At 47.8% G+C, this 71,382-nt stretch overlaps 1 protein-coding gene across 6 annotated transcripts; it reads right to left on the bottom strand.

Moving 5' to 3' along the window:
• Positions 1–23,370: 23,370 nt before the first annotated feature.
• On the bottom strand, positions 23,371–67,902 carry CD6 (CD6 molecule). Of its 6 annotated transcripts, none has more exons than XM_070457423.1 (13): positions 67,623–67,898; positions 36,860–36,928; positions 35,540–35,890; positions 34,684–34,995; positions 33,658–33,960; positions 32,135–32,200; positions 29,305–29,445; positions 28,861–28,956; positions 27,511–27,633; positions 25,860–25,931; positions 25,373–25,636; positions 24,970–25,086; positions 23,371–24,475 (listed from the first exon to the last, which is right to left on the bottom strand). In XM_070457423.1, the coding sequence occupies exons 1-13, from the start codon at positions 67,681–67,683 to the stop codon at positions 24,411–24,413; spliced, it is 2,040 nt and encodes a 679-aa protein (XP_070313524.1). In that variant the 5' UTR covers positions 67,684–67,898; the 3' UTR covers positions 23,371–24,410. The 6 variants fall into 6 exon arrangements, with proteins under 6 accessions (XP_070313524.1, XP_070313523.1, XP_070313525.1 ...); XM_070457422.1 differs by having other exon boundaries at positions 24,970–25,089; positions 67,623–67,897; XM_070457424.1 differs by having other exon boundaries at positions 24,985–25,089; positions 67,623–67,894.
• Between the last annotated feature and the right edge of the window lie 3,480 nt (positions 67,903–71,382).

The following is a 71,382-nucleotide window of genomic DNA, read 5'->3' as shown; positions in this document are numbered from 1 at the left end:
CTAAGGGGTGCATGTATCTTTTTGAATTGCAGTTGGATTATAGTTTTCTCCAGTGAAGTTTGTTTTTGATCCTGTGGGGTGAGAGCTAGTGTGCTAAGATGAAGTCCATTTGCTATATAACAAGAAGTTTCTTGCTAAAAAGAAGCCCATTTAGCAGCGTTGTGTGGAGGGTATGGTGCTGCTAGCAGGTAGATTATGGAGAGGTTTGCTGCAGAGCAAGCGTGGAACCTAAGTCATCCTAACATGTTTGAGGGTCAAGAAAAAGCCACACAGAAAAAGGCAGGACTCAGAAAGCGGTGTGTAGAAAGGGAGAACTAGGTGACCGAGTGAAAGGCCTGCATGGCTGTCTAGGCAAAGCTGCTTTCCTGTGTGTTCACAGTGTCCTGAGACATCAGCTTCCAGTCACCCTGCAGATAGGATAGAGGTACCATTTAAGCCTGCCTGGTATTTGAGGGCTTTTATGGTATCATTTGAGAAAGGAACACTCTTCTTAGCTGTGCCATTTATTCTAAATGACACCAGACACTTCCTATCCTTGAAAAATCAGTTGCCACCTCAAGAAATCAGAGAATGCTACAGCTGGAGACAACCCAGGGTTCTCCCCAATGTCCCTGTGTCCTCATCTTACAAAGGGAAAAGGAGGCTGAGGCCCAGACAGGGATAGTGAACTAACAATAGATAAGACCACTAGCCTGGAGGCTGACTCCCACCCAGAGCAGCCCACTCACGGATACGTTTATCACTAAGTGAAATATTGCAAACCGCCTCAGTGTGCATCAGTAGGAGATCGGTTAAATAAATGATGGTACATCCTTACAGCCAGATATATGGGTGGAAAAATTTTAATGCAGACCATTAAAAATGAATGAGGTAGATAGACTTTTATTGATGTGTAAGGATGTCTATGACATATTGATGAGAGAAAGAAGCTGTTTGCAAGCCTGCATTTTGTGTTTGTTATTGTACAACAAAATGTAACACACGATTACCTTGATTTTAGATTATTTTTACTTTCTTCTAAAGTTTTGTGCAGCATTCAACTTTTGTTTCTTTCAATATGTTGATTTGTTGTGATAAAAAAAGATGCATACGTTCATTTTGAAAACAGCTAATTGCTCTTGTAAAATCAGTGTTTAAAGTTACCAAGAAATACATGTTCATAGCAGAAAACTTGGAAAACTGTTTTAAAACTAGAAAGATAAAAGAGACTGCCATCCACTCCTACCATCCAGAGTATCACAGGCGATTGTTTGCTGTGCATCTTGCTGGGATTTATAAGAAGAATCACTTCTGAAAACTGCATACTATTCAATCTGATCTGCATACCAGAATTTACTCATTGGTTTTCCCAGATGTTGGATGTCTAGTTCTAGTTTTTCCTCGTAACACGCATGGTGAAGGACATCCTGGTGCATATATGCTCATTGTCTACACTGCATTCTTAGCAGTTCTTAAATGTGGGTCTCCTCATTTCTGGGATCAAAAAAGCACAGGCGTTGGTGCAACCTCAGTACCTATTTCCTTTTTAAAGTAATTGCTTTGAAAAGCAACCTATCCATTTACACTCCAATTCGAAGTGTGGGCAAGTTTGAAACCAGTCTCATCGACATGGCAACTCTTTGACAATTATTTACTGAATTAATTACTGAAGTAATTGGGCTTCCCAGCTGGCTCAGTGGTGAAGACTCCTGCCAATGCAGGAGACGTGGGTTTAATCCCTAGGTCGGCAAGATCCCCTGGAGGAGGAAATGGCAACCCAATCTAGTATTCTTGCCTGGAAAATCCCATGGACAGAGGAGACTGGTGGGCTACAGTCCATAGGGTCGCAAAGAGTCAGACACCATTGAAGCGACTGAGTATACACACACACACTAAACTAAACATCTGAGCTGCTGATGCTGCTGCTGTGTCGCTTCAGTCGTGTCTGACTCTGTGCGACCCCATAGACGGCAGCCCACCAGGCTCCTCCATCCATCTGAGCTGCTAGAGGTCTGTAAATCAGGAGGCTGGCGAAAGCTCTGAGGCACTGTGGGGATCATCTAAAATTAGCTTCGTAACCTCCTGCATCCCTTCCTTTACAAAGGCATCCCAATACTTCAGATGTCTTTGCATTCCACTGCAAAGGTATCAGGAAGTGCTGGAGTGAAAATCCAAGTATTGTAACTTAGAGACCAAAGGCGAGTCTTCCTAAACCCATATGGTACTAGTGTGTGTGGTAAAAGGGAGGGTGGATTTAAGTAATTTTAAAGTTAACCTAAAGAATGAGCTGATGAGAATTACTATGAAATTTTTGAAAAATAGGAGAGGTGAAAGAAAACTTATCTTTCCAGATATTAATCTCTCAGCATTGCATAAAAATAGAACTAGAAGATAATGTAGGCCAATGTTTATCTGATTTAAGGATGAAAGAAGGATTTAATAAGCCCAAAATAATGAAGGGAAGCTACAAAAGAAAAGTAGGTTTTAAAATTCTATAAATCAAAAAGCATCACGAGCAAAAATTTAATGTCTTTGATAACTTAGAGCACAATCATATAGGAAGAAGGGTTAATATTCCTAGTTATTCATTCATTTAACGTGTACTGAGTGCTTGCAACTGTTGGGGCACTATTACAAATGCTGGGGATTCAGTTAAGTATTAAATATTTTTATATTTCTGTAAAAAAAATAATAAAAGATAAAACACTAGTGGAGAAATAGGTGCAAGCAATTTACAAAATTTACAGTTTAATCAATTTACAAAAGAAAAGATAGAAATAGCCAATAAGTATATTTAAAAATGAAACCTACCTCCCTAATAATCATGAGCAGGCAGATTAATTCAATAATGAGAAATAACTTTTCATTCTAAAATAGCTTAAACATTTTTAGAAGAGTTCAGCTGTGTTTTGGCCCATTGAAGGAAAAACTGGCTAAAACATTTTGGAGAAAAAAAAATTTTTTTTGAAGATTTTTTGATGTGGACCATTTTAGAAGACTTTATTGAATTTGTTACAATGTTACTTCTGTTTTATGTTTTGGTTTTTTGGCCACAAGGCATGCAGGATCTTAGATTCCCTACCAGGAATGGAACCTGAAACCCCTACATTGGAAGGCGAAGTCTTAAGCACTGAACCAAGGAAGTCCCTTAATAATTTGATAGTATTTTTTTAATAATAAAAAAATTCATGTAATTTGATCTAGAAATTCTAGGTCTTTATCCTAAGCAATGAATCCAAGATGCAGCCAAGTTTAAACTGACAAGAATGTTTATCACAGCCCTGTCATCACACACACACGCACACAGATACAAATGGGAATCAAAGTGTACAACCTTAGTACATTAAGGTGCATCTATATTACATAGTCATAGAATATTACATATTACATAGACAGAGTATTACATAGACGTCAGAAACTTTGTTTTCTAAGAATATTTAACGACATATTATTAGGCGTAAAAAGCAAGTTGTAAAACCCTGTGAATGTTTAAATTCTATGTTTTTAAAAGCCTACAGTCTTCCTATATGTGTATGTATTTAAAGGACTGAACAGTTGTGGAAAAAGTTCGGAAAGATGTACAGCAACATGATGACTTTGGGGAGGAGCCTCTTATTTCTGTTTACAACCAATATTTTATTTTTAAATTTTTGCCATGAGGAAGTAATACTTTTGTAAATAGGAGCTGTTTTAGGAAGTTAACATAAGATAAAAATTGAAACTAACAAAATACATAGTAGGGTATACTGACTACCATTATGATGGTTTGAATTTTGAACTGTATTTTTATTCTTGTCCATATTTTCTAAGTTTCATACAACAAATAAATAACTTTTTTAGTCAGGAAGTAAACTACAACCACTATTATAAAATGCCTGAAAAATTTAGGTTACCCTTTCAGTTATTTTTGCATTTTGGTGCCCCCAAACTCAGGAAACAGGATAAACTTATTTCAAACCATGGTTAGTTATTTCCAAACTATTCTCTGTGACCTCTAGACACTTTTTCTCATGAAATACTTCTAAATTTTAAGCAATGGGTCCAATTGTTAATCTGAAAAAAAGTGCAAAACATTATCACTCTTTCACATGCGTTTCTAGACTTTTTTGAACACTCTGTAATATATTTGTTGCACCAGCAGATAAATGATAACATATGAACATAGTATTTGAAATTTTAACATGTTTAAAACTTTTAAATATTTTTTAATTGGAAGATAATTGCTTAACAATATTGTGTTGACTTCTGCCATACAACGATGTGAATCAACCATAAGTATACATATGTCCCCTCTCTCTTGAACCTCCCCCCATCCCCCACCCCATTTTACCCTCTGGGTTTGGTGGAGTTATAAACAGAAGACAAGCAGGTGGAAACTGGTTTGACAATTTCTTATCCAGTTAAACACGCATCTAACTCAACTCAAGAATTACATTTCTAGGTATTTACTAAAGAGAAAGGAAAGCATATGTCCAGACACAGCTTAAGCACAAATCATCACAGCAGTGGTGCTCATAAAATCCCCAAACTGGAAACAACCCAAATATCCATCAATAAGAGACAAACTGGGGTATATCCATATTTCATAACAGCAAAAAAAGAACCCAAAGAATCAGCAGTACAACAACCTGATGAATCTCTGAATATGGCACCGAGGGAAGAGAGGAGAAACACAAATGTGTGCTATACAATTTCATTTTTGTAGAATTCTGGAAATGACAAAATAAGTCTGCAATAGAAAGTTGATCAGAGGTTGTCTGGGGCTGGGGTGCGGGTTGTGACTGCGCAGTGCAGGAGGGAGCTTTCTGGGGCAAGGGACATGTTCTGTAACTTTTTTTTGAGACGTCTGTATCTTGATTGTGGTGGTGGTTACATTTGTTAAAACTCAACTGTCCATTACAATGGGTACATTTTGCTGTATGCAAATATTACCTTTGCAAAGTTGTTGTTTACATGAGTTTATTTTGTACACAGGGGCTTTCTGAGTGTGGGGTCCTGCAAGGGACCCACACACCCATGAAGCTGGCCCTGATTCTGTTCCCCACCGTTTCAGATAGCTTCACATTGAGCGTGTGTGTGTGTCTGTGTGTGTCTGTGTGTTATGATACATAATGGGACCTCCCTACAAATGCTTTTTAGAATTCATTTTCTAACTCACTAATTCGCTGGGATCATCTCCCAACTCCCATAACTTTAGCTGAACCTCGTTCCCCTGAGAGCGTGCCCTTGCGGGCGTGCCATGTCAGATGGAGCCATCTGCTTTTGATAGCGTTTAGGACGTTTTCTCTTTTGCATGAGTATCATCACCCAGCCCCCATGCGGTATGAGCCTCTGTACACAGACATTTCTAGACCTTTTCCCAGCAACCCAGCCTCTCCCCACACAGGACACCATCTCTGATGCACCTGAAGATTATTTGCCTTTGCATTTCCCTTCCCACTTTCTTTTTCTTGAGCTTTAAATAGAGTGAGACAGTCTCTATAATCAACTTTCTTCAGCTCAGAGGCTTCCACCCCACCCTTCCCCCGGGGGCCCATGAGATCTGATCCCTTGCACCCAAATTATGCATAATTCGAAGGGTTTCAAAGGAAGTCCCCAGGAAATCAAGGCTCCAGTGGGGTTCACAGGGTCAAGCGGTCCATGCCCCTGCCTTGGTAGGATGGTCACTGAACGTTTGCTCCATTTCCCACAGGCTTATCACGTCTGGGAAGGGTTCCCAGCCTCAGGATTTACAGAATCTACAGCAAGACAGCCTTAGATCTTCATTGGAGAGGGACACAGCCACATTTCAAAAGAGGGGAAGTCTCAGCCTATATTTTTACCGTATACAGCTTTTTTTTTTTTTTTTCAGCATGTGGGATCCTAGCTCCCCAGCCAGGGATGGAGCCTGTGCCCCTGCACTGGGAGCACAGAGTCATAACCACTGGACCAACAGGAAAGTCCCAACTGTATACAGTTTGTTGCTGGCTCCTAGGCCCACTGGCAGTAACCTCTTGGGCCTCCTCCCACTGGTTTTGAGGATCTACTGAGACAAACTGATGGGCTTAGAGAGCAGATGGGGGCTCACTGTTAGGTCAGTCAACATTTGTGTGCAGTCATCAGGGCTGTTTGAGATGGAAGTGACTGATGGCCTCTGACTAGCTTCATGGCCTCTGGAAAGCCTCCAGGTCCCACATTTCCACCTTTGCTAAACAGTGTCATTTCAGCACTAGGTGATCTTAAAGACTCTCTGAGGTTTGGTCCAGGTCCCAAAATGTCAGGGTGCTTGCTCTTCCCCTCTAAAATAGGAGGCGCTTTCCACAACATACAGGGACTTCCATTCTGACCTGCTGAGAAGTGAAGGGGGCTCCCATGGGAGCAACTGACCAGTAATACTCACTGTCTGATCTGGGATGGATGGGCAGGTTGGGTCCACCAGCCCAGAACACTCTGGAGAAGGGATCTCAGGCCCCATCTGGGTTCAGGTCCCTTGAAGAACAATTGATCAGTGTTGATCACAGTAATGGATCAGTGGTTCTGCCCAGGGAAGGGACATATACACTGACATAGACACTGATGGTGATACAGATATTGTTCAGTGACGACTCCTGCACTAGGGAGGGAGTCCAGGGTCGACTGGGTTTCACGTGGATTTGCTCAAGGGTACTGGGTGGTTCACAGAATGAGTTTAGGGGCTCAAGGGGCTATAGCAGAATCTAGGAAGTGAAAAAATATCTGCAGCAAGTAAGAGGGTCGGTCAGCATCCTGTGATTAGACTGGCTGTCTGAGAGCTGGCAGTTACAGTATTGGGCTTCTACCTTCCTAGAGACAGGGGGACAGAGGCCTCCTCCTTCCTAATGATCAAACTTGAAGGAATGGCTCTCAGTCCTTGAGAGAGACTCTGTCAGGTGGTGGGAGATACATGCACATCTCAAAGGGAAGGAGAAAGGATTTACAATTGTAGCTTTTTAAAATAAATGCTCTATGAAATGAACGTATGGTTACCAGGGGAAAGGAGGGGGAGAAGAGATAATTAGGAAGTTTGGGGTTTACACACTGCTATATTTAAAATAGATACCAGCAAGGACCTACTGTATAGCACATGGAACTCTGCTCAATGTTATGTGGCAGCCTGGATGGGAGGAGAGTTTGGGAGGGAATGAATACCTATATATATATAGTTGAGTCCCTTCCCTCTTCACCTGAAATTATCACAACATTGTTAATCGGTTATACTCTATTAGAAAATAAAAAGTTTAAATTAAAAAAAAAGAAAGAAATGCTCTGTGGAAAGGAAGGTTGGGGTCTATTCTCAGGTGTTGACTGGAGCCAACAGTAAATTCTTTTGGCATCTTGAGCTTTTCCAGACAGAAACTCAAATTGGGGCTTGATCATCTAGAAAGTCATGCTATAGCCTGCACCAGTCTCCTAAGGCTTTTGGATGGAGCAGTTCACCCTGAGAGTTTTTGAAGTTCTCAACACAGAGAATTTGCCTTCCTTCACCTTTTATCTAGACTAGTGGCCTTCAGATGGGAAGGAGCCTAGTTGGTTATAGGGGAATCAATTTCCAGGGCCTGTGATGTCCCTCTGTACCCCTCCCAGTCTACGTCCTTCCCATCCCCTTTCATAATTGTTTCTCTTCTACTTTACTGAAACCATGCAACCCCTCCTGTCCAGATCCTCTTGGGGGGCAAAAAAAACCACTGAGACACCAACAAAGGGCAATGTGAAATGCTGGTGCTGGTGACAAGGAAGTAAATGACTCTAAAATAACACATCATCTTGCAAATCACGTGGTTTCTAGTTTTTATTTTCAACAGCATCTTAGAAATTAAGAAGTAATTTGATGCTAGGTGGCTTTGTGACATTTGGTATCTAAGTTGGACGCAGTTGACAAAAATTGAGCGGCGGTCCCGTTCAGTCAGTACTCATATCTGTAAAAATGAAAAGTAGGATGATAATGCCCTTCTTGTTTAAGCAATAAATAATATCCATCCAAGGATACATTAACTGAATCAGAGGGAAAAAAATGTAAACACTTCATTAAGCGAGAGATATATTTCTAATAACATTTAGCTCTTTGTGGCTAATAATTCAATCAAAACTATTTTGTTATTTTGATTTATGTGCTAATAATAATTGTAACAACAGAATCTAAGGGGAAACTTTTTATCACAGCTTTATGACCACAGGAAATAGTAAAATTTTAATATTTTAATTTATGTACATATTTGTTTCAAAGAATGGTAGTAGGATGATTACTTAAAAGCAGTGAAACTTTATGGAAAGAGTAGAGTTCAAGGAGAAAATAGGGAGATGTGAAAGTAATATATAAGTGAAAGAATGGCTTACTCATATGTTTTAAAGTTAGAAGGTGGCCCAGCATCTTATAAACCATAATGGAAAATAATAATTTGTAATTTTTAAAAATTTTGTGTTTTAAATGCAATATTTTAAAAATAATGTATGTGTGTATATATATATATAATATGTATAACTGAATCACTTTGCTGTACAGTAGAAATTAGCACATTATAAATCAACTATACTTCAATAAAAAAAATTAGACGGTGGTTGAACACTGAAAGGGAGGTAAATTTTCACCTCTTCTCTCTCAGGTTTTTCAGCTGGGCTGTGAGATAGATTAAGAGGAAAAAGTTTACTCTTTTACATACATGTTATTTGACCTGGGAGCCTTCATGAGGAATGAAGAACCCAAAGAGATGGTGGGACCATCTATACTATACGTGCTTTTATAGTAGTTTGAACAAAGGGAGGTGATTATGGAAAAAGAGCTAAAATATATGGGAGATGAAGGAAGGTAAGAAATATTTTAACATGGTCTGTTCATATAGAATTCACTTGGTCTCAGCTCCTTGTCGTTGATGATAAGAATGTTGCTTTCCTTCTGGACAAAGAGGACCTCTTTCATATGGGAATTTCATCTCCTGATTTTAAGAAAAAGAAGGAGAGTTGGATTTTTTTTTTAATTTGTTGTTTTTCAAGTGCCTTTAACCCCACAAGTAATTCTTATGCCAAAATGGTATATTTGGGGGTGGCATATTCTGCCACCCTTCACCTTCCATGTTCGTGATGACTCAAATGGAGACGCAATCCACTGATGAATGTGAACAGGTAAGCAAAATGTGGTCCATCCAAGTGATGGATTATTATCAGCCTTAAAATCAAAGGAGGTTCTGTCGCATGCTACAACATAGATGAACACTGGGGACTTTATACTGAGTGAAATAAGCTGGTCATAAAAAGACCAGTGCTGTATGGTACCCCTTATGTGAGACATTTAGGGTAGTTAAAAATCATAGAGACACAAAGTAGAATGGTGGTTTCCAGGCGCTGGAGGAAGAGGGGGATGGAGAGTCACTGTTTAGTGGATTTTGAGGGTCTCAGTTTTACAAGATGAAAAGAACTATGAAGCGGGAAGGTGGTGATGGCTGTGCAATGTGATGAATGTATTTAATACCGTGAATTGTGCACTGAAAAATGTAGAAGACAGTAAATTTTATGTTGAGTCTATTTTACCACAATTAGAAATTTGAAAAGGGAAAAGGATGATGGTGGATAGCAAAGTTCTTTTTCATTCGGTTCATTTAAAAGGACAGTTTTCTTTTAAAATGTCAGTGTTTAAAATGTGACATTGAAATGTGAATCACATCCTGCTTCATCAGACTTTGCGTGCAGCATTTTAAATGACTTAAAAATGTGTGTGGGCCTGTGATGCAGTTCTCTTAAAAGCATTCCATGAGGCTAGGGGTAGGGAGTAAGGAGGGTGGGGATAGTTGTGGGGGCTGGGGGGTGGGCAGGAGTTGGGGTGGTGAGCAAACTCCCACCCTCGGGCTAAATCTGGCCCAGCGCTTGTTTTTGTATGGCCTGCATGCTAAGGATGGTTTTTACATCTTTAAGTGGTTGAAAAAAAGTTAAAAAAAAAAAAGAATATTTCTTAATACATGAAAATGATATGAAATTCAAATCTTAGCATCTAAAAACAGACTTTGATTAGAGCACAACCACACTTATTCATTTACATCTTATCTATGGCTGCTTTCCTATTCCTTGGCAGAGTAGGATGGGAAATGGAAACACCAGGCTGGCCTCAATAAGCACATCTGTAGACTTAGAGAATGAACTTATAGTTGCCAAGGGGAAGGACAGAGGAAGGAATAGTTAGGGAGTAGGGGATGGACATGTATATACACTGCTGTATTTAAAATGGATAACCAAGAAAGACCTACTGTATAGCACATGGAACTCTGCTCAATGTTATGTGGCAGGCTGGATGGGAGGGGAGATTGGGGAAGAATGGGTACAGGTGTATCTATGGCTGAGTTCCTTGGCTGTTTACCCGAAACTATCACAACATTGTTAATCAGCTATGGAAGTGAAAATGTTAGTTACTTAGTCATATCTGACTCTTTGTGACCCCTGGACTGTAGCCTGCCAGGCTCCTATGTCCATATAATTCTCTAGTGGATAGCCATTCCCTTCTCTAGGGCATCTTCCCGACCCAGGGATCGAACCAAAGTGTCCTGCATTGCAGGCAGATTCTTTACCACTAAGCCACCAAGGCAGCCCTGACTGGCTACAACCCAGCACAAAATAAAAAGCTCAAAAATAAATAAATAAATCTTGGGGGAAACAAACAAACACACACACACATCTGTGGGGTTCAATGTGGGCTCCAGGCTCCTGCTTTGAGAATGAAAGTGAAAGTGAAGTGATTTGAGAGTATAAGAAGGAAAATCCTAAGTTTTGGACTCAGGAACTGGGACTCCCGTCTCCACCCTGGCACAGATAGTGCGGCCCATAGGCCTATCACTGAGGCATCATCTTCCTCATCTCCAAAGCAGGATGATGGTCCTGGACTTTGCAGGCATCTCCTGAAGTCGGACCACCTCCAGTGGGAGGGTCATGTGGATGTGTGGAAGGCCTCAGGACTGCCCTTCCTTTCCTGACTGGGAAACTTGGCAGTATTTCCTGAAGACAGAGAAGCGAACTTGGGGCTGGTGGTCTGGCAGGTTTGAGGCTCTGCCCACCAGTCTGTTTCTGGAAGGAAGGGCTAGACTGACACGGGCAAGATGCCAATTAGCCATCTCATTTTGCCCTGGCAGAGGCTGCCAAAGGCAACCAACCTCCTCCCCCGCCCCCGCCCAAGGAAGCCTCTCAGACCAGAGACGCTCTAGATCCCACTGACGGAGCCCCTGGGGAGGGGGCGGCTGCTGAGATGGCATGATAACCTCCTCACAGGCACACAGACTGCTTTCTGGTTTTCACGTGGGCGTTTTCCCCTTAGAGGAAAATTCGATGCCTTTGAATCGCCTCTTCCCTGCTGAGGGCGCTGTGCCCAGTGTGAGGCCATCAGGAAGGGAGGCTTGCAACCCTGTCTCAGGGCCCGACCACGGAAGCTGGGAGGTTTAGGGGCAGAGCAAGGCCTTGGACCCCACGGTCAGGTTTGAATTCACTTTGCTGCTCACTGTTGGTTGTTCCCCAAGCTTCTCTTTTCCATCCATAGAAAGGAGACCATAACAGTAGCTGCCCTGTGGGGTTATTAGGATTAAACGCAATCATGTAGGTAAAATGACTGCTTGGCCTTGCTTTCTAATTGGTTCATCTTTTCATCTTGCTTAATTAAGAAGTAAAACACTGAGGTTCTTGGCGTTCGGTTGTGTCACTCACATCCCATGCAGGGTTCTGTGCCCAAATGAGGCGTTTTCTCGCCCCTCAGATGGGGCCTGGGTTTACTGATGAGCAAAGACAACCCGGGGTGGGGCTAGGACCCTCAGAAGAACCTGCCTCATCAGGCAGGTCTGATAAGGGGGGGTGAGGGAGTGTGTGCTGGGGTAAGTGGAGCAGGAGGGAGTTTTCTCATTGTTTTAAATTGGGGAAGAAATGAAGGATGATGGTGACAATCTTTTACGGCTTAAAAAAAAAAAAACCCTATTTGGGACACAGATGTTCAGGTTGCCACATGATCTATTTATAGAAACTCACATGAGAGGAACAAGCAAGAATTCTCAGAGATGAACCAAAGACCTGCCGATGCTATGTAAAAGCTGCCAGGTCGCTTTTTCCAAGGGCCAGAAGCCAGACTGGGTCTCTTTATTTGGCCCCCTTCCCTTAGATGGGAGAAACTGTGCCAAGAGGGGGCAGGAGGCTCAGGACCCATTTCAGGGATCTTCCTAGAGTGAGGGACCCAGATGGTTTCCACTTTGCCTTAAGTGTACTCGGTTAGTGAGACCTACTCTTCTCACTGCGGCTCACCCTAGTGTGTTTGCATTCATCTCAACAGAATAACACTTTCAGTTCAGTTCAGTTCAGTTCAGTCGCTCAGTCGTGTCCGACTCTTTGCGACCCCATGAATCACAGCATGTCAGGCCTCCCTGTCCATCACCAACTCCCAGAGTTTACTCAAACTCATATCCATCGAGTCGGTGATGCCATCCAGCCATCTCATCCTCTGTCGTCCCCTTCTCCTCCTGCCCCCAATCCGTCCCAGCATCAGGGTCTTTTCCAATGAGTCAACTCTTCGCATGAGGTGGCCAAAGTACTGGAGTTTCAGCTTCAGCATCAGTCCTTCCAGTGAACACCCAGGACTGATCTCCTTTAGGATGGACTGGTTGGATCTCCTTGCAGTCCAAGGGACTCTCAAGAGTCTTTTCCAACACCACAGTTCAAAAGCATCAATTCTTCAGTGCTCAGCTCTCTTCACAGTCCAACTCTCACATCCATACATGACCACTGGAAAAACCACAGCCTTGTCTAGACAGACCTTTGTTGGCAAAGTAATGTCTCTGCTTTTTAATATGTTATCTAGGTTGGTCATAACTTTCCTTCCAAGGAGTAAGCATCTTTTAATTTCATCTCTACAGTCACCATCTGTAGTGATTTTGGAGCCCCAAAAAATAAAGTCTGACACTGTTTCCAGCTGTTTCCCTGTCTATTTCCCATGAAGTGATGGGACCAGATGCCATGATCTTAGTTTTGTGAATGTTGAGCTTTAAGCCAAATTTTTCACTCTCCTCTTTCACTTTCATCAAGATGCTTTTTAGTTCCTCTTCACTTTCTGCCACATGGGTGGTGTCATCTGCATATCTGAGATTATTGATATTTCTCCCGGCAATCTTGATTCCAGCTTGTGCTTCATCCAGCCCAGCGTTTCTCAGGATGTACTCTGCATATAAGTTAAATAAGCAGAGTGACAATATACAGCCTTGACGTACTCCTTTTCCTATTTGAAATAATGCTTTATCAAATATCAAAAGAACAACATAAGCCCACGACACTAGGAAGGTGGATGGCAGGGAGTGGTAGCTCTAGCACTCAGTCATCCATTGATGTGGGTGACTCAGATTCAGCATCAGATGGAGATATTTAAGAGGTGTCTGTGGACAAGGAACCAAAGTGCAGGGGGCCCGAGAGGCACTCAGACAAAAATGGAAGACAGCCCTCCCCTCCTTCCCTTCCTCAAACACTTATTGAGCAGCTGTTATATGCCAGACTGTTCTGAGTACCAAAGATACAACAGCAAACAAAGTAGGCAAAAAAATCCCTGCTCACATGGAACTGCCATTCCAGCCTCCCCCTTCTCTCTATGTTGTCCTCTTCTTGTGATGAATGTCTCATCATTCCAGGCAGGTGCCACGATCTTTCGTTTAATGTTCAGCAAAAGGTTATCAGCACCAGAATGACTGGAACATCAGTACCATGTGTTACCCATCTTGGCATCCCTAGAGACAAGCACAGAAAATGACCCATAGTGGACACATAAAATAATAATAATTTTATATATATATATAGTTTAAGGACATTCTGCTAGCAATTGGTCAGGGGGTGGAGCAATGAGAATGGAAAAAAAAAATGTTCAAGCTTTCCCCCTGAGGAACTTATAATCTTGATGGACAAAATATGAAAAATAGAAGGAGGTGAAATAATGCATAGAATGGAAAGATTAAGTAAATGGATGGTGGGTGGTAGGGCCAGGTTTCTTCTTGTTGGAGAGACAGATTATGGGTGAATAGAAGGAGGCTGGAAGGATTCGTGTGGTACCGGGTTAGAGCTGGAGGCATCAATATGAGCTTATGTTTACCTTAATATGCATGCAGGTGGCTGAAGGTGGATGTGTTTATGGGTTGATATATACACAGAGTTTAGTGCACACACATGCATTTCCTGGCTCTGTCAGCTGAGTGGGTCTAGAGACATCTCTGCTCCAGGGGCAAGGAGTATACCTAACATCCAGTGCCTATCTTGGTTTCTAATGTTACTTTCCAACAAGAGGAACCAGGGCTCCTTGGCCATATGGCCGATTCAAGGACTGATGCAGGGATTATACCAGCTGGAACTTGGAGCATCTTTTAGTGCCAGAAAGTGAGAAAGTGTTCAACAGACAAAGTAACACACCATGACAGGGTTGGTAAAGTGGTCCCAGGGCCAATGAAAAGAGCCCCCAGTGGCCAAAGATGAGAACTTGACCAACAAAATAAAGCCGTGTTAGAGTTCACAGTAAAAACCCCGGAGCACACACCAATATAAATACATGATTCAATAAATAAATAGAGGAAAACACTCAAACCTTCCACACAGAAAAATTCCACATAATTTATGTAGGTATTTCATCCTCAAGGGTTTGGACAGTTACTTCCTTTTCCTTAAGTGTGGGCTGTGCATAGCGACTTCCTTCCAAAGAGGACAGTATGAAAAGGAGGGGAAGATCTTTACGTGTAGAAAGCTGACAGGTACTGCTGAAGCCAGGTGATTAAGGTCAATATCAACAGTGATAACGATCATGGTGAGAGATGGACCCTGGGTGGCCTGGAATGCAAATGGCCCTATACCTCTGTGGTCTTCTTCCCCCAAACCCATAACCCCACTCTAAGTATGAGGGGGAAAAAAACCACAATTGAGGGTCATTTTTTGCAAAGCACCAGGCCAGTACTCAAAGTTGTCATCGTTATCAAAAACAAAGACTAGGAAACTGTGAAAGTCAAGAGGATTCTAAGGAGACATGATGAGTCCATGTAATCTGGTATCCTTTATGGGGTCCCAGAACAGAATAAGAACCTTAGGTAAAAATTAAAGAGACATGAGTAGCATACAACTTTAGCTTCCCTGGTGGCTTAGATGGGAAAGAATTTGCCTGCAATGCAAGAGACCTGGATTCAATCCCTGGGTCGGAAAGATCCCCTGGAGAAGGAAATGGCTACCCACCCCAGTATTCTTGCCTGGAGAATTCCACGGACAGAGGAGACTAGCAGGCTATAGTCCATGGGATCACAAAGAGTCAGATACTACTGAGTGACTAATGCTTTCACTTTTCTGTAGTTAATAATCATGTATCAATATCAGTTCATTAATTGTAATGCATTTGCCATGTTAATGTAGGGGGTTAACAAGAGGCAAAACTGAGGGCAGGGTGTAGAATTCTGTACTACAATTTTCCTGTAAATCTAAACAGTTCTAAAATTAAAAGTTAATTTTAAAAATGAAGTAAGAAAAATGGGGAGAAGCCTCGCTTCAATCTGAGCAGGGACAGGACAGGCATGAGGATCAGGAGGAATTAGCACAAGACACTAAGATTGAGTCGGCTCCATTTTCCTGGGTGTGATAGATGCAGGCTGCGTCCTGCCACCTCCTTTCCCACCCTCTGATGATGTTCTGTTCTCACCAACCTGAGGCGCCCCTGCGGTGTATCTGCTCCCGGGGCAACTGCTAGCCCTGGGTCACCATCTCTGGACTCCAGGGAGCCTAGGAATGTTGGAAATTCAAGACGTGAGCCCTGCCTGGATGCACGTCCATCGCAGTCTCCCTTGTAACTGTCTCTGCCCAGCTTGTGATTCTCCTGAGAGCAGTGACCCCATCCTCCTTCGGTGCTGGGGCTTCCTGCTGGGCCTGGCCCCAAAGGTGCCTGTGAAAATGTCATGAAATGAACATCCCTGAGCTTGTAGCTGTGGGACAGGACTCCAGACCCCATCCGCTCACACAGTGAGAAAGCAATGCTCTTTGTAGCTCTGCACCAGCATGTCTCTGACATCAAGGAGAATGCCTCACCCTCACCCTTGCCCATCACCACATGTAACCAAGAAGAGGCAGGTCTTAGGCTCAGATTCAGCAAACCAATTCATCTAGCAAGAGTAAGAGCATTGCTTTATTTTAGAATTGCCTTAAATTTGTAGCAAGTGATACGGGTTTTCCATTTAAAACAGCAATGACAAAGTTTCCTTTTAAATTTTAATACAATTTCATAGAGAAAAGTTGCAAGAATAATACAAAGAATTCTTGGATGCCTTTCATCCAGATTCCTTTAGAGTTAATTTTTTACTGCTTTTCCCTCTTTCTGTCTCTATCTCTGTCTCTGTCGGTCTCTTTCCCCTACCCATCCCCACCACGGGTTATTTTTAACTTTTTAAAAATGGGTTGTCCCTTTACTGCTAAATACTTAATACTTCAGTTTGTATTTCCTAAACACAAGAATATTTTCTGACATAACTATAGTACATAATACTGATACATTATTATCTAATCTGCAGACTTCATTCCTATTTCACCATCTGTCTCAATAGTGTCTTTCACAGCAAAAGAAAATCCCAGATCTTGCCTTGCATTCGTTCAACTTCTGTGTCTCTTTCACTCCTTTAACCTGAAATAGTTCTTGTCTTTGTATTTTATGATAGTAGCATTTTTAAAAAGCATGTGGTATTAATAGATATTTTCTAAAATGGCTAAGGTTTCTTTATAAAGTTTAAAAAATGTGACTCCATTTAAAGAAAATCTATTAAGTAAGCAGGATAACAAATTGTTCACGGGTAAAGCAAAAAAAACAAAAACAATACAAAACATGTAAACACACAGAAAACCGAAGTTTGAGAACTATTGGTTTAGATCAACTTCGCTCTGCCCCAGAGTGCTTACAACTTGCGGGTCATGGTTGGCTGGGTAAGGGGTGATGGATTAAATGTGAGACAAAGGCTGTTCCAGACTCTGGGCCAGAGCTCACTGGGCTGGGGGTGGGGGATGGGGTGCTGGGCTTTCTCCCAGGTACTGGGAAGAAGGTGTGCTGTCCTATGGGTCCATTATGCCTGCAAATCCCAGCTGTGTGGGTCACCAGAGAACAGTCCATAAGGTCAGGAATGGAGAAGAAAGCCTGACAAAGCAGCTGGAAGACTCATGTGTGGACAGGAGAGGAGGTGAGCTTCCTGGAGCCAGAAGTGGGGGATCTCAACATCTTTACTGGGCAGACCTCCAGTGTCGATGTGGTGGCCATCAGTCCCACCATCCAGGAGGTTCCCCACAGCTGTCTGTGGCCTGACCTCCAGGGTAGATGGCCTGGCAACAGAAGGTCAGGATGGTCTTTTGTGACCCTGGATGCCATTAGAGCCTTCTTTAGGGATGGGTTGCCCTTGTAAGAGGATGAGTGTGGGCATGGGCTTGTGGTGGTCTTGTGGGGGTGGTCTTGTGGGGGCCAGACTTGGGACTACTGTGTGCCTCGCACGCACAAGGGTGAAAGCAGGATGCAGCCACCTGCAGGAAGTCAGGGCAGTGCCGCAGAAGGGGCCACCAGGCTGGGGGAGAAGAGGGTGACCGTCATGGTCATGTGACAGGGGGGTGTCACCATGTTGAGGTTGTGCAGAAGAGTTGGGGGGGTAGTTACTGATGCTTGGGTATTTTAGAATCGCACCCTCACCAGAGCCATCTCCACTTGCCTAGATGCCAGTCTGGGGAGTCTGAGAAAGGCCCAGGGGAAGGGTGGCCACATTCCAGAGGGGAGACTGGGATTTGCTGAATGCTCGTGTGTTCTGGAGGGAGAGCGATGCTCAGCCTGGGAGGCCATGGGGGACAATGTGTTCATGAGCGTGGGGACATGGCTCATGTTTCTCTCCCCACTGTGTGAGGATGGAGGGGAGGCTGTGGGCCTGGCTCCGCTCAGCCTGGAGTGCAGGAGACCCCCCCAGGCAGAGAGGATGCTTGGGAACCGGTTGTCCAGAAGGAAAATGCATCTCTGGCAAAGCCACCCTGGAGGGTGGCTCCCCTTCCTCTGCACTTGGGGGATGGCCAGGCTGGGTGTGGTGGGCAAGGGAATGGGAGCCAGGAAGGGGCATGGGCCTTTAGCCAGGATGGGCCGCGGTCCTTGGGAGGAGGGCAGTCCTTCCCCAGGAAAGGGTACATCACCATCCTGCCTCAACCTCTACCCTACCCCCCTGGCTCTCCAACCTCGACCTCCCCATTTTCCTTCCTGTTCCCCTTTCGGGTTGCTGTGTGAAGCCCTGCTGATGGGCTGCTCCCGGCTCCAGATGGGTAACCTTGATCTAGTTCCGTGATTTCTCTGGCTTCATTTTTCTTACCTGGAAAAATAATGGAAATTAGGATATCTCACTACCCTGGGAAGGTCTGAGGATTAAGTGAGTCCATGTGTGTGAGGGGTTCGGGACAGCACCTGGCTCGGAGGAAACCGATTAGGGATGAAGGCAGCTTGCGGAGGGCGGGGGGCCTTGCAGTCATCTCCATTGTCTGCTCTGGACGGCGCTGCCTCCTCTTATCTGCCTGTCTCATTACGCACTCTCTCTCTCTCCTGCCTTTGTCTCTCTCTCTTCTTTGTCTTCCTCTGTTGCTATTTCGGTCCTTCCTCGATGATGCTGGCGGCGAGGGGTGAGCCTCTTTTCATGTCAGGATGCAGAACCCCGCCAAACTGGTAAACAGCTGAAGGATGTGGTGGGAGATGAACTTTCCACTGAGGCTGCTTTGAACTCATCCCTTCCTTGATGGGTCTCCCCAGCTCCTCCCTGCTTTGGAGACTCCATCACATCTTCATGAAGTGATGGACAAGGGCTTGGGACCACGACCAAGAGGCATCTGTGCTGACTGGCCGAACAGGGCTCCAGTCCCCTCTGCCCATCTCCAGACCCTCCGAGAGGGTCTCAGGGAGGGCGGAGTGGAAACCACAGATGGGTCGATAGGGAGGGAAGGGGAGCTGGGTGGTGGTTTGGCAGATGTGCCTCCAAGGTGAGGCTTCCAGTGGAAAAGGTCAGGAACCAGCAAGCAATGCCCTGGCCAGGGCTGGGAAGCCTGAGCCTGTGTTCCTGGGAGTGGTCTCAGAGCCTTGAAACCACATCAATGTGGCCCAGAGAGCAGGCAGAAGCTGGGGATCCTGGTGGATAAACCAGCCCAAGCACCCTTCTGGCCTCATCCCTGGGCTGACCCAGATCAGGAAGACATAAATGAACCTTGGGGAAGAATGATAAGACGCTCGCCTAGACATTCTTGTAAGCATAGAAATGAGCCACTAAAGTGTGGACTTGACCACTTCAGGAGGCCACGTGGAGCCTGGCCACACCATGATGAGCTGGCAGCCATGGGGAAAACTCAGAAGCATCCCGAGCATCCGTTTTCTCATCCCTAAGATGGCGATGACACTAATATCCCACAGAGCTGCTGTGAGCACGAATGACTCAGTACCTGTAATACACCCTGAATGGTGCCTGACTCAGAGCAAGTACTCAGGGATGGAAGCTATTATTAATGTCACTGTCCTATTCCATCATGGCTGGAGGCTGCTGTATTTATTTTGACTGCTCTCCAAATCGTAGAATCCTTCCCCATCCCTGAGTCCCAGATACCAGAGCTCCATGGCCACCTCTCAAACCCACCCCACATTGCAGCAGTCATCTTTCTAGAGCATCCATCTCATTAGATCAGTTTCCTGCCTTAGAAACTACTCAGGATCCCCCAGGGCCTCTAGAACAATGACCAAACTCCTGGGCAAGTGTCACAGACCCTCTGAGATGCTTTGCAGTAGCCTTTCCCACCTATGCATTCCCTGCCCTCCAGGCTTCAGCCAGCAGGCACCACACATTGTCAATCTCTTCTCTGTCCAGCAAACTCCTATACATCCTTCAATACCCTACTCATTTGTTCCCTTTTTGTCATACTATCCCCAATAAACTCTGGTTGTTCTGGTGGCTGCTTTTCCTCTGTTCACGTGGCCCTTGGTAGCAAAGTGCTGGAGTCCTGAATGAGGCAGAGGTTGTATGCTTGGGTAGTACATGGGATGCAACTTGATTATGGTCAATGTTACTTTTGAAAAATCCCTTGAAAAGTTAAAGAAGCAAAGTGCTTAGAAGTGTGTATAGAATGCCCTTTTTTTATAAGGATGTGGGGCGGTGTGGGAAGCAAGAGGTATTCCTATTTGCTGGTGTTTGAACCAGAGAAATAATAGTGTTTACTTGGAGCCTGGGTTGGGGAGAGGGTAGGAGGTGGGTAACAAGATTTTACTGATATGCATTTTTATGTTGTTTGGAATTTTGAACCACATGAATATATTTACTATTTAAAAGAAGGAGGGGAAAATGAAAGGAAGGAAGGAAGAAGGGGGGAAAGAAGGAAGAAGGAAGGGAGGGAGGGAGGAAAGAAGGAAGCGGAAAGAAAATACAAGCTCCCACAGGAAGGTCCCTGCATTTCAGTCTTCCACTGCTGCCTCCAACCTAGATGGAGGCAGGTTGGATCAACAGAGAAGCTTCGGGCTTTCATTTCAGGCCCATCACGTATGAAAAATGTGAATCATTAGCAACCGAAATCCCATCCCGTGTGGCAAGATGCCACCCTCAGGGAATGATTTCAGGGTCTGAGGCAACAGAGTCCCGGCTCCCACTTCTCTCCTTCCTCCTGGGTGCTTGTTCACTGAGGGATATACTGGGTTCGTTGTTCTTTTTCTTTCTCTTTTGCTGCTGAGTAGAGACATTTAAGTTCCTGTGGTTTTAAATATGCCCATGATGCGCCTCCACTGTGCAGTGCGGTGGTTTCACCTTGGGGCTTTGGAGTCAGGTAGAAAGTCGTACTACTTGCCAAACTGTGTGACCTCTGGCTAATCACTTAACCTCTCTGGTCTGGGCCCCAGTTTCTTTATGAATTAGAAAGGATACTAACTTCTCAGAGAACTCTTATGAGGATTATAAGAAATAATACATGCTTGGCACATAGTAAGTGCCACTCACTGTCATCTTTATCACCATCATCGTCACCACCGCCACACCCATGGGATATACTGCAGTTACTGATCCCTGTGTCTGTCTCCCTCAGGGAAGACCTGGGTTTCATTCCTCTCTGTGCCCCAAGGCCAGCATAGAGTCTGTTGCCTATGGTGCCCAGACTGTTAGTTATCCCATCCCTGAGTTTAGCATCCGAGCACCCAGCAGGTACCTGTGCTGCTGGTGGACAGGCAGGCTGGTGTCTCCAGATCTCAGAGCTCAGCTGGTGCTCTGTAACCAGCAGTGTGGCTCCAGGGGGTACAGAGACAGGTTTCTGTCGGAAGTGCCATGGTTAATGCTCAGACTCTGAAGTCCGATGGCATGTATCGAAATCCTAGCACTGCTGCTTTTTAGCTGTGCGACTTGGACATTTTACTTAACCTCTCTGGGCCTCAGTTTCCTCACCTATGAAATAGAGTTGATGTGAGAATTGGTGGTCTTCAGCCTCTTCTCTTCACAAGCTGGGCCACCCTCTACCTTGAAAGTCACCCAGTTTCTTGCTGTCTTTGCTTATGCGATGTCTTCAACTTGGAATGCACCTTCGTCTCCACTCCCATAGCTAACTCCTACCCATCTTTTATGACCCAGCTCAGCATCACTTCCCCAGAAAGCCTTCCATGCTGGCCACCCTCCAGCAGGGACAGGGGCTCTCTTGGGCTCCATGCGTTCCCTGTGCCTCACTTTTTCCCTGTGCTCACAGAGCCGGAAAACTGCTGGAACGCCTCCATTTCAGATATAGCCCCTCCTCCAAATCAGTGTTTCTGAAATTGGGATTCAGCTCCCCATCCACTTAACATCTTTTTTTTCCTCTTCCAGATCCTTGAGGTATATATAGGGTAAGGTCTCTAAAGTGTGTGTGTTAATCACTTAGTTGTGTCTGACTTCTTGTGACCCCATGGACTGTAGCCCATCAGGCTCCTCTGTCCATGGGATTTCCCAGGCAAGAATACTGGAGTGGCTTGCCATTCCCTTCTCCAGGGGATCTTCTCACCCAGGGATCGAACCTAAGTCTTCTTCATTACAGATGGATTCTTTATGATCTGAGCTACCAGGGAAACCAGGTCTCTAAAGAGTGGAGGGTAAAGTGTGCAGGGCTTCCCTGGTGGCTCAGTGGTAAAGAACCTGTCTGCCAACGCAAGAGACACAAGTCTTGATCCCTGGGTCAAGAAGATCCACTGGAGAACACAGAGGCGGACCCCAAGGGACGAAGCTGGGGAGGGGTCGGGGCCAAAGTGTGAGTCGGCCACTAACTCTCTGAGTGACCCTGGACAAGTCCTTTCCCCTGGCAGGGCTCAACATCCCCACCTGTGAAATGAGAGTGAGACAAACCTCCTGCAGCAACAACGTGCTACGACCCCATGAAGACCACGAGAGGGGTCTTCTCGTCCCCTCCTCCTTCTTTCACAGAGATCTCTCTCCTCTACTGGTAAATCTACCCATTAGATTCATCTATTTTCAGTAGGGAACATCTATTGCCAAGCTTCTAACCCTTGCCACCACCTATGTGGCGCCTTCTGCTGCTGTGGACACTTTGCAGATGAACTTCATAGCAAAGGCTCAGAGATGTTGAGTGACTTGCCAGAGGCTGCACAGTCAGGACAGTGTGGAGCCAGGATTTGAACCTTGGCTGTCTGCCAAAAAAAAATTTCTACAAACCAACCTGGGAGTCTGACCCCACCCATCCCAGCACTGGCTCCTCCCCTAGGAATCCCCCGCCGCCCCAGAAGGGTTCGGAGGGCCTGAAGAGGAGGCCCCTTCACAGCAGCAACCACATCCTGTGACGGTTGCCCTGGAGAGTGCCAGCTTTCTCTGCACCTCTGAGACAGGTGAACAGAAAACAGGCCTGCCCAGTCCCTCGGTGCAGGAGCCTGTGTGGCCTTCTGCTCCGTCCCTCGGCTCTGGGAGCGCGCAGAGAAAATCTGACCCCCAGCAGAGGGGGTCTCCCTGAAGGCAGAGCTGGGCATTGACCGGTGCAGCTGGGGTAACACCTCAGCCTCTGAGCAGCCTGGGATCCATGCCTTTTCCAGGCAGGTCTGAGATAAAATCTACTCGTCCTCCCCTGCCTCAGAAGCTCTCAGAAGCCAGATCAAAATGTCCCCCTGGCCCCACTGATCCAGGGCTGGTTGGCAGATCAGGGAGGAGGGTGGTATTGAACTCACAGGCATCTGTCCATCTCCTCCAGGAGAGCAGGCTCTGTGCCTGCTATACCCCTAGCACTTTTCACGGTGCCGGGCCACAGTACATTTCCAATTTGTCCTGACATTTCCACCTCAATGGACAGAGCTGCCCCCACCCAACACACACAACACACACACACCTACACACATACACACACAGCCTGAGTTCTGTGGGTTCAAGGACTTGGCACTGCACGCCCCAGTCTCATTCAGCAATGAGTTTAATCTTGGGATACTCAGAACAGGACACCAGAAGCTAGCTCTGAGCCCTCAAGCCTCTCCCTGGAGGCTGCCTGGACGCGTTTACAGCTCCAGGAGGAACACTGATGACAACATTCATCGGAAACGCTCCCATCAATCCAAGCAGACAGGTGGGGACCCAGGGCCTAGTGCAGCCTCCGGGCCCCTCCTGAAAGAAGTCTCTGTGCTTCTGCCCCCACAGGGGCTGGGCCCCACTCTGGGCCTCTGGGGATGGGGGTGGGGGTGGGGCCTGGATGGGACCATCTTTGTAAACTGTAGGACGCTCAGAGTAAGGATCCGCTGTCCAGGGATGGTCACTGCAGAACAGGGCTGTGTCCCTGATGGGCTCCAAGCATCTCCAGAGGCAGGGCTGGCCTCTAGCCCCAGCCCCAGTGGTTGGGGAGGGGCAGCCGTCCTAATTGCTGTCAGTTGGCTGTGCTCAGGATGGCTGGACTCCTTGCTGATGCAAGTACCAAGCTGAGCTTAGCCTGTATCAGCTGCTGCCCGCCTCCCCAAGCCCCAGAACCCACCTGTCAGAGAAACACCAGCCCAACAGCTCCTGCACATGAGGCTCCCCTGCCCCCAGCAGTACCTCTGAACCCGAGTTGTCAGACAGTCAGGCAACCAAAACCCCAGACACACGAGAACTGGAAGGGGCCCCAGGAATCATCCAGTCCAGCCCTTCCACATGGCCTGCCAAGAAGTGGCCCAAACTCTGCTGCTTGCTCACCCTCGAAGCAGAGAGCTCACTACCTCTCAGAGGTGGTGCCTGTGCTGTGGGGCTGCTGTTTGGGTTGGAGGAGGGCTGTGCTGGGAGGTTCTGTTGATGGGTGGAGGCTGAGCCATAAGAGGTGTGGAGTTTCTTTTCCAGTCTCCAGGGGAGGACTATCAGCCCTGGGGCGGGGGGATGATTGGGGAGGATGGGGGTGGAGTGGGGCATGGAGCAGAGGGATTTGGCAGAGCAGGAGGCTGGTGAGAGGGAGCACACAGAGCTGAACCCGGGCTAGGCCGCTCCGATGTCGTCGTATTCTTCATCGGAGGAGGAGTCAGGCTGGGGAGCGTGGGACCCTGTGTGACAGGGAGGCTCAGGTCAGCGAGAGGCCCAGTCTTGCTCCTGCTGAGCAGGGACAGAGCTGAGTGGATCTGGACCCACCTCCTTCTCCCCCATGATGCTATATGAAACCATCTTATCATCTTGTTCATGATTACTGCCCTCGATAGAATGTCAGTCCTGAAGGCAGAGTCTTGTCTTGTAGAGCAGGGCTGTGGTCCCCAAGTGCTGGGAGCTGCTCTGTGACCATCATCTCTCCCATGGAGCCATCTGGCTGCTTCTGCTTGAATGCTTCCACTAATGGGGAGCTCACTTCCTCTCAAGGTAGTCTCTTTGAATCTCTCTCCATCCCACCTTCATTCATTTTCTCTACCTCCTCAAATTCTTTTTTGTATAAAAAAAAAAAAAACTCACTCTTTTTCTTCTTTTCCCCTTGAGCTGATGTACACAGAGCTCCCATTCATCCACCCTCCAGTCCCTCTCTGTGCCCCCTCCCAGGATCCCTCCTCACCCCTGCCACTGGCACCTGGACATCCAAACTGCTCAGCAGGAAGGGGCTGGGGCGGCAGCTGGTAGTTCTGGTACCACTCTCCAGAGGAGGTGCTGGAGCTGTCATCAGCTGGGGGCCCTGCTGGAAAACCCCAGAGCCAGTCACCCTCTGCCAGGCTAGTTCACAGAGTGCCAGAGCTAGAAGGCCCTCAGGACTCGGTACAGTCTTTAGCTTGACAACTGAGGAAACAAAGGCCCAGAGAGGGCGAGAAACTTGTCCACGGTCACACAGCAAGTGGCTGCTGAGCGGGGACTAGAATCCTGAACTCAGCCTGGCTCAGGGCTTCCAGCTTTACACTTCCTCCGGTCAGGTCTCATATAGGATAGGAGGCTGGAGGAGGTACACAGTCCTGGGCCTGCCTTACCTGGAATAGTTGCCTGGGAGCCAGCCAGCTCCAAGTTGGGGGGCTGCTCCAGGAGGGGGTTCCTCTCTGATGAAAACACTTGAGAGTTCCATAGAGGTCGCTTGCTGTTGGGGCTATTACAGTACACCTCCCCCGAAGATGTGCTGGAGCTGCTTTTGCTCCTTGGAGGATGTGGAGGAGGGCCCAGGGAGGGAGGGTTTGCAATGCAGTGTTCAGGGTTGGCAGGTAGGACCTCGGAAGCATGCACTTCTTCCAGTCCTGGGCCTGAAAGAGAGAGTGGTGATCAAGAAGATGCAGTGCAGCAAGAGGGCTTTAAGTTAGACCTGAAAAAGAACTTACTGCCAATGGGAATTGGTTAAAGTCAGGAAGGACCTGTTGAGGGAGATTACACTGATGCTTCTCGAGGTGAGTGAGCTGATAGGTCCAGAGGCAGTGCTGGCATCCTAGTCACTTCCCTCCCTCCACGACTCTCCCCAGGCTAACTCACCTTCCTCCAGGGGGGGCATCTGGAACCTGTTCTGCTGGGCCTCCTCCTCTGTGAAGCGGTGCCGCTGGGAATCTATAAGCAGAGGTGGCAGTGAGGAAGGAGGTGGGGAAGCCTCCACCTCCTTGTCCAGAGGAGCCCAGAGCAGAGGTTGGTGTTTTGTGGGATTTGGGAGGCTGAACAGGGCAGGAGGACCACCCTGACTTATGGAGGGGCTTAGTCTCATTCATCAGATCCCAGGCTCACATCCTAATCCAGGAAGACCTTGAACCTCAATCTTAAACCAGCCCGGGGACAGGCTGCTTCTGGCCAGAAAGTGGAGCTTTCCCAGAGTGGAAGCTGAAGGTCTGGAATCTTTGCATCCTGGGCTATGGTACCTCCATTTCAGAATCAGAGAGATGCAGATTCATAGCATCTTAAGGACTTGAGTGTCGGGAATCTGGGAGTCAGCTCTTTTAAATGTGTTACTACTGACTTTTAGTCTTGGTGTCATATTAATAGCACTTTGGACTGCCAGTCTTGCATCTTACAAGACTGGGCTCAGAATCTCAGATTCTAAGGACACTCATCTCTGTGGTTCCCCAAGGCTGCTCCATGGCCCCACAGACTGGAATCATCCACATTGCCCCTTCAGAGGCCCTGGTTCAGCCGGGGGTCGGGGGGAGGCAAAGATGGCTGCTGTCTCCAGTGTCCATCCTGCCCACCACGTAGTAAGAGATCTCTGGCCTTCATCTGGACACTCAGCTGCCCAGGACAAGAGCTTTGTCTCCCTGCCTCTCTTGTAGCTGCTAGGTTAAAGTTTTGGCAGGTGGAAAGTGAGTGGGAGCTGTGTGGGTGTCCCTGGCATGCTGCCTTACAGGCGGGCACGCCTTACCTCCCCCATTCCCTTGGTCTAGAATGCAGACATGGCAGTGAGCCACTCTGGACCGTGAGGACAGGGCAACGTCTTAGGGACTGCAGAGCAGCCAGAAAGGAGCCTGGGCCCCTCCAGCTTCTCCGGATGATGTCATTTGGAGGCTGTGTCCCACACAACCAAACTCTCATCCTAACTTATAAAGTAGGTCCTAGGTGGGGCTCAGGAAGTTTTGATGCGCTCCCAAGGGATTCACGATAGCTGTGAGAGTCTCTGCTTTCCTCCTACCTCCTTGCATCACGTGTGCCCTGTCTGAGCACTGTCTTTCCTCCTCCTACACCCCCAGCAGGCAGAGAGCGGAGCTGGAGAAGCCAGCTAAGGGGTGCGAGCTGGGCTCATGGTGGAGGTGGGAGAGGAGGTGAAATTGATGGAGCAGAATGGGACACAGAAGGGGTGTGAGCGAGCAAGAAGCCATCTGAACCAGAGTCCCTCATATCGTACAGAGATGCAGCCACATTTAGGTGAATGTTGACAGACTGACTTTAAGACCCTGCATGGTCACAAACACCAGAGAAAAGGTGGTCCAAGGGGAAATGCCTTGAGATGTCTCCAGGGTCACAACACACTTGGAAAACCTCAATGCAGGACCACGGAGAGTCAGTCCAGTGATCACAACAAGGGAGGTGCCACCCTTGACATGCAGGAGTCACTGGGGGGGAACCTACTGCGGTTCCCCAGCCAGCTGGGCCCTCTCCCTGGAGCGGGCAGGCGGGCCCTCAGGAGTCGGGCCCAGGCACTCACTGTAGAAGGTGGTCAGGGCCACAGGAGGCTGGGTTCTGAAGTCATAGTGCTCATAGTCTGAGTCCGAGCTGGAATTCGAGTCTTCGGGGGGCGGGGCCTGGACCTGGATGGGCAGCTTGGGAACTGGGGAGAGAACAGAGTGGGGGCATGGCAAGGCAGGGGACAGAAAGGAGCAGAGAGAGGCGGCAGACAGCATGGCTTTTGGGGACCGGAGACGGAGGGGCGGGGAGCATTCCAGGCAGCCCACCTTGTGCAAGACTGTCAGGCCCGGGTTGTCTAAGCTCCCCCCATCTATTTCAAACACAGGGAACTAAATAACAATTTTGTTTTAATTTAACAAGCACATAGTAGTCACTACATGCCAGGCCCTATTCCAACATGTACAAATATTGAGATGTCCAAAAAGTTCGTCCGGGTTCTTCCATAAGATCTTACAGAGGGCTTCCCTGGTAGCTCAGTGGTAAAGAATTCGCCTGCCGATGCAGGAGATCGTATGGAAAAAAACCCTAATGAACTTTTTGGTCAACCCAATATTATCTCATTTAGTGCTCGTAATAACTCTGTGAGGCAGCTACGTTAGGATCCCCATTTTACAGCTGGGGAAACTGAGGCACAAAGAGAGTCTCACATAGCCCAGAGAAGAGGCAGTGTGGCTCTTAACCTCTAGACCATGATATTCAGTGAGTGGCTGCTCTGGGCTTACCCTTGTGCTAGGTTCTGTGTTCATATTCTCTTCTCAAATATATGGATCCTGTGTGCAAAGAATCTTTATAATATTTGTCTGAGTTTTGTATTGATTTTGTGTCATTGAACTCTTTATTTGAAATAAAGGTGATTTAATACATTCATAAAGCCATGAGATTAAACTCGAACTCCTTCACAAGACTTTCAAGAGATATACATCAGTATATCATTAAAGATGGATGACTGATTCCTTTTTTTATTTGGAAAATATGAAATACAGTTATGTTCCAGGAAAACTTTGATGGGGCTTTACAGACAGGCTGATTCTGGGCAGACTATTAGAAGAGGTGATGATGTCACAAACCTACTGGCCAATTAGCAGAACACAGCTCTCCTTGAGAACTAAGATCCAAAATGCCTTGGGCCTGATTTGGTCCAGAATTCAAAAGCCTAGAGCTCTAGGATGAGTGCACTGGAAGGTCCTCTGCCCATTGAGGCCCAGACTGAGACTGGACTTGCTCAAGGTCCCTTGAGCATGCATGGGCTGGTCCAGCATTCTTCTCCAGCTGGGGCACTGCTTTGACCTAAGCAGTACTGACCCTCCAGAAAGTATTCCCTTTTTGTCCTCCCCTGCCCTCCCCACCCCCAGGGCAGGCGACATCCTACCTTCTTTGGTGATGGTGATGGGGACCTCTTGATAGTTTTCCATCCCTGCCGGGGTGGTGGTGGGTGAGTGCTGGTGGTTTACCACAGAGGGGAGGGCTGAGAGGGAGAGGCAGAGATTCTGCAAGTCACTTTTTGTGCCTTTCCAGTCTTCCTGGTTCTGTTCTGATAGAGACACTTCCCTCCCCACCTTCCCTGCCCCCATATGCCCCTAAACACACACACACACAATGAGGTCCTCCCGTGGACCACTTCTGAGGGGCATGCTGGGAAAATCCTTCCCATCAGGAGGTGCTTCTTGGGACCAGGGATGGGTGGCCATTGCTGGATCACTTTCAGTCTTGCTGGCGACCCCCACGGCTCACGTCCCCCTGGGAAGACTGCGCCTCAGGTCTGCTTGTTTTCATCCCTGGGTCTTTCCTGTGGCTCCCAGGACTCTGCACCTACCGTATTTTCCTTTAATTCTCAAGAGGATGATGGCTATGAATACGAGTGAGACCAGAAGGAGAACTCCCAGAATGATGCAGGGGATGAGGAGCATTAGTTCTCGAGGTTCCCAGTCCTTTGTTTTCACCATCACAGACGATTCTGGAAGAAAGAACCCCAAATCAGGGAGAAAGAGGAATGGACATGGACTTCTCCTTGTCTATCTCACCTCTCCTTCCTCTCTGCACCTGACCCACTTCCCTTTCGGACCTCTCCTCTTCCCCCCTTCTTTTTTTTTTCCCAATTTTCCCATCTGCTTTTATGTGCCTGGTATATAGTGTGTGTTCAGTCATGTCTGACTCTTTGTGACCCCCTGGACTATAGTCCACCAGGCTCCTTGGTCCATGGGATTTTTTAGGCAAGAATACTGGAGTGGGTTGCTATCTCCTCCTCCAGGGGATCTTCCCAAGTGAAGTTGCTCAGTTGTGGCCAACTCATTGTGACCCCATGGACTGTAGCCCGCCAGACTCCTCCGTCCATGGGTTTCTCCAGGCAAGAATACTGGAGTGGGTTACCATTTCCTTCTCCAGGGGATCTTCCCAACCCAGGGATCGAACCCGAGTCTCCTGAACTGCAGGCAGACTCTATCATCTGAGCCACCAGGGGCCCCCAGGATCTTCCTACCCCAGAGATCAAACCTGCATCTCCTGCGTCTCCAACATTGGCAGGCAGATTCTTTATCACTGCACCACCTGGGAAGCCCGTCTAGTATATAGTAGGTGCCTGAGAAATGCATACTGAATGAGTCATTGAATGAAACTTTCTCCTGGCCACCAGCCCACATGGATCTGTCTCTGCTCAATAATCACTGAGCACCCACAACGTGCCAGGCACTAGACCTGGGGAGACAAATAGGACAGCAGTGTCACAGGCCTTGAGGGTCTCTGTCTCTGTCTAATGGGAAGATGGATGGACAAGCTGACTCAGTCCAATTCAGTGAGATGCCTGCTGTGATGAAGGTACGGACAGGTGTGCATCCCTCCAAGGGACACTGATTCTCTGTGGGTTAGACCAGGGCTGGATTCCCAGAGAAGGTGGCTCTGAGCCTCTGCAGGCTGGGAACAGATCATCAGGAGAGAGGGAGATCTCCTTCCCTTGGCCCAGATGCAACCCCCCTACTGGAGCTGCACTCCCTGAGGGCAGGGGTGAGGGTCAGAACCCCAGACCTTCCAGCCCTGAAGCCCTGGTGTGACTGCTGGCCTTCCCCTCCCTCCCGACCCCACCCCTGCTGAAAATAACGCAGAGCAGAGAATGGATGGAGGCCACAGTGAAACCCTCACCCTCATCACCCATGCTCCTGCTCAGTGCAGAAGGCCTGGGGTATGCAGACTTCAGGGCTGGAGGAAGGGAGGTGACAGTAACATGGGAGGCTGGGGGGATGAGCTCACCCAGGCCCCCTGACTCGCAGCAGTGTCTGCTCCCCCTAGGAGGATCACCCATCTTCCCATCCTCACTTTTTGCCCTCTTCTTGAAAATGGAGCAGTTTGGGCCAGCGTGGGAACTGGATTTATCAGCAGAAAGAAGGTGCAAGGGAAAGACTAGGCTGGGGGTCTGGGGGAGACCTGTGAACATGAGCCAAGAGGGTCAGAGGCTGAAGGAGGGGCTGCTGGATCACAGGCTGGAGTGTGATCCTTGGAGAATAGGTCTCCATAAGTGCTTTGCTCCTCTGAGGGCAGCGTGGTCCCCTACCCCAATCTCAGGAATTAAAAGTGTGAGAGGGTATGTTTAGGGGTCCTGACAGGAGTTCACCCTAAAGCTTTTCATTTCCACTCTGTGCCCTCATCCATCGCTAGGTTCTCTGGCAGGACTTGGTGGCCTTCTGTCCCCTCCCCACGCTACCCACTGCCTCTGGAGAGGATCTGAAAGAGGGAGCCAGGAGCAGAGGGAGGGGTAAGCCTATGAATGAGGACTGACCCCTGTGCTTATCCTGGGGCTTCCAAGGGGCTCCACGCCTGGACTGAATCAATAAACAAGAATAACTGATGCCCAGGCAATGCTTACTGTGTCCTGAGCCCTGTTGTGACGTGTGCTCTTCACCGGAGACTCACAGCAACAATGCTAGGTGAGAAGTACTGTGATTCTCATCCTCATTTTGTAGTCTAGGATCTGAGGCTCAGAGAGGTTAAGAATTGCCCAGCATCACATAACTAGCAAGAGGTACAGCTGAGGGTTGGACCCCAGAAGTTGATTCCCGAGATGGCTAAGCTACACACAGCTGGAGGACAGACCAAGTGTATTCGGAGTTCAGAGCCTCAGATGCAGGTTCCAGGCAACAGTGGCAGGCTGCCAACCCACCCTCTGAGCCTGAGCTGCTTCTTCTGTGTAAGGGTCGAGGGAAGACCTCCCCAGGGGGCTGCTGGGAGGATTAAAGGGTTGGGAAATAATGACTGTAAAGCCCTGGCCAGTGCCCAGAACATTATAAACACACTGGCTGCTACCCTCGGTGTCCCCACTCTCTGGCTGGTGTCAGATCAGCTCTGACTCTCTCCAACTCTATCCTCCTGCCCTACACCAGCTCACGGAGAGTGGGAAGAGGATTCCTGTCCATGGAATGGTCAGGATTCAGGGAACTGTGGAGCTGACATGCAGAGGCAGGTGAGTGAGCAGAGCACAGAACATCCAGAGAGCCCAAGGACAGTTGGGGAATCAAGTTCATTGTCTGGAGGTGGGGGATAGGGGACAGACCATCAGACCCCTTTCTCAGACACACACACACACACACACACACACACACACACACCATGCATGCATGCACCCAAGCTTCTGAAAAACTGCCCCCAGGGATACTCACCCACAGTGACCGGCTGACCACTTGCAGGGACTTCAGTAGTGGACAGATTGAGCAGACTCCGGGCACCTGTTAGAAAGCACCGCTCATTCACTCAGCACAAGCACCCAAGCACCTGGGTGGCTGGGCTTTGTGCTAGAAAGTGGACAGGACAGACAAGTGGCCTAAAACTGGGGGCGTGTTCCCACCGGGGCACATGGCTGAGTCCCACACTCCACAATAAAGAGGATCTGATGGATTAAAGGCAAGGATGATTCTTTGGTTAAAATAAAGGGCTAATGAAAGAATTAGCCTTTCCTTCTGTATAACCTGCTAGAGAACACAAATATTTCCATCTTGTATTGAATTTGTTCTTCACACCTGCCTCAGGAAGTCTCATCATTATCATAATCATTTGACTGGTAAGGGAGGGGGCTTACAACATTCCATAGTGGATATTGTCTGATTTCCTAGCTACTCTGTGAAGTGCCTGGTATCAACATCTGCATATTCATGAATGAAGCCTCCCAGCTGGTAATTAGCAGAGCCGGAATTCATAGCCTGATGTCTGAACTCCACAGAGATGCTGACACTGTATTTGTTCAAGTCTAATGCTTTTGCTTCTTCACATTTTAACACCTCGGAAATAGGGGTGGTAATATCAATCAATTCAATTGATGGCACATCAAGAGTTTATTTTGGCAGCATTTTTGTCCCAGATGGTGCATAAAAGAATAACAGTGTGAAAGTGAAAGTTGTTCAGTCGCGTCCAACTCTTTGCGACCCCATGGACTAGTCCCTGGAATTCTCCAGGCCACAATACTGGAGTGGGTAGCCATTCCCTTCTCCAGGGGATCTTCCCAACCCAGGGATCAAACCTAGGTCTCCCGCATCGCAGGCAAATTCTTTATCAGCTGAGCCACAAGGGAAGCCCAAGAATACTGGAGTAGGTAGCCTGTCCCTTATCCAGTGGATCTTTCTGACTCAGGAATCAAACCAGGGTCTCCTGCATTGCAGGATTCTTTACCAGCTGAGCTACCAGGGAAACCCAATAATAGTGTGACTTATGATCAATGCCATCTTAGACTCGGTGAAACCCAATTCATAGAGCAGGTAGGAGGCTTTGCTGAAATACATACCAAGTCCCTAGGAATGCCTGGCATCTGATTAGGGCTCCAGACACTGTGACTAATATTATTAGTGTCTTCTAATTTATTTTTATGGTGATCACCAGCCCTAGAATGGCAAATTGGTTTCACTTCCTGAGCCAACTCCAGTCACTAGGGAACACTGCTTCATATATAATAATGCCTTAATAAAGATTGGATTCATGATTCCAGGGCTGTGTCAAGGATCTGGGTAAAAGAATACCCTGGTCAATACCATGTACCCTGGGCATGGTGAGGGCCACGGTCCCTCTTATGCCAGTATTTGCCATTCCTGATCTAGCCCAAGCTCTAGTCCTTGGGCTACAAGTTCTTAGGCTGTGGATTCAGATGGAGTTCCAGGGGATGGGGGAGTGGAGTGGGGAGGAGGAGGAGGGGTACCTGAGCAGAGGACCCTGGCTGCCTGGGACTGTCTGCAGAGGTTGGAGTTGTTGAACCGCCAGAAGCATTTGGAGAGGGTGGACTCCCTTCCCTTGCATGAGTAGTACATCTTGCCCGACAAGGAGTGGGGCAGCCCCTTGGGCACCCGGGCCACGGTCCCACAGCCCAAGTCCTGGCAGAGCACGTTGGCCTCTGAGTCGTACCACTCACTGTCACACACTGTGCTCCAGACCCCTCGGAAGTACACCTCCACCTGCCCCTCGCAGGGGTCAGTGCCCCCGGTCAGGCGCCAGGACTGGTGCTCTGCAGGGGGTGGGGGAGGTCAGAGTCAGGTCAGGATCCTTTGGGTGGAAACCCCCAGCAGCCCTGACCTACGGATGCAGACTCCCCAGAGCCAAGGGGTCTCCAGATGCTTTCCCTTCTGCCTCTGCACGCCCCTCTCGTCTGCCCCATCTGCTCTGGCTGACCCTGTGCCGTCTACATCTCTGCTGCTTAAAGCGTGGTCCAAGGACCAGCAACTTCAGTATCCCCTGGGACCCTATTAGAAATGCAGACTTTAAAGCCCTGCCTCAGACCTACTGATTCAGAATATACCTTGGACAAGATCGCTCTTGCCTCTCCATTCTCGGGCACAAGAAGAGAAGCCCTGGCTGAACCAGAACTTCCAGCCCTCATCGGGGGGCTGCTGACGACCTCCTCAGGACCTCCCTGCCTCCAGTTCCCCTTGCTGCACTGAACCAGGTGACCAACTCTCGCTCAGGAAGAGCCTCATCTCTAACGTCACCCACTCCAGGAGGAGGGCAGGTTTCACCCTCCAGCTCTGCACTGTCTGCTGCCTCTTAACTCCACCTGGCTGCCTTTCTTAGGTCATGTGCCACTCTCTCTCCTGGATTATGTTTGTTTGGGTCTCACCTTCCCTTTGGACTGGGACCTCCCGCGGGCAGGGTGGGTCTCTCCAGCACTCATGGAGGCCCAGCAGGCCTACAGTGAGTCCTGGATGACCCTGGTTCAGCATCGCCCACTCACCTGAACACACCACTCCAGCGTCCTCCTTGTGGCCACAATACCCATTTCCGGGCAGCCCCGGGCAGTCCCACAGGTAAGTCTCCAACCCGCTGCAGTTCACTTGGTCCCGGTGGATGCGTCCTTGGCCAGGGGCAAAGTGCAAGCCGGGCAGGGCCTGGACGGCCCAGCCGCAGCCCAGCTGCCGGCACACCACGTGAGCATCCTCCAGGTCCCACGTGTCGTCACACACCGAACCCCACTGGCCATGCTCCAGCATCTCCACTCGGCCCTCGCATGGGCTGCCACCACCCACCAATTTCAAATCGCGTTTTCCTGGGGATGGGAGGAGAAGGGGTTTGGGGATGGGAGGAAAGAGGGAGAGGAAGGGAAGGGGTGAGAGGATCGTCTGTCGGGACTGGGCATGGGATGGTTTCCCGGGGTTGTAGACCCAGTGAGAGGGGTTCGAGAAGACTGCCTGTCAAGGCTGGGGACCTCGGGTTGGGGAACCAGCGGGAGGGGCTAGTAGCCTGGTGGGCGGTATTGAGGAATCTCCTCTCTGGGCCCCGGGCTAGTGGGTGGGGCTAGAGGCCCGGTGGGCGGGGCCTGAAAAACAGGTCTGGGGCCTGGGGAGCCTAAGAGCTAAGAGATGCTGGGAACCTGGCGTGTTTAATGTACTAGGGGCCTGGGGCCCTGCTGGCGCCGCAGGTGCGGGAACCAGTTGTATTTGCGTCGCTGGTGGGTGGGATTTCAGTTCAGAGGGCTATGCTTGGGCCCCAGGGGCCAGAACTGAGGACAGAAGGGAGGGGCAGAGGCCGAAGGTCTGAGAGGTGGGACGGGCAAGGGGCCTGGTGGCAGGTGCGGGTTGGTCCGCTCGTACCTGTACAGCTGACCTGGGCCGGCCACTCTTCGCTGCGGCAGCCGCGCTCCACCACCTTGCAGCTCAGCCATTCGGGGCGACTGCACTGGACCGCAGGGGCCAGGACCCACGTGGTATTCGGCGCCCAGCTGGCGTTCCCCGCGGCTGCCCCGGGCGGTGGCTCCGGGGTCTGTAGGACCGGCAGTTCCAGCGGGTGAGCCTGGCCGCAGTCCAGCCAGCTGCACAGGGCGTGGGAAGTATCGAGCTCCCAGAGCACCCCGCACACGGGCTGCCACGACTGCCTGAACCAGATCTCCACTGTCCCGTCGCAGTGGCTGCTCCCATTCACCAGACGGACCTGGAGTCGCTCCCCTGAAAGCGCCAGACACCACCTGAACCTCGGCAGATGCTGATGCTGCCGACCCAGGGATGGAAATGGGGGCGGGGGGGGGGGGGGTGAGGGGAGTGGCCGAGGGCGCTACCAAGGATCTGCTGCGTGACCTTGGGCGGTCCCCTACCCGCTCTGGGCCTCAGCCTTCCTGTCTGCAAAATGGGGGCTGGGCTGACTCCTCCCCTGACCCTTTGGTCCTCCTTAGCATCAGGAGAGGGTAGGGCCGAAGGTGATTAGAGGTTAAGATGAGTTAGCCCTGGGGTGTCCAGTCCCCACAAACTCTTCTCTCTTGCCTCCGCCTCCAGAGTCACTTTGTGTGAAAGGAGGTTGTGGACTCAGAGACACCCCCATCCCTCCTCCCCTCCCCCACCCCCACCTCCTCCCGGTACTATGGGGGCCATATTTCCCCTCCCAGGCTCCTCCACTATTTTGAGGGTACTACCAAGGAGGATGCGATCATGACCCCGGAGCCTTGAAGGATGGACATGGGGTCGATGATGGGGTTAAAGATGGGCCATTTCAGTGGATGGTGATTCCCTCTTCCCCAGAGATGCCTCCTGTTTCTGCCCAGGGTTGCACAAAACTTTGCACGGAGTAGATCCTTAAACATCTGTTGAGTTAAACAAGGACCCATCTGATGGAACCCCACTACCCCTACCAAGAGTCCTTTAGCTTGTTCTCAACAAATCCTCTTTAAATGCTCACTGAATACTTTGCCCACATGTGCATGATTTTTGATCAATAGCCTCTCAAAGACAGTAGCACTAAGATCTCAAAGTGAATCTAGGGGTGGAACTTTAGGCATTGGGTCAGGAAGGAGAAGTGTTGTCTGAAGTTAGGGAACCTCCCTGGTACCATAAAAACCCCCCATTTCCCTTTTCCATCACACCAGTAGACTACCTGCTTGGTCTCAGAAAACTGCCTATGAGCCCAGTAAGATCGTTCCTCACCTGGCTCCAAGGTCTGGCTCTCTGCACTGGTGGTGTTGGGCTGGTCAGATGGGGTCAGAGGTGGGTGACCTGAAATTAACCAGCAACAGCTGTGGTGGGTGAGTGAACTCTGGCCTGGGGAGGGCACACAGGTGAACGGCAGGGGCACTCACTGGAGCCTGCAGTGTCTACATGGGGCCTCTGCTAAGACAGGGCCCTCAACTTGTGGGCATTTACCTCCTTCAGGGCACGGAAATTCTCAGCACCCCCCCACTTCATCTATTATTGTGCACACATGCTCAGAAATCAGAAGAGAGAGCAGAAAGGAACAACTGTGGCTTTGGGGCCAGACCCACTCACTGGCTGAGTGACCACAGAGGGGTTACTCACTGCTCTCGGCCAGAGTCCCAATTCATTTACAGTAACACTTAAGAAAGTATTGTAAGGCTAAAAGGAGACAATACCAATAAAATACTTCACAAATATAAGTAGCTCGAAAATGGGAGTTATTATTAGGAAAAACACTTTTGGCTTGAAAAATTCGTTTGAGAAATTCATACCAGACTTTAGGGAAGTTGGCACATCCTAGACTGAGAGGACTACGAAGTACCTTCACACACTGATAAACTAACATTTGCCGAGGGCTGACTATATGCCAGGTCTTTGCATACAGTATTTCATTTTCCTTCAATAAGACAGTGAGGTAGGTATTAGCATCCACTTTTAAGAAATTAGAGAAGGGAAGCCCAGAAAATAGAAATCAGTTGTCTGTGCCAGACTGTCAATTTGTTCCTTCAGAACCTCTGTCCACTTTGCCCTGAGAGGCTGACCTGTTTGGACTAAATCAGCATCTCGTAGGGCCTTTGGGATTCTGTTGGGCTAAGCCAGTGGGGAGCCTCCCAGAGAGAGGAGGGAGGGAAGAAGTGAAGCCGTGAAGTCGTGGTGTTATCCTCCTGACTTCCTGCTCGTGCGATCCCTTGGGTAGCCTGACCCTTCATCTGAAGGTCATTGCTTATCTCCAGGGGCTCACCTCTGCTGACTTTCTCCTTCTGGATCTCACTTACTGCTCTATGGTCTTGTCTCCTCTGGCTAAGGGTGGTGACAGCTCAGCTGCTCCAAGCACCTGGTTATCACATTATTCTTTCCAAATAAGACCCCTTCAAACTCCTATTTTGAAGGTACCACCTGTTTCCTGTTGGGATGCTGGCTGATACATGGCCTGAAGCCACCCAGCTAGCAAGTGGCAGAGCCAGGATCTGAGCTGTCTTCAAGGAATGGGCTCCATGCTAGGCAGGGATATTCTGCTTTGCAGAAGCATGAAGGGGGGATATGGTTGGGACTGTGTGCTTACTAAGGAACTCCTCTATGGGTCCAGGTTCTCCTGCCCTTAGTTTGGAGCCCTTGATGTCTAGGCAGAAAGACATATGCCCACTGCCAGGCCAAGGTAGGTAAGAGTCAGTGAGCCTCCTCCATCTCTTTCTGCTCTGTTATGGCCGAATTAGAGATCCTGGATTCCAGATTCAACCACAGGATGGAGAGGGATATTGACCCACTTTGAATTTTGTGTAAGTGAGGCTTTTTAGTGTTAAGCCACTTAGCGACTCAACAACTAAATGAAGGTTTTTGAGATATATTTATTATCACAGCCTAGCCCGGCCTGGCCTGAATGATACAAGAGCTGAAGATTCAGGCATGACTGCTACACAATCTCGGCCTCATCTGAGACTATCCCATGGACTCACTCCTGGATGAGCATACACACCTGTGCACATGCGCGCGTGCGCACACACACACATATGCATGCACGTACCTGTAGACACAGCTTCCCTACAAACATCGGACAAGGCTACTCCATCACTCAGACAGAAAATAATCAGACCTTTAATTGCCTGTTCTCACCAACTCCCTGGTTGACTGCCTAGCCTGACCTCCTGAGGGTGAAATGACTCAGAATTCAGAGCACAGACTCTGCAGCTAATATCATAGTCGGAGCAAGAATTCAGATGCCCTCAAGTTAGAATTTCAGAATCTCAGTTCCCACAGCAATGGTCCCAGCACGCCAGTATAATTGTTATTTCTGTGTGTGCTGGGAAAGGGGGGAGGGGTTGGGGGAATTGGAATGCTGGCTGCAGTGCTCGTGTGTGTGATTGCGGTGTGTGTGTGTATGTGTGTATGTGGTTGTGGCAGTATGTGTACCCTGATGTGTATGTCTTTGCATGTATATATGAGTGTGTATGAGGCTGTAACTGTATGTGTGTATTAGGGGGGCTCTAGCTCACTTCTGTACACCTCTCTGTGGGTCTGAGAAAATATTTCTCATACATAAAGGCACACATGTTTTCAACTAGATCAGAAAACCCTGGAGGGCAGGGCCAAAGTCTGGGTCAACCCCATATCCCCCAGGGTACCCAACACAGTGTTTGTTGATTGACTGACTGAGTGAAACAGTGAGCAGGGGGTGTCAATTCCAAGGACAACTGTTGCCAAGGCAGTTTACTGATATCAGCGATACTCGATTTGTTTTCTGTGTCACGGGCATTTTCCTGTCCCTTATCCCAAGAAGTGATGCTGACTTTTGTGTTTGGACTTCTGTGCTGCAGAAACAAAAGTAGACATTACCTCTCAGCCTCCTTCCATCCAGGCCTCAGTTCACAGAGGGCCCAATGCAGGATCCTCACTTCCCAGACCTTGTTTCTGCCTATGTTTCACATTTTTCCATAAATTTGATTCACATTTTTGCTGCAATAAATTCATCTGAAAAGGAACCTTTACCCTGTCTTGAGAATTCACTTTACAATGCAAAGATGCCCGAATGTAAAAATATTCATTACAGTTTTTTGAACAGCAAACAATTGGAAGAAGTGAATGCCAATGTGTTGGGAAAATTGCAGAATAAATATGGTCTATTTACATCATGACATCTTATGCAGTCTTTGTAAAGAATAAAATAGACTTATACCATTTGGAGGGATTTCCATGGGAATTGGTATGATCATGTGAACATGGAGGAACGTATGGAAGAACACAGACCAGGTTATGAAAATGGGTAAATTAGAAAGGTGAGTGGAAATTCCCTGGTGGTGCAGTGGTTAGAACTCAGCACTTCTGCTGCCAAGGGCATGAGTTCAATCCCTGCTGAGGGAACTAAGATCCCACAAGCCGGGTGGCCTGTGCATCAGAGGGCCCTGCACTTAGAAAAGTCTTGGACTTGGTCTAATGCTCTGTCGTCTCCATCTCAAAATTCTTAACAATTTTGAAGCATAAGGTACTGCATTTTCATATTGCACTTGGCCCTGCAAATTATGCTGCTGGTCTTGCGAGTGGGAGAAGAGAAGAGGGAGAGAAAAAAGAAACAAGTGATGAAAGAAAGAGAAAAAAGGCTACACTTCAAAAAATCATGTATATAGATGATTGTACATGATTTTATATAGACTCCATCTATATGAGATTAGGTACAGAGGTAGGTATGCAGAAAAATTAGAAAATATAACAATATAAATGGGTATTTTGTACTGCTTGCCTAAAACAGAAAGGAATTGTAAAAATAAGTACACTAAAAATAAATCCACATTAGGGACTCCCCTGGTGGTCCAGTGGTTAATGCTCCATGCTTCCAATGCAGAATGTGTGGGTTTGATCGCTGGGCAGGGAATTAAGATCCCACATGCTGCACGGTGTGGCCAAAAAATAAAAATTAATAAAGACATATTCTCCCCCCATAAACAAAAATAAAGTCACATTATAAATGTTGAAAGACACATCATCATCAAATAGAGACTCTTTGAGGAGATCAGCAAGAATGACAGAGCACTGAAAATAAAATAATTGAAAACTTTTCTTGCTAAGTAGCTCAGGGTTATTTAATGCTCAGTTCATTTACCACCTGAAACTCTCCCGTGTGTGTGTGTTAATTGTTCAGTCATGTCCAGCTCTTTGTGACCCCGTGGACTGTAGCCCATCAGGCTCTCTGTCCACGGGGATTCTCCAGGCAAGAATATTGGAGTGGGTTGCCATTCCCTTTTCCAGGGGATCTTCCCAACCCAGGGATCAAACCCAGGTCTCCTGCATTGCAGACAGATTCTTTACTCTCTGAGCCATCAGGGATGCCTCAGTTGTTGTGTATACCCAGAAAACTGTCTTGAGTTAAGCCCACATTCTGGAAACTTATGGACCAAGAGGGATAAGGAAAGGAAGGGAGGGTTTCCCAGTGAGAGAGGAAAGAAGCTGAGAGAGCTACCCCCGGCCCAGGAAGGTGGCAGCTTTTTTAGGCTGGTCCCAAGCAGAGTGGGGCAGGATGTTGCCTGGGGTGGCAAGAGGAAGATGCCAGGGGAGGATGAAGTGAAGGAGACGGAGGACAGGGAAAATGAAAGCACTGCAGAGCCACCTTTCCTGGAGCCCAAGAAAATGGGCCACTTCTCCCTTTCCTGGGTCACCCAGGCCTGTGGGATTCCCCCTTGGCTTCCGGGAAATGAGAGACACAGGGAGGGAGGAGGTACAGACACTAAAGGAAAGTGGGGTGTTTTCCCAGCCGATGCCCCAGCTGGCCAGCCCAGTGTCAGAACAAGGCCTGCGGGGAGAGTTTCAGGTCCCTGTAGGGGCTGGGGGAATGCAGGCCTGGTCACACCCGCACACCCACGTAGGGGAGTGAGATAAACACCAGCTACTGTAGCTGAGGGAACCTGCAGCCCCGGCCCCACCGATGCCTCGAGTAACAGGTAGGTGCATGGTAGATGCACACCGAGTGGATGATGGATGGAGAGATGCTGTGGAGACACAAAAGCATGGTGGAGAGGGGCTACAAAATGTACACGAGGACTTTCCTGGTGATTCAGTGACTAAGATTCCAAGCTCCCAATGCAGGGAAACCAGGTTCGATTCCTGGTCAGGGAGCTAGATCTCACAAGCTATAACCTGGTGCAGCCAAATAAATATTTTTTTAAAAAAAGAAGAACCAGCGTGGAAGGTGATTTTTGCTGAAAGCATATCTTTCTTTCTTTGATATCAATGTAAAGTGTTTGTGAGCACATGTGTCAACAGCCTTAAAAATAAAAAAACAAACCAGGCCCTTCTGATCCAGTAATTCCACTTCTGAGAACTGTTCCTAAAGAAATGATCAGGAATACACAGCAGTAAGCAGCCAGAAGTCAGAAATTGGAACGTTCTCAATTCTTTTTTTCCAGCTGAGCCCTGTTTGTAACCATGTGACTCGGGCAAATCATTGACCTCACTGAGCCTCAGCGGCCCTTCTGTGTAACAGGAGCAAGTACTCACAGGGTGGGCTTGCCTCGAGGATTAAGGGAGGCAATGTCCCCAGGGAGCTCAGTGCCTTGGAGCACCTTGAGCTGTGGCCCTACTAAGGAAAAAGCTTGATGCTATGTAGTTTCTAATAGTAAATATAGCAACAACAACCACAAAACCCCAACCGGAGACCACTCATTTGTCTAGAAGGAAAGGGGAGTTTGGGTAGGAAAACACAAAATGTAAAAAATATTTGCAAAAAAAAAGTAACCAAGAGTTTTTAAGGACATGTTGCTAGGTTAAGTGATCAATTTAAGCAGAGAAAGATCAAAGGCAGGAGGAGAAGGAGACGACAGAAGACAAGATGATTAGATGACATCACCGACTCAATGGACATGAGTTTGAGCAAGCTCCGGGAGATGCTGAAAGACAGAGAAGACTGGGGTGCTGCAGTCCATGGGGTTGCAGAGAGTTGGACACGACTGAGGGACTGAACAACAACAAGCAGGATACACAGTTCTCTCTCCCCTCCAGTGCCCGCCCCGCCCTTGGCTTTAGGCTTCTGAAGGTCTTCCAAATTCAGCTCTCTCGTATAGCCACTCATTGCACCCTGGGCTTTTCCTCTGTGACCCCAGCCAACAGGCAAGTCTGTACTCTGTTTGTGAGCAGTTTCATTGCCGTCAGTCCTATGAGAGTCTAAGAGCCCCATGTGTACCCCAAGGCCCACAGACCCCAGTGCAGTGTTCTCCCCAGCTGTTGCTCCAGGGCACTGCTGGGGAAAGGGCAGAGTGCCCACCTCTCCAGGACTGGGACCAGGCCCCTGGGGCTGCAGTGCCCACAAACTTTGGGAGCAGTGTAGGCCTGATGGCCTGGACACCACCATGAATCATGTTCATGCAAACCCACTTTTGTTACCTGAGAAAGGTGATGAAGACTAGTTGACCCCAGGATGGCTTGCCTCCTAGGTTCGAGGTGGGGGCCCAGATATTCACAGAGGGCAGCACTGATTCAGAGAGTGGTCCAGAAACATCCAACTGACCCCTGGCCCTGAGATTCACTGGGTGGGCACTGGACTGCCATTCCCAGTTTGCAGACGGACATTTGGGAAACAACCAGATGGGCATCTAGTGTTCTACTTCCAACCTACACTGAGGAGAGTCATTGCCCGTCTCAGGGATCTCAAGTTCAAAGGGTAGGGAATAAGGGAAGGACATTGTGGTTCTTCCAATTGCTCCGATGGGGAAAGTGGAGGCCCTAAGACATGCCGAGTACCCACTACAATCTCCAGGCACAGCTCAATGATACAGCTGACATTTATTCACTACTTTTACACATTAATCCTTTTAAAAATACTTTAGATGAATTAACTGATTAAATTCTCATAAAGAGTCCACAAAGTAGGGAAACCACGGAGCAAAAAATTTAGTAGTAATTTGCCCAAGATGACACAGCTAGAAAATAGCAAAGCTAGGATTCTAACCTATAGAGTCGGACACAACAGCAACTGAGTGACTGAACAAGGATTCAAACCCAGGCTGACTGTTTCAAGAACCCACACTCTTAGCCAGTCTACTCCACTGGACTGGAATCCAGCATCTTGCTTTCTGGTTCAGTGACCATGCCGAGGGTGAGGGGCAGAGATCTCTGACCACTCGAATGGGCTTCCAAACTCCTCCCAACTCTGCCATGCTCAGCCAGCCCTGAACTCAGATAGCCCATCCCCAAAGGTGATATATCCCATTGTCTCCCACATGTCTAGCAGTTAGGATTCCTGGTTTTGACCTAGGTGGCCCGGGTTCGACTCCCAGTGGGAGAGTACCACCCTTTTGGAAAAGGAAATGGCAACCCAGTCTGGTATTCTTGCCTTGAAAATCCTGTGAACAGAGGAGCCTGGCGGGCTACAGTCCATGGAGTCACAAAAGAGAGACGACTGAGCGACTAAACAGCAAACGTGATACAACTCAGCACCGAGTCAAGCCTCAGGGACCAAGTCCTACAAGGGCCCTGACTGTAAAGATGCGCAGAAGGGAGGAAACTGTCCTTTCCCAGGGCAGGAGCCTCTGGGATGGCTTTTGTCCCCTGGCCCCACAACAACGGCAAGGTCTGGCAGCCCAGCCACGATCATCCCCACCCCGTCTCCACCCGCTCGCCACACAGCCTGGCTCCAGAGTCACCTGAACTCCCTCGTCTCAGTTCTGAGGCCAGAAGAGAACTGGGTTGGAAAAGAAGAGCCGATCAATGACTAATATGCCCAGGGAGTTTAGGGGGAGGAGCCTGAGCCAGAGAGTGTGGAATTCCAGTGAATGGTTTTTTTTGTTTTAGAAGAGTCCCTTGAGGTTGTTGATGGACAGCAATTATTTTTGTTCTTTGTTTTTAAAGTTTAATACTAGATTTATTTACTAATAGCTAAGAAACGCTATGACAAACCTAGACAGTATATTAAAAAGCAGACACATCACTTTGCCGACAAAGATCTGTATAGTCAAAGCTATGGTTTTTCCAGCAGTCCTGTACAGGTGTGAGAGTTGGACCATAAAGAAGGCTGAGTGCTTAAGAATTGATGCTTTCGAATTGTGGTGCTGGAGAAGCCTCTTGAGAGTCCCTTGGACTGCAAGAAGATCAAATCGGTCAATCCTAAAGGAAATTAACCCTGAATATTCCCTGGAAAGACTAATGCTGAAGCTGAAGGGCCAATACTTTGGCCACCTGATGCAAAGAACCGACTCATTGGAAAAGACCCTGATGCTGGGAAAGACTGAGGGCAAGAGGAGAAGGGGGCAACAGAGGATGAGATGGCTGGATGGCATCACTGACTCAACGGACATGAGTTTGAGCAAACTCAGTGAGATAGTGAGGGACAGGGAAGCCTGACGTGCTGCAGTCCATGGGGTCGCAGAGTTGGACATGACTTAGGGCCTGACAACAACAATGATCCTTAGTGGAACAGTAAACCTCTAAAATGCTTTGTTTTCTTTTATAATCTTTATTTTAGGGACTTTCCTGGTAGGGCTTCCCAGGTAGCGCTAGTGGTAAAGAACCCACCTACTGATGCAGGAGACATAAGAGATATGGGTTCAGTCCCTGGGTGGGGAAGATGCCCTGGAGGAGGGCATGGCAATCCAATCCCATTTTCTTGCCTGGAGAATCCCCTGGGCAGAGAAGCCTGGTGGGCTACAGTCCATGGGGGTTTCACAGAATTTCACACAACTGTAGCACGCATGCACACACATATATGTATCTATTCTTTTTCAAATCCTTTTCCCATTTAGATTATTAGAATATTGAGCAGAGTTCCCTGTGCTACACAGTAGGCCCTTGGTGGTTATTTGTTTTAATTTTTCTCTTAAAATATGGTTTTAATGTCTAAAATACTATTTGCATATATATATTTGATATCCAGTGTTGGACATTTGTTTTCAACATTTTCTTGTTATAATTAATATTGACAGAATTGCACATTCTTAATTATTTATGTAGAATAAGTCCTAGAAAGGGAATTATTGAATCAAAAGTAATACCCGTTTTTTAAGCTTTGTTACATATTCCTCAGTTGCTTTCCAGAAAGTTGCATCAGCTATCTCAGCAGCAAGATTTGAGAATGCCCGTTTCCTGTACCTGCTCCAACATCAGGTATTATCATTTCTCAAATGCCGTTACCTGAAGCAGGTCACCCTCAGCTCCCATCTGGATGACTTATAGCAGTCTCTCAGTGGACCCCAGCCATCATGCTCCCCACCCGTATCAATTCTCCATAGTCTCCCCAGACTGATTCTTCTAATGTTCCTTCTTAAATTCCATGGCCCACAGAATGAGACCTAAGTGCCCTCATCGCCCATGAGGTTCTTCATGTCTCTTTGGGGGTTTCTTTAATCATCTCATCATCCCCTTCTGTGCCCCGAACATACTGAACACGTTTCTGCTTTAGAAAGAGTCATTCACATTCTCTCTCCCTCTGTCTTTGTCTTTCCCCCTCCTTCACTTTGCAGTCTCTGCATATGCAACTTCCTCAGGTTGGAACACTTTCCCCTGTTCTCTGGCCAACTGCCTCCTCTTCCATCTAAGCATTTGGGCTTCTTCTTTTTTCTTTTTCCTTTCTTTTTTTTATTGGAGGCGAATTGCTTTACAATGTTGTGGTGGTCTCTGCCGAACATCAAGAACTACTCATAGTCACATATATATATATATCCCCTTTCCCTTGCGCCTCCCTCCCCCTCCAGTCCTCACCTCTAGGCCATCACAGGGTACTGGGCTGGGCTCCCTGTGTTATACAGCAGCTTTCTGCTAGTTCTCGATTTTACACATGACAGTGTATATATATCAGCGCTACTTTCTCAACTTGTCCTACCCTCTCCTTCCCCGCTAGCAGTGTGTACATGTCAACCCTAAACTCGATGGAAGGCAATTGTTAACTGGAAAGAAAGCCCAGAGGGGCAATAATTCCATTAAAATTGAAGGAAGCATAGCTGGTTCACACAATTAATGTATGACTTGATTCAGAGGGAAGAGCTGTGCCCCATCTTTGAAGGGACTTGGAGAGGTTAGGCTGAGTTTATCACAGAGACCGAGGCTGTCCTGGGGGCTCAGTTGGACAGTATGGCTCACAGCTTCCAGAGGTGACCAACATCCATGACTACAGTGAACAGACCAAGCGGCACCCACTGGGGCCTTTCTAAACCCAGCGAGATGAGGCTGAATTCCCTTCCCCCCAGCTCCCTGGAAAAAGACAAAGTCAGCAACTTGGTGTCTTAAATGTATTTAACTTATTTTACAAGAATTTTTGTTTGTTCCTTCTCATTCTCTCTCACTATACCTAGGAAGGGCTTAGGGACACAAGGAAAACAAAAGGCACAGGCTATGGATTGAATATTTGTGTCTTCCTAAAAATTAATATGTTGAAGCCCTAATCTCCACTGTGATGGTATGAGGAAGTGGGGCTTTGAGAGATAACTTGGGTGAGATGAGCTTATGAGCGTGGGGCCCTCATGATGGAGAAAAAAAGCGAGAGACCGAAGATCTCTTTACCCTGTGAGAGTATAGCAAGAAGGCGGCCGTCTGCAAACCAGGAAGAGGACCCTTACCAGACACTGAAGCTGCTAGCACCTTGATCTTGGACTTCTTAGCCTCCATAACCATGTGAAACAAATGTTTGTTGTTTAAGCCACAAACATTTAAACCGCCCAATCTGTGGTATTTTGCTGTAGCAGCCCAAGCTAAGACAGCACATGACTGACAGAGCAAGGTGATGGCAAAGGTTTCAACGGTCCCAGACCCGAAGGTCCTCAGTCACCTGGGTCAAAGAAATTAACCTTTTTACCTGTCTTTTGTCACCATATTGTACAAGCCAGGATGCTCACCTGCCTGACATCCTCCCTTCATGCCAGACTGAATTCCCCCGCTTTCCATCACCAAACCCAGGGGAAGTGAAGGACAACAACTCACAATCTGCATTGAGAGGAAGCTCAAAGATTAGATCAAGCAACACCACTGGCTTTGGGGTACATTCAGTTCCTGGAACTCCTCCTCTTTCTCTCATGCTCAAGAAAGTGAGGGCGTGTGAGCGACGTTATCCTGAAAGCTGAGAAATGAGTCTATTGCTGGTCTGCATTCAGTTCCATTAACATGTGCCGAACTCGGACCATGTGCAAGGCCTGGGGCAGGCATTAGGGAGGAAAGAGTGAATGGGATGATCCTGGGAGTGGCAGAGTCCACAGCCTCCCTAACACCGATGCATCTTCCTCACAGTTAGCACTCAAGAAATTCTTTTTTCAGGTTCCAACACATTCATTGTCTTGTAGCAACACAGTTACTAGTAGCTAGCTACTAGTGGAACAGTTACTAATAAAAGAACAGACATTTTATCAGACACACAGGTATTTGATATGAACACAAAAATGAACACAAAAACGTTCAACATCATGAGTCATTGTGCTGTACTGTGCTCAGTCACTCAGTTGTGTCCCACTCTTTGTGACCCCATGGACTGTAGCCCTCCACTTTCCTCTGTTCACGGGGATTCTCCAGGCCAGAATACTGGAATGGGTTGTCATGCTCTCCTCCAGGGGATCTTCCCAACCCAGGGATTGAAGCCAGGTCTCCCACATTGCAGGCAGATTCTTTACCAACTGAGCCACCAGGGAAGCCCAAGAATACTGTAGTGCATAGCCGATCCCTTCTCCAGGGAACTTTCCAACCCAGGAATTGAACCAGGGTCTCCTGCGTCTTAGGTAGATTCTTTACCAGCTGAGCTACCCAGAAAGCCCCATGAATCATTAAGGAAATGCAATCAGGAGCTGGTGAGCTACGTCTCCACACTTTTAAAACAGGCAATATTCAAAATACTGATCATACAAACCAAGTACTGGTGAGGAATACAGGGGAACTGGAATTCTCCCAAGGTGTTGCTAGGAATGCAAATGGGTACAGTCATTTATTTTATGAAACCACATGCTCATATAAAGAGTTTTACGTATATGTTCATAGTAAGCTTATCTATAATAACCAAACAAGAAACAAACAGGAAGTTATTTTTTCATGACTTAGAGTGGGGACCTTGGGAACAGACAGAATAGCGATCTGAACCCATCTCTGTCAATCACCAGCTATGCAGCCTTGGGAAAGTCTCTGGGCTCTGTTAGATGGGTTTTAACCTGGAGCTGGGCATAATACATGGGCCACATCGGATTGCTTTGAGGAGTGCATGGATGGCATATGTAACATGTTTAGGACTGGTACAGCTGCCATTACATCCCCCATTCTGAAGCTTTGATCCACTTTTTCCTGTTCAGTCCTGAATGGACATGGAAGGGCAGCTGGTCACTGACTATCTTTATGTTCATCCCAGGCATAAAGATGGGTCCGAGGGTGCCTCAGTTTTCTCTGCAAAGGGACAATTCCAGTTTCCCCCAAACTTCCTTCTTTCCTCCTGCCTCCCCATCTTTCTTAGGAAGCTTAGCAGAGCTGCCTCACACTCACAACTCACTATTCCCTTCCCCACCTCTACAAACATGTCATCCAGCATTCCTAGATATGAGATGGGGACTGCAGTTTCCATGGTAACGAGTTCCTTTAAAAGCAAAGGCTCTGTGGTCTTGGCCACAAGGCTTGCTCAGGCTCCCATGCCAGGCGATACCTTCCCTGCATCTACCAGATGGTAGATGGGACACCAGAGAACATAGAGGATTATGAAAAAAAAAATAAAATAAAAATCCCAAGGCATAACAGGAAGGATATGGCTCCATCTGAGCCCAGCAGGCCAGAGACACTGGCCTTTTACTAACTGCATCTTCTTGATCCCCTGCTAAGAATTCAGACCATGGCAAGAGGAGGACATCCAATTTCCTCCTCTAAATTTCAATTCAGTCGGTCTTGGATGGGGTCCTAGAATCTGGTTTGGGTAGAACCATCTACTGGGTTTTTGGCGGCAGAAAGGGCACTGGATTGGAACTGAACAAACTTGGGTTTGAAAACCAGCTTCTTGCTTATTATGAAAACCTTGGGCGAATCTCTTCATATGCCCAGCTTGCCTCCCTCACCTCACAGGTAATAAAAACCTCACAGGACTGAAACAAGATCACACAAACTCCAATACCTTGGCCCCAGTAAGTAGCCAAGAAGACCTGCAGAATCAACAAGCACAATGTATGTGTGTGATAGATGTGTGTGTGCAAGTGTGCAATTAGTGGTAAAAGCAGAGTATAAATAAAATACAAAGGGTGAGGGCTTTCCTGGCTGTCCAGTGGTTAAGAATCTGCCTTGCAATGCAAGGGACACTGGTTCAATCCCTGGTTTGAGAAGATTCCACATGCCGCAGAGCAACTAAGCCTGTGAGCCACAACTACTGAGGCCCGTGCACCAAGAGTCTTTGCTTCAAAACAAGAGAAACCACCGCAATGAGAAGCTTGTGCACCACAATGAAGAGTAGCTCCCGCTCACCACAACTAAAGAAAGCCTGAGTGCAGCAACAAAGACCTACCACAGTCAAAAAATAAATTAATTAAAATTAAAAAGTCTTTTTTAAAAATATACAGAATGATCACATTCTTATAACTATAATGTGTAGAGAAAATGGCCAATGAAACCTCATAGAATTGAAGATGCTGATAGTCTTGACTACAAAACGATACCTTTCTATTTATAGCTTAGAAAAGTATTCGCTGACATGTTCACACACAGACATGCACAGGGATTTTTACCACAGCACTGCTTGTAATCAGAGAAAATTAGAAGTAATCTAACAGCTCATGAGCAAGAAATCATTAAAGAAACTGTGCTATATTTATAGAACAAATTGTTTCATTAAAAAAGTGAACTAGATCTATATCTACCCACTTGGATAGATCTTTGAAATGTATTCTGAGCAAGAGAAGTAAGTTGTAGAACAATATGTCCAATATGATACCGTGTATAGAAAATATGGAGGACGTACTATCTATCTGGTATTGATACATTTTTGTGTAATAAAAGTATAAAACATGGAAAAGAAGGGACACACCACACTTTGGAGCATGAGTGTTCTGGGGAGGGAGGGATAAGAAAATATTTCAACTGCATCTGTGTGGTTTTCTTCCTTATTAAAATAGATCTGAGAAAATATGGCAAAAATGTCAGCATTTCTTCAGTCTGGGTGGTAGGAATGCCTAGGGGTTGTGGAAACACTGTCAGTGCACTTCCGTGTGTTCGCAATATTTCTCTCTAACAAAATGTCTGGTGGTGGTGGTTTAGTCACTAAGTCATGTCCAACTCTTGCGAGCCAGGCTCCTCTGTCCATGGGATTCTCCAAGCAAGAATACTGGAGTAGGTTGCCATTCCTAGAAGATTCTATAACAGAGTAATAACAACAGCTTTTATTATAGGTAGGTATTTTTCTTTGTATTCCTGAAGTTGCTAAATTCTGTAATGAATGATGAAAATTCTGTAATGAAATGATGAATTCTGTAATGAAATGATGAATTCTGTAATGAAATGATGAAAATGAAAGCAACACTTTTTAAAAATGACAACATATGTGAAAAAGCTTTGTAAATTGCTTGAATCATATCCGTGCCCCTGCCAATGAGTGTTGTGTGCTTACATGGGTGTTTTTTTAAATTCTTTTGTTTCATCATGATGTTCACAGAAAAGTACTATTATTCCCACTTTACAAATGGGGAAATTTAGGGTCCAAGAGAGGTGAAGGAACTTTCCAGAACCAGGGCTTATAAGAGGCAAAGCAGGATTGGAACCCAGACAGAGGGTTTTCTAGACTGCCTGCTCGGGAAGTTACTGCAGGAGAGCTGACCTTTGGGCCAGGCCCTGATGGTCAAGGGACATTTCATTAGGGCATATTTACTGAAACAAGAGCTTCATATATGTTGTCACACAGAACCCACATGAAAACCCTGTGAGGAGGTGCTATTATGAGACCCATTTTACCAACAAAGAGGCTCAGAGGAATTATTACTAATCCAAGGTCGCAGAGCTTGGCGATGACAGAGCCAGAATAGAAATCCAAGTTCGTTCTCCAGAGTCACCCTTTCCACTGTGCCAGGCAGCATCCTCAAGTGAGAGGAGAAGAGGGGCATTCTGGGTAGGTGGGCACAGCACGTGCAAAGGCCCAGAGGCACGACAGGGCCTGCCATGTTTAGCGAGAAACTCAGGTATGTGAAATGCAAGAATAAAATCCCCCAGAGCCCAGCCCTCTGTGCAAAGGGCAGGGTTGGGTTTCAGTGGAAGCTGAAACTCTGCTGGGTCATGCAGGATTTTCCAGGGGGCCGGTCCCCACCCACCGGCTCGCAGGAGTGACTCTGGGTCGAAGTTGCCGAGAGCTGCTGGAGCAGCAGTTTCTGGGTGAATGAAGCTTGTGTGTGGGCAAGGGGTGAAAATCCCCCCAACTCTCAAGGGGTGATGCTGACACCTTCCTGACATGGTCTAAAGCCCCCTTAAGAGAAGGGCGCCCTTAATGTCAGTATCTAGAAGCTGTTGGAAGTCACTGACACCCTTCCTAGGAAGGCAACACAGTCCTCAGCGGGAGGAACCTTGGGCTTGGAACAGAATGGGGACCAACCCTGGTCAGTATGTGCCCATCAGCCCCAAGGGGCCCCACCCCTCCCAACATCACCCACCTCCACTCCCTAAACAAATCCAGACCCAAATCCAGGTTCAGAGGGGAAGCTGAGAAGACATGGGGGAATGTTCAGCCTGGATCTCCAAGGCCATCTTGTGCCATTTAGCAGCTGAAGGCCGGCAGCGGTCAATGGCCACATGGCCAACCAGACCCATGAGTTCAAGTCCAGGAAATAAATTTGGGTTCCCTGGGTGGTGGTAGCATGTGTGTTTACCTGCTTTTACATACAGCACATTCTCTCTAATTACTTTCCGTTGGACCCACTGAAGTCTCAGTTTTCCAGATGAGAACTCAAACTGACTTGCTCAAGGTCACAGTCACTAAGAGGCAGAGCCCGAATTCAGCTCTGGTCTCTCTAAATTCAAGCCCACTTCTGGGCTGTGGGGCCTAGCATCACCCCACACTCCCCTTCATAAGTCTTGTCTAGGGAGCTTCCGAGGTGGCTCAAACTTCTTTCACGTTCTTGCTTATCCCAACCCTTAGTCAGGAAGGTGCCCTTCCTCCCTTCCTTTCTTTCCTCTTTTCATGCCTCCTTCTCTTCTCCCTCCCTCCTTCCCTCCCTTTCAGCCAGGCTCTGTACCAGGCCCCTCACCATGGTGGGGGAAACAGGTGTATTCATAGTTGATTATGATCAAGTAGAAGTGCTAGTCCGGGGCAAAAAATAGATGAGAGGGCATAACTTTGACAGGGACAGTTGAGAGGCGTCTTAGAGGATAAGCAGGAGTTCTCAAGGATGAGAATGTCATGGAGAGCAGGAGATATCCAAGTCTTTGCCAAACAACCTGGGGGGATCTAACATGTATCTTTCTGGAGGGTGAGAGGGCTTGGAGGCAAGGGCACGTGGGGCAGTGAACTTTCACTCTCCATGTCACCCTTTCTCCCCACCAGTGACCTGGCACCACGGGGCTTCCCCCATCCTTACTTGCAAAAGTGCTTGAGCCCTGACTTAAATGCTGAGAAGACATTGTTGCTTTCTCCGCCCCCGAACCCCAATGATGGGTAAGCTCTCTGGCCAGTGTCTCTCCCCATGGTGTCAAAAGAGGCCTTCAGGACTCCCCTGAGTGGTCCAGTGGCTGAATCCTCCTGCCAACGCAGGGGATGTGGGTACAACCCCTGGTCCAGGAAGATTCCACATGCCACTGGGCAACTAAACCTGTGAGCCACAGCTACTGAGCTGGTGCTCTAGAGCCCTCGAGCTGCAACTACTGAAGCTCACACACCCTAGAGCTCGTGCTCTGCAACAAGACGAACCGCTGCAATAAGAGGCCCACGCACCACAACTAGAGAGTATCCCTTGCTCACCACAACTAGAGAAAGCCTGTGCTCGGCAATGAAGACTCAGCGATGCCAGAAATAAACAAATTAATTTGAAAGGTAAAATAAAGAGGCCTTTAAACTGGGGCAACCAGAGAGTCAGCTGAATGTCTGGTCAGTGCCAAAGTATGCTGGACCCTTGGGAAGTTTTGTAGAGGTATAAGGTGGGCACCCCAGGCTCTAGCAACCAACACCCACTGCTTTGGTGTAAGTGTCTGGCTCAGCCAACTGACCTCCCAACCTATTCCCAGCTGCATCCCACCCTCCCAATCCACTCCACTGGCTGGCAGCTCTGTTTCTAAACTCCAGCGTCCTGGGGAGCAGAGAGGTCAAGAAGCCACCTCCACAGGGCCGGGGGCAGCACAGCAGGGTGGGAAGCAGGTAGTGCTGGTGGTGAAGAACCCACCTGCCAATGCTGGCAGACGTAAGAGACCCAGGCTCGATCCCTGGGTTGGGAAGATCCCCCGAAGGAGGACACAGCAGTCCACTCCAGTATTCTTGCCTGGAGAATTCCGTGGACAGAGGAGCCTGGCGGGCTGCAGATCACAGGGTCACAAAGACTTGGACACAACTGAAGCAACTGAATACACATGCACAGGCTTTGGAGTCGAATCTCATCTCTTCCTCTTAATACTAGGATCTGGATTTCTTTTCTTTTTCTTAAAAAGAAATTTTATTGGCATACAGTACTGACTTAAAATGTGGTGTTAATTTCAGGCATGCAGCAAAGTGAATCAGTTTTACGTGTACACATAGCCGCTCTTCCTTAACCTCTAGTATCCTCCATGACCTTTGTCCACAAAAGTGGTGACATTAACAGCCACCTCCTGGTGATGCTGGGAGACTGAAAGAGAAAATGACTGTCATGGGGCCTGACTCTTCTTTACTATTTGGCAACGTGCTTTATACAATCCTTTACTGCAATTCTGAAGCTCTCAGATACCACTGGGTTTTTCATAACTCTGTGAGTGGCCTTCCCGACCTGAAATGACGCAGGGTTGTTTCATGGTCTTTATTTATTCTGTAATGTGTGAAAAATCATATATTTTGCTGCAGAAATGTTAATGTACTTGGTTACAGGGGCTGCTCAGGCCCCTGAGACATTATATAACATATGCTAACACTTCACTTCAGAGAGCAAAAATTGGGATGCTGACATTCTAGTCATACTCATTTTCCTTCAGAGAGGTTCAGAAACTTGCCCAAGGTCACAGAGGAGGTGGTGGAGCTTAAGAGCAAATGCTGGTCTCTGAGACCCCAGAATTCACACTCTCACAGCCATTCTGATAAATATTCATCAGAACCAACACGGTGCCCCTCAGCGCACCCAGCTCCATCCTGATGAGACTAAACACCCACCACGCCCCAGAGCCTCACACAGTCCCTCTCCGAGAACGAAAGGCCATGTTGTGTGAGGGTGCTGGGTGAGATGGCTTTTAATGTGGCTGTTATAGCATTTTTACAATAAGGGTGACTAATGCTTACATCGTGTCTGAATTCTCAGCTGGAACTGGGTGGGAGTGACAAGGAGAGATGGTAGAATAGAGACTGGCCATTATTATGACCTTGGGTGAGTCCCTGTCCCATTTTGGGCCTCCGAGTATCCACGGTAAAAATAGGTGAGTTGGGCAAGTTGGGGTCAGCCAGAGGGGATTGGGTTCTATTACCTCCAATGGCCCCTGATTTGAGGCTGCCGAGCAGACAGCGCTTCAGAACACAGCTCCCGCTGTCCCCACCACCTCCACCCAGCTGGTCCTTCCACCAGCTATGCAGTATTTCCTAACCAGATGACCTTCAGATTCAAGATTAAATTGTATTGAATCCCATAGTAAGCAAATGATTCCTTTTCCAGTTCTTCATTCCTGAGGATTGCAAGTCTTATTGTCAGGCTTCTCTACTTTTAACGTCTTAGACTTTTTAACACGGGGAGAGCTGACTTAGGTTTGGATAGCAGGCTAGTGAATGACACAGTCGTTCTGAAGGACTCATCTGTTTATGTGGATAAATCAACTTATTGAAGTAACATTGGTTTGAGATATAGGAAACCGGGAGAATTTCAAGGTTTAAATAAACTTACTTAGGTTTACATACGAAGCTGACTAAAAAAATATTTGTTAAATAACTGTATATGCATAAGGACTTCCCCGATGGCTTAGCAGGTGAAGAATCCACCTGTGACACAAGAGACACAAGAGATGCTGGTTCAATCCCTGGGTCAGAAAGTTCCCATGAAGAAGGAAATGACAACCCACTCCAGTGTTTTTGCCTGAAAAATCCCACGGACAGAGGAGTCCAGCTGCCTATAGTCCAAAGGATCAAAAAGGGTCAGACACAACTGAGTGACTAAGCACAAGGATGAGTCATATCACATCCTTGTACACTTAAAACTCTGATTTTCCATTTCCTCTGGATTAATTCCAAGTCCATACTGATGTTTTTCTTGACACCACCAACCTTTCCATCTCCAACTCCCCCTCCCTCTGTAATCTCCTCCATTGTGTCGACCTCACTTCTGCCTCAGGGCCTTTGCACCTGCCATGCCCTCTGCCTGCAATGTCCTGCTCCCTGATCTCGGCAAGGCCGGCTCATCTCATCAGTCAGGTCTCTGCTCACAGGCTCTCAGAGGCCTGTCCTAAATCTCCATTTCAATCTCTCTATCTGCCTTCCTTGGTTCTACTTCCCTTGTAGCACATTTTCCTCTCCGAAATGATACTATTTTTTAAATGTTTCGGGGGAGTTGGCCCCAAGGCATGTGGGATCTTAGCTCCCTGATCAGGAATCGAACCTGCACCCCCTGCGTCGGAAGGCAAAGTCTTAACCACTGGACTTCCAGGGAAGTCCCAATACTAATTTTTAAATGTGTTTACTATTTGTCTATTTTCTCCACTAGCATATAAGCTCCTTAAAGTCTGGTGCTTTGTCCCACATCCTCAGTGGCTGAAAACAGTGCCCACTCATAATAGGAGCTCCACAAATGAACAGCAGGAAGCTGTAAAGGTGAAGGGAGGGTGGTCAGGGAGCAAGGGGGAGTCCACAGGGCGCCACAAGGAGGCAGGCAAGATGGCGGCCATCAGAGGCTCAGCCTGAGGGCCCTACACAGGGCCCGTCAGCACCAGCCTTCAGGACACTGAGCCAACTGGTTCCCACCCACTGAGCCAGCAGAGAAAGCCATGTCAGCAGTTATACCTGTAAAAGAATGAAGGCTTTACAACATCACCATCAAGACACTATCATGACAATAACTGATTCAGACTGGAATCAGTCATAATATTACTGTGAGTGGGTAAAGATTTGAAGAGGACCAAAATATTCTCAGAGAATCTGTCCATGACAGACATATTCATTACAAAGGAGATGAGTGACTTTACCTAGCAGACAACACCTTAATCCAAGCAACCCAAATGAGACCACTGGTAATGGGATGAGCTTATACCGCGTCCGAGAAGGACTCGGCTTCACTTCTGTGACACTCCTGACAAAATAAGAACAACTAATCATGAGGGACCTTCAGACAAGCCCTGACGAAGAACATTTTATAGAATAACTAGCCTGGACTCTTCAAAATGATCGATACCATAAAAGAGAAAGAAAATCTGAGCAACTGCTCCAGAAAATCAGGAGAGTGAAACACAATACACTCCATAGAATTTTCTTTTGCCTCTAAGGCAAATTGTTTTGGAAAAATCTGAGAAAGTTCTGTAGATTATTTTTGTAGTGATGTTAATCACCTGATTTAGATACAGGCACTGTGGTTACATAAGAGAATGCTCCTATTTTTTTTTTTTAGGACATGTAGACATATTTAAGAGAAAGGGCCATTATATCTACAACTTGCTCTCAAGTGGTTTAAGAAAAATGTGGTAGAAAAATAGAGAAAATGATAAAAAAAATATTAACCAGTCAGGGAGTCTGAGTAAAGAGCACAAGGAAAATCTTTGTATTATTTTTGCAGATTCGCAGGAAGTCTAAAATTGCGCTGAAATAATTTTTTTTTAAAAAAACCTAAAATGCTAAGCTAGAAAGAAGGCGAGGAGTTGAGGAGCCATTGAAACGGTGGAGGCAAAGTGGCTGTAGGAAACTAGCTCCTCACCTCACGAGGCTGACGTCTCAGAGACCAGGGTCAGCTGTGCTCACCTCAGACCACGTCGGCCCACAGTGCTCCCCTGACATATCCACATGGAGGTGGGGGAACTGAGGACTCATGTGGGCCCTCTGGATAATATGTGGAAGGGACCCAGGGCAGAGCCTGCTGAGCAAACTTCTCACCCCTGACCGTGACCTTGGGTACCTCACTCCCCACTTTGCAGCTCAATTCCCTCTTCTGACAAATGGGTAGATGTCAATGGCTGGCAGCCCTCTGGGGATGAAGTCTTCCAACTCAGCTTGTTATTGTTGTTCAGTCACTAAGTCATGTTCAACTCTTTGCGACCCCACGGACTGCAGCACGTCAGGCTTCCCTGTCCTTCACCATCTCCCCGAGTTTGCTCAAACTCATGTTCATTGATTTAGTGATGCCATCCAACTATCTCATTCTGATATTTCTAGAATCCCATCTGGAGAGTGCAGCATATCTCTCCAAGAAACTTGGTTCATTTGGCAAGTATGTTTACTTTAGCTGAAAGAAAGACAGATAGGTGGTCTCACTAAGCAGATTGAGGAGTGAACATTCTCCCTGTCCTGGACACACTTTGCCACCTCTGCCCTGACTTCCCCACCCCAGCTCTGCTCCCAGGCACCCCTCCTGGAAGAGATGAACACAACTAGCAAAAACTTATACCGAAGTATAGAGAAAATCTTTCCTGAAGCCCTATTTCGGAAGAGGCAGCTGGTGGGGATGGGTTGGTCAGAGACCAGAAAGCCACTCTGGTCCCAGTTCTGTCAGCAACTATCTGCATGGCTCCAGTTTTCCAAGCATTACTTTGTGCTCCTGCAAGATGGCAGAGCCGTGCGTGGCTTTGCACACAGCTCAGGACACAGTGACTTCACCTCTGTGTTCTCCCTGGCTCAGGGTTCAGTAGGTGACTTTCAAATTGAAAGCAGGGCACTCAGATAGGATCCTCAGGACACCCTGAGAAGCTGTCAGCTCTAAGGAGCCCCTCACTCAGAACCCCGCAGCCCAGGCCCCCAACCCTCGGTGCAGACTCCCTGGGCTGGGCTGGCCCTGCCAGAAGAGTCCAGCTCAGTTCAGGGTCACAGTGGAGTGGTTGGGGTGACCCGGAAACTTAGAGGCTGGAACTTCTGATGTGTTCTGCCATCTCTGACACACAGTGGAGATCCGGGGCATCCCCCTTGCAGGGGAAAAGAAGGGGGTCTCTTTTCCAGCATACTACCCTAATCCAGCATCTCCCAAGGCCCCCACAGCCTCCTCCCCAGCCCATCAGCCCTGCCTCCCTGCCGGGGCTGGCTTCCTGGGGTCTGCCTCAGCTACCATTTTTAGGCAGAGGCAGTTTGGCCACAGGAGTCTACAAAATGGTGGGCGGAAACCCGGGCTTCCCTCCACTGTCCCCGTGAGCTCCCTCCCTGAGGCCCAGCTCCACGCCCTGGCTGTGGGACTCTTTGGGGCCCCAAGGAGCCCTGAGTTTCCCCAGGTACTTCACAGCCAACATCTTATGCAGCCTCATCCCAACCCTGGGCTCCGGAGGTTGCCACTGATCCCACTTTACAACTGGGGAAACCAAGGCTGGGTAGAAGCTCAGCTGGCCAGGAAAGTGGCTTCTGACACATAAGTCCCTTCTAGAGTTTCTTCACCCTCGTTCCATGACAGCCCAGCTGAGGTGAAAACTCTCCAGAGAGTGGGAGACCTTTCCTAGAAAAATTGATGTGGACGGGTTCCCAAACGCTGCCCATCTTCCAGGGCAGGGAAACATTATGGATTTGGAGTCATAAGTCAAGTTAAAGATTTGGCACCAGACTTCCCAGGCAGCACAGTGGATAAGAATCCACCTGCCAATGCAGAAGACACGGGCTCAATCTCTGGTCCAAGAAGATTCCACATGTCTCAGAGCAACTAAGCCCATGCACCCAACTACAGAGCCTGTACACTGCAATTACCAAAGCCCAAGAGCCTAGAGCTTGTGCTCCGCAATAAGAGAGTGCACCACAATGAGAATCCTGCATCCAAGAGTTGCCTCAGCTCACTGCAACTGCAAGAGAAAACCCACATAAAGCAAGAAAGACACCAATGCAGCCAAAAATAAATGAATAAATAGAATTAAAAAAAAAAAAAGATCTGGTACCTAATAGTTAGCTGCGAGCCTTCTTAAAACCAAGGAGCCCCAAATGGGGTTGCTTATGCTAAGCCCCATATCACTAAATCGAGACTTTATGGTTTCACCTAACCAGGGCTAGTTAAGTCATCTGCCTACTAGACCCTGCCATTCCTAAAAGAAAGCAATTTTGTGATAACCAACAAAGACCTACTATATAGCACAGGGAACTATACTCGATTTTTTGTAATAACCTATAAGCATAAATAATCTGAAAAACAGATATATATGCATGTATAACTGAATCACTTTGCTATACACCTAAAACTAACACAATATTGTAAACTCTGCTCAATGTTATGTGACAGCCTAGATGGGAGGGGGGTTTTGGGGAGAAAGGATACATGTATTTGCATGGCTGAGTCCCTTCACTGTTCACCTGAAACTACCACTCATTGTTAATCAGCCATACCCCAATACAAAATTTAAAGTCCGAAAACAAAATAAAAATCCCCTTATATACCTGTCCTTTCTGTCAGAGTGCATGCTGCCAATTCTAACTGCTTTTTGGCCTTTTAAATTTTTACTGCATTAAAAATTGGCCTTTTAGATTTTTACTGCATTTTAATATGCCTCAGTTTATCTTTCAACCGACTATTTGCTGTGCCATCCTGGAAAAGTCACTTCACCTCTCTGAGCCCCTGCTACTTGATCAGTAAAGTGGCGCTCATAATCAGACTTCACAGGGCTGTGAGGAGGGCAAGACAGGTGTATGAATTTACAAAGCACTGCCCGGTTGGCCTGGCGCAGGTAAATGTATGGTCTGTGGGAGTCGTCTCTGTGCCAGTCTCTGTGCCTGGCATGCTCACTGCACCCTCATGACACAGCAGTCTGGGTGAGTCAGCAGTTAGAGAGCCTGGCACCCAGCTCTTCTGGGCTCTGGGGCCCTACCCATCCAACAGGTCTTAGATCTTGCTCTCCAGATTCTGCTCAAATGGTCCTTTTGCCTGAAATGCCTTTTTTTTTTTTCCCTTTAACTTTTTATTTTGAAATTATAGACTCACAAGAAGTTGCCAGAATAGCACAGAGAAATCCCATGCACAGAATAACACAGAAAAATCCAGCTTCCCCGGATGGTGACCCGCTCTATAACTAGAGTAACTCACCAAAACCAGGAAATCGATACCCACACAACACAAGGATCTCACCAGCGTTCGCGGGCAATCATTTTTTTAAAATGTCAAAGAAAATAAACAAAATTTTGTAAAAGTGTCTTTGGGCCTAAGATGTCTTTTGCCATCATATTTTCGTATACAAAGTCTTCTTGTCCCCGTGTCCAGCCCCTCTCTGGCAAGTTCAAGCTCTCCCTGTTCTGATTTCCAGCTCCCGGAAACAGTGCAACCCAGTGATGGAGAACGTGGGTTTTGGAGTTCTAAAACCCGTGTTTTAAACTCAGCATCATGGATTTAAACCCATGGAATTAAGCTCAGCATCAGTCACAGACTGGGACAAAGTACAAAACTTTCTGAGCCTCTGTTTCCCCACCTATTAATATAAAATGGGGGCAAGTACCCCAATGTCAAGGGAGGACAGAATAATCATGGCTGGTGCTTGGAGAATGTAAATCCCCTGCAATGGATGGTGGCTATGACTGTCATCAGATTGCACCTGTATCCCCGGGTGACACTTGTATGTTTTACCACTGTCCCTGTGGCTCAGCTGGTAAAGAATCTTCCTGCAATGTGGGAGACCTGGGTTCGATCATTGGGTTGGGATGATCCCCTGGAGAAGGGAAAGGCTACCCACTCTAGTATTCTGGCCTAGAGAATTCCATGGACTTTGTAGGCCACGGGGTCGCAAAGAGTTGGACACGACTGAGCCACTTTCACTTCAACATTTAACACGTTCAACGTCAAGCCTTCATATCTCAGTGCCAGCTCAGGGCCTGGCACACAGTGAGTGAGTGTGAAGTCACTCAGTCGTGTCCGACTCTTTGTGACCCCATGGACTATAGCCCACCAGGCTCCTCTGTCCTTGAAATTTTTCAGGCAAGAGTACTGGAGTGGGTTGCCACTTCCTTCTCCAGGGGATCTTCCCGACAGATGCTAAATAAATGTGGATAAATGGAGCCCTCTGCCATGCAAGCTCTCCTTTGGCTTATGGTTATCTCTTTGACACGATGTCTCTTTAGCTTCACTTAGATCATCCCTGGCCTGGTGGGCAGGGTACATGTTCAGGAAGTCCATGAAGGCTGGGCCTTGTGGAGGGAGGCAGCTCATTTGCTTCCATCTGTCCCTTGAAAGTCTTTTGGGGGCCCCAGGACCCATCCCTGAGGCCCCTTTGGGCCATCTCTGGACCCAGTATTGAGGCTGCAAGCCTAGGAGAGTACAATATCTGGGGGAGATGCCTCATCCTTGGAGGGCAGCCAGCCGGGAGACAGGCCAAGCTGCCTTTCCCCGCGGAGAGAGCTTAGAGCTGCCGGTCAGAAGACTTCAGCTCAAGCCCTGGCAGGTCTTAGCCACAGACTTTGGACAGGGCTGAGCCTCGCTAAACCTCAGTTTCCTCACCTACACAATGGGGTCTTCATGTGGGTAAACGAGCTTATGGTACAAACGACATTATGTTAACCACTAAATCCTGTACTTACATATATGAGATCTTTGTCCTGGCTGTGTAACATTTATAAATTCACATTTAAGTGGTCACTGACATGGTATTAAATACCACAGGTCTGACCAGAAATGAATACCATTTTTCCATGATGTTTATTTTCACCGTTATTACCATTCAGGTGATTGACAATGGCTTTAAGGCAGCAATATGTAGGGTTTTTGTTTTTTTTTAAGTAAATGTCTTTATACTTTAAAGCATCTATTAAGAATATTAAGCAAATGGTCAGGTAGAATGGCAGCTTTAGTAAACACCTAGATGGGGCAGGAATGTGGACCCCCAGAAAATGCTGCTCTTCTGACGCACCTCGCCCTGACCAGATGTGGGGGTGCCAGTGATGAGAGTAGGATGGAGGGGTTGGAGGACCCTAAGACTGGGGAAAGCGAGGGACCCGGGCATTTCAGCCCCTCCAGAGTCTGCTCAGTGCAGGGCTGGGAATCCAGCATGGGATTTAGTTGTGGTCCATGCAGAGGGATGGTGAAGGCTGCATGCCAGGATGTATGTGTGGTGGTGGGGGGGTGGGGGTGGTTCTTTTCCTCCAGGCCTCTGTCCCAAAGCCTCAAATGGACCACCTGCTTCCTTGTCCCAGGGGGACGGCTTCAGCCTCAGAATCCGACAGCTGGGGTCCCAATTTAATTCTTGAGCGTTTCTGTAAGAAATGAGGCTGACTCAGAGTAGGCTTCAATATATGTGAACTGAATGAGGGATGCTGTGGGTAGTGTTTCTCGCTCATTCTGGATCCCTCTGGGATCGGTTATGTTTGGCTGACTATGCCAGCCCCTGGGAGCTGCCTTGTCTTGCCTTGTTACCACCCTGGTGACAGCCACGTTAACTGTCCCCACCAAGTGCATGACCAGAGAACCAGACTAAGCTAGGAGAAATATGGAGGTGGCTGTCATATATTATTCATAGATCAGTGAGTCTTGCCAGACAGGAAGAATGTGGGAGATTAAAAAATAATAATATTGCTTAATTTAATCCAATCAAGTGGTAAAAGCCCCTGGGTTGGAGGAGATAGAGAGGATTAGGTTTGTGAAACTTGGATTGTGGGTGGAGAGACCAGTCCAGTCAGAGGGCATGAGCTACCACCCCTCAGCAGCACAAGAGAATGCTATCTTCTATTTTGGCAAAACAACAAAAAAGCTGTCCTCATTTCAGTCCACTGATATGGAAACTCCAGCCTGCTTGGGATAAGTCAAGTTACCTGCAGTGGTATGACTCTTTTCTCCTTGGTAAGTGGCTTTTAAGCCCGAGAAGATTAGAATTTAAAATACACAGGTGATGAAAAACACAAAAACCCATAGTATTTGTACCTTTTTGTCAAGTTTAAGTTGGGTCAAGTTCTGCATGTTGGTGTATAAAATCCTGTATTTTAATGTTTAAGAATTTTTGGTCACTAGAGTATCTCATGTTTGTGACTGAGTAATTGACTCCAGTTGAAATTTTAACCTAAAAAATTAAGAGAATTTGGCAAAAAAAAAGAATTTGGCAATGTCTGTAAACATGATCAAACTATTTAAGAGAATTTAATATTCATTTTGTTTATGTTAGTTTTTTAGATCTGTAAGAATTCTTTTAAATTCTTGGTAAGGTTGTGTTTCTTAGAGGTATTTGAGGCATTTATAAGACAATCAAGTACATTGAATTTATGAATGTAGTGTCTGAAAGAAGGCACAGCAACCCATTCCAGTTTTCTTGCCTGGAGAATCCCAAGGATGGAGGAGCCTTCCAGGCTACAGTCCATGGGGTTGCAAGAGTTGGACATAATTGAAGTGACTTACACGCACACAGGCATAAATGCAGTGTAGAATATCTAAGGCAGTGATCTCCAATATAAATGTAATATGAGTTCCATACATCATTTTAAATTTTCTATCAGCCACATTTTTAAAAAGGAATAGGTAAGCTTAATTATAACAGTAGTACTTTTACCTAACATATCTAAAATATTTTCATTTCAATGTGTAATTAATATAAAAGTTATTAATGAGTTATTTCTACATTCTTTCTCTGAACAAATCTCTAAACTCTGCTGTGTATCTTACATTCCTAACACATCTCCCTTTGGACGACCACATTCCAAATGGCACATTGTAGTGGCAGCTAAATTAGACGTCACAGATCTAAGGGAATTAAATCAGCTACATTTGTAAGTGGTATTTATTATTTAAGGAGGCTTACTCTGTTCAACCTGACTTGCTGAAATATTAATCAAAGAGTCCTTGAGAGCCGTTGTTTAAAAGCTACTGGACTTATAAAGAAAATGAAGTCTGTGTATATACAAGACAAGGAAATAATAGATTTTTTAAAAATTTGTTAATTTAAGAAACTATTTTTTAAAGTGACCACATATAGCTATTTCAAGTGCACAGCAGCAGCCCTTGAGGACCTCGCCAAACACAGTCCAGATGGAATTTGAGTCACTGGCTTCGGCTCGGCCCCGGCAGGAATGGCTGGGCTCTTTGTTCCTGCATCTCTCATCTCTCGTAGCATCAGATTTGATGGAGGCCTTAAGGGCTGTCTGTCCAAGCTCCCTGTTCCACAGAAACTGAGGTCCAGAGTTAAGAAGTCCCACTAGAGGTGACTGAGATGCAGGGTGGCAGGGATCCGATGGCCTCCTGACTCCCCCACTCACCCCTCCAAAACTCCCCAGTCAGGGGTTTCTGGCTCCTTCTCTCCACCTCTCCATCCCCCCCCCCCCCCTGGCTGATCTGGAAACTGAGGCAGAACTGGAGGGCAGGTGGACCAATAGGTCCCCAGCTCAGGTCTCTAGGGATCACCAGGGGAGAATTGGGAAACATGTGTCTCTAGACCCTGATCCCTGCCCTGGTCACTCATCAGGACAGACCAAGACCTGCTGAGAGGCCAACCCAGAATCCAGGCCAGCCTGACCAGAGAAACTGCAGTGCAAGGCCCAGGATGGAGCCTGGAGCTGGGACTGCAAAGGGGAGAAGGACAGGGGAGGCCAACCCAACGCCCAAGGGCCATGACCAGGTCCACCACGACACAAGAGAACCAGACTCCACGTGCCACATACCTGGTAAGCCGCCCAGGCCACATGCAGCCATGGGGGCAAAGCCCTGGAACTTCATGGACCTCATCCTCCCAGCTCCCCTTCCTTCCTCCCTCTTCTCCGATGTTTTTCTTTCTTTGCTTTCTCAAGTTCCCTTCTGCATGAGTGCCCCTATTGCCAGGTCATATTTCCAAGAACTAAGATCTATACCACTGGGCACCCTTAGGAGGGTTGAAGGGAGCAGCATTTAATGCCATTTAATCACAGAGCAAGGAAAATATTCCCGCCTAAAGGGCCTTCTCGTTGAGTAGGAAATGGCAACCCACTCCAGTATTCTTGCCTGGGAAGTCCCCCAGACAGAGAAGCCTGGCGGGCTACAGTCCATGGGGTCACGAAGACTGAGCACAAGACAAAAATCACAGTTTGGAGGCAGGATGTCTTTATCACCTCCTCATCTCCCCTTTAACAAAGAGGGCTGGCTTTGGGCTCAAGGGCCGTTACATTGTTTTAACTGTTTGCTAACAAGTGATAAGAACTGGTTTTCACCGCGATATATTTTTACGCTTATCTTTACCTTTTATTTGTGGCAAATGATGTCAGTTTTCCATGTGTAAATTGTGACATAAAGTTTCCTTTCAAAACTGAACTTGTATTAGTAACAAGTGAGTCAACTGAGTATAAATGCAGTTTTGAATACATGAGGTAACTATCCTGAGAGTGGAGTGGGCCAGGCAGAGCCAAGGAGAAGCTTAGGGAACAGGCCCGGGTGCCCCTCCACTCCACCTTCCTCGGCTCTGCCCAGCCCGGCTTCCTACCTCCGTTCAGACACCATGCAAGGCCTGATCCCAGGGCCTGCAGGTCTTTCAGACCCAGAGCTGAAGCCGGCCGCTCATGAGAAACAGAGGATAGAGATGCAGAGTGAGGGGCCCACTCCCGGACCATCTGTCTGTCCAGCTCGGGGGCAGAAAGTGGCAGAGCTCCGGAAGCTCGTGGTAGAGTGAGAACAGGCAAGGCCTCTCTTCCGGCCACTCATATGGTGCCAAAGTCACACCCATACCCACTCCTACAGCTAATCGGATTTTCCTGAAGCAGTCTGAAGTCAGGAAGCTGGAAGCACATGCCTCTAGACAGATGGAGGCAGAGAGAAGAGCCTTCCATAGCTCCCCAGATGCTCCAGGCTTCCTGACGGCACCTTCCACGGTCTCCCTCACATCAAACTGAAAGCACTTAGCATCTCTACTGCCAAGTAGACCCAGACTTCTGGGCCCAGAATTCTGTTTCCATCCCCATCTCCTTACCCTCCAGACATGAGGGCCCAGAGCAGGACCTCTGCCACCTTGAACCCCACCCTCCTCAGGGGGCCAACAAGCATCCGATGAGCACAGCCCAATGCCCAAACCTTTCCGCCATCTCATGCCTGGCCCAGGTCACTCCAGGCGGTGCCTTGGTCCTCATGAGGGCCTCAGGATCAGAAAGGAGCTGGCTCTCCAGAGGTTTTCTGTTCATTTGTGCCCTAAACCAGGAGTCCTCAACCTCCGGGATCTAAATGCCTGATGATCCAAGGTAGAGTTGATGTAATAATAATAGAAATAAAGTGCCCAGTAAATAGAATGTGTTTGAATCATTCTGAAACCATCCCACCCCCACCTTGGTTGGTGGAAAAAAAATGTCTTCCACAAAACTGGTCCCTGGCACCCAACAGGTTGAGGACCACTGCCCTAAACTACCCCCGGTAGAATCACCAGTGACCAACTGTCCCCTACTCTGCTTGGCTTCCCCGAATTTTGTTACAGGACAACTCTACCATGCGCAGTACAAGCCTGGTGAACCCAGAGCCTTAGCTTTGGGGTTGAAAACACAATCATCAGTGAGCCTGCTTCTCTGGAAGGAAAACCATTCCTTCCTGAAAGTTGGCAAGAAATCTTTAGCCTATGGATGGGAGGTGTCTCCTTCCTCAGACACTCAGACATCGATAACAAACTTGCATGCTACCCACATTATCTAACCCTCAGGGATCCTCTTAGCACTGTCCAGGCACAGCCCCAGTCCATCACAGGGGTGCCTGTACCCTCCCTGGGCCCCGAATACTGTTGACACAGCTGGGGACCATCCTCATACCAGACTGTAGTCTTAGCTAGAAGGCTCCAGAAATGTGAGCATGAGAAAACAGCCAGAAAGGGGGCCTGGTGGGCAGGTCCCAGGCCCTCCCACAGGAGCGGCAGGAGGTGAGGAGGGGGCTACCTGAGAGAGCTGCCGTCAGCAATCCAGCAACCACGAAGAAGAGCGCCATGTCTGCCGCCATCTCCGACCGCTATGCGTGCCTGCCGGTGGGAAGCACCATCCCAGGGCCAGGAGGTGGACAGGCCGCTGAGGGCCCCTCGCAGCTGCTCGGCCCCTGGCTGCTCCTGTCTGTAACTCCTTCTCTGCAGGAGACAGCACCCTGTGCACGCATGCGGCCAAGCCCAGCCTGCGAGTGTCTCTCACGCCTCTGTGCTCTACTTGTGGTTTCGGTCTCCAGGAAGCCAGGCTGGTAATATGGGTGAGGAGAGCCCAGCTGCCTCTACTTCAAGGCCACCACGACTGGCTAAACCCTAAGAGTCTCAGAGTGAGACACACACATGCCCCAGGGGCCCAAGGGTCTCCTGAGGAAGAGGGGAGCAGAGCGGGGCAAGCCTTATTTCTGGAGACCTGGTACATAGTAAGTAGACGCTCCATCCATACATGTGCGAAGAGTGAAGGAGCGACCCAGTTCCGTCCTAGTCCATGAGCCCTGGCTCTCATGGAATTGAATCCCACACTTTCCCTTGTTCTCAGGTGCCATGATGAATGGGAAGGAGAGTGTAGCTTTGCATTTTCAAGATGGAGAGACTCCGCCTCTGCTTGAGTATCGTAAACCAGAACAGTCCTGAGAGATGGTTTTCCCCCACCTCCTTCTGCAAGCTGGAGCCACCCCCGGAGATGGCACAGAAGGCTCCAGTCCCCCCATACCGCTGGGTCCCATTTATTCCTCTGTGGGAGGCAGGCGCAGGAGCTGGACCCAGAAGGATGAGCAGGTTTTCAACAGGCAGCCATGTGTGGAGGCCGCTGGGCCTTGAGGAAGGCCAGGAGCTGAGGGGCAGGGGGCTTTGCGGGGGCTGAGGTGGGACGCCCAGGGTTTTTGGGGAAGTGCTGAGTTGTCCAGTTGGGCTGCAGAGAACGCTCCAAAGGAGGCAGGGACCAAGCCCAAGTGTAATTAACTCACCATTGTGCTCCCTAGGGGGTCTACATGCACGCTAAGTCATTTCATTTGTGTCCGACTCTATGTGACTCTATGGACTTTCGCCCACCAGGCTCCTTTGTCAATGGGATTCTTCAAGCAAGAATACTGGAGTGGGGTGCCATGACCTCCTCCAGGGTATCTTTTCAAACCAGGGATTGAACCTGCGTCTCTTGTGTCTCCTGCATTTTCTCCTGCATTTTCAGGCAGGTTCTTTACCACTAGTGTCACCCAGGAAGCCCAGGGGACCTACAGCTAATGCCAAATAAACGTTGTTGAGTCAACGAAGGAACCACTCACTTAATCCGTGCATCCAAACAGAACCCATGAAGAAGTTGAGTCCAAGTCCAGGGGAGTCTGGTTCTCTCCTGACCCTTCCTTGATACGACTCCATCTCAAATTCACGAAGCCTGGCCTGACACTTCCCTCATCCTCACTTGTTTTCATCTCTCTACCCGTGGAACGGGGAGAGGACATCCGAATTTGCAGGTTGTAGAGCCACAGGGAACCCGGTCCCCCGGGTAAACTCTGCCCACCCCACCAGGTGGATGAAGTTCTGGCACCAGCTGAGGCTGCCCTCTTGTGGAAAGTGCTGGTAGTGCATACAGCAGATAACCCTCCCACTTCCATTTTCAGCTCCAATAAGGAACACTTAGCGAGACCCCTTTTGGAGGAAGAGATGAAACCATAACCCTGCCCTCAAAGAGCGGGTAGTTCACAAACAGGTGACCAACCGCGGATCAGGATAGGATGAGCACAGTGGGCGGTCTGCTGATAAGCAGCATCCTGAGAGACATGTTTGTTTGGGCAGGAAAAATGGTTAGGCTTCCCTCTCTATCCATATAGGAGATGGTAAGTGCTGGAAAGTTCTCCTGAAACAAAACCCACACAAAAACATACACAAAAGCTGGATTAAAATATTATAAAGCCGGGGTCCCCAGCCTCTGGGCCACCTCCTGTCAGATCAGTGGCAGCCTTAGATTAGAAATAAAGTGCATAAAAAATGTAATGTGCTCAAATTATCCCGAAACCATTCCCTCTGCCAGATCAATGAAAAATTGTCTTCTACAAAAATGGTCCCTGGTGCCAAAAAGGTTTAGGGATGCGTGCATGCATGCATGCTCAGTCATATCCGACTCTGGGATCCCATGGACTGTAGCCCACCAGGCTTCTCTGTTCATGGGGTTTCCCAAGCAAGAATACTAGAGTAGGTTGCCATTTCCTCCTCCAGGGGATCTTCCAGACCCAGGGATCAAACTCGCATCACCTGCATTGCAGGTGGATGCTTTACTGTTGAGCCACTGGGAAGAAAAGAATTTGGGGGATCACTGTATAAAGCATCTTTAGAAAAGTCTAGCAGAGGTGCCAGGAAATTAAGGTTAATTGTTGGAGTTCAGAAGTGACTAAAAGCACAAATCCAAAGAGATCGCTGAGAGCAGAAGGTTATCTGAGGTACCTGCTGATCCCAAGTGGCCAAGAACTTCAGGTTAAAGGGACAAAACCTAGAGCTTGAGCAAAGAATAAAATAGAATCAGGAAACTCCTGTTCAAGGCAAAACAGTGAACAACACCCACAGTGGATGACCCTGGAGAGAAAAACCTCCGGAAGGGAGCTGGTACAGAATTCGTTCGGCTCAGCCTTGACTTGAGTAGGAGAAAGAAGAACATCAACCCTGAATTTAAAAAAACAGGAGAATTTTAAGAAAGTAGATAGTTGCTCCTTAGGTACTTGGGAGAAACAAATGGGAAAATCCTCTCTGGAGTAACTCAGCTTACTCAGTAACTCAGTAACTCAGGCCTCAAAGAATCCCGATCGAAAAGGTTCACAGGAACAGGAGTACATGTGCAAAAACAAAAAACATAAAATTCAAAACACAGGGGTATTGGTCAGGATTTTTTAGAGAAACAGAACGAGTAGAATATGATTTATTATAAGGATTGCCTCATGTGATTTTGGAGGCTAAGAAGTCCCAAGATCTCAGTTGGCAACTGGAGATTCAGGAGAGCTGGTGATGAACTTCTAGTCTAAGTCTGCAGACCTAAGAACCAACAGAGCTGATGATGTAAGGCCCAGTCTGAGTCCAGGTCCAAAGGCAGGATGAGATCAGTGTCCCAGCTCAAAGAAAGGCAGAGAGAGATACACTCTCTTACTCGGCCCTTCTCTTCCATTTAGACTTTCAGTGGATTGGATGAGGGCCCCCTACATGGGGGACGGCAACCTGCTTCACTCAGTCTACTGATGCAAATGTGAATCTTATCCAGAAACACCCTCACAGACACACCTAGAATAATTTTTAACCAAATATCTGAACATATGGCCCAGGCCAGTTGACACATAAAATTAACCATCACAACAAGGCATTTTAAGTGAGAATTACACATGTCAATAAATAATAAACTTTCAAAAGCTTTGGATATTGGAATTATGGTATACATAATAAAAAATAAGGATATTTCATATGCTTAAAGAAATAAAAATTAGTAATCAATGGTATAAATGAGGAAGGAGACTATTTTATTTTTCTTGTTGTTGCTATTTTTTTTACCTTTCCACCTCTGCTTTGTTGCTAAGCACTTCAGATAGACAGGGACCCCACCTTACCACCAGGCCCTTGGACTGATACAGTCAGGGTCTCTGGCCATGTCACTGATGGTCTTATAGGGAGAAGTAAATCTGGAGGTTTGGACTTCCCCAACAGAACTAGGAGAGAAGGGGCAGAAACCTGGAGAATACTTAGGACCAAAG

The sequence above is a fragment of the Odocoileus virginianus genome, chromosome 28 (assembly GCF_023699985.2).
Source record: "Odocoileus virginianus isolate 20LAN1187 ecotype Illinois chromosome 28, Ovbor_1.2, whole genome shotgun sequence".
Lineage (NCBI taxonomy): Eukaryota > Metazoa > Chordata > Mammalia > Artiodactyla > Cervidae > Odocoileus > Odocoileus virginianus.
This window is presented reverse-complemented; position numbering and strand designations above follow the sequence as displayed.

What these genes read in the sequence shown, in the direction of transcription:
- CD6 (XM_070457422.1), bottom strand. Translation starts at nt 67,683, where the DNA reads ATGGCGGCAGACATGGCGCTCTTCTTCGTGGTTGCTGGATTGCTGACG. An exon ending in TGGTCAGCCGGTCACTGTGG is followed by an intron (nt 29,446 to 32,134) that starts GTGAGTATCCCT and finishes TCTTTCTTCCAG; the next exon opens with AATCGTCTGTGATGGTGAAA. An exon ending in CTCCCAGGCAACTATTCCAG is followed by an intron (nt 25,090 to 25,372) that starts GTAAGGCAGGCC and finishes GGGGTTTTCCAG; the next exon opens with CAGGGCCCCCAGCTGATGAC.